The 60,948-nt window shown below is 36.0% G+C and overlaps 10 protein-coding genes across 15 annotated transcripts in view; 9 read left to right on the top strand and 1 right to left on the bottom strand.

Annotated features, from left to right (window-relative positions):
• The first annotated feature begins 2,104 nt into the window (after nt 1–2,104).
• Nucleotides 2,105–3,208, top strand: LOC109188857 (acetylajmalan esterase-like). The gene has a single exon (XM_019339491.1). It carries the CDS (start codon nt 2,105–2,107, stop codon nt 3,206–3,208), a length of 1,104 nt encoding a protein of 367 aa, XP_019195036.1.
• A 4,521-nt stretch (nt 3,209–7,729) lies between these two features.
• Nucleotides 7,730–8,827, top strand: LOC109188856 (acetylajmalan esterase-like). Its single transcript, XM_019339490.1, has one exon. The coding sequence runs from the start codon at nt 7,730–7,732 to the stop codon at nt 8,825–8,827; it is 1,098 nt and encodes a 365-aa protein (XP_019195035.1).
• A 2,442-nt stretch (nt 8,828–11,269) lies between these two features.
• On the top strand, nt 11,270–12,361 carry LOC109188855 (acetylajmalan esterase-like). The gene has a single exon (XM_019339489.1). The coding sequence runs from the start codon at nt 11,270–11,272 to the stop codon at nt 12,359–12,361; it is 1,092 nt and encodes a 363-aa protein (XP_019195034.1).
• Nucleotides 12,362–15,293: 2,932 nt separating this feature from the next.
• On the top strand, nt 15,294–16,755 carry LOC109189210 (acetylajmalan esterase-like). The gene has a single exon (XM_019340015.1). It carries the CDS (start codon nt 15,302–15,304, stop codon nt 16,412–16,414), a length of 1,113 nt encoding a protein of 370 aa, XP_019195560.1. The 5' UTR covers nt 15,294–15,301; the 3' UTR covers nt 16,415–16,755.
• Nucleotides 16,756–18,635: 1,880 nt separating this feature from the next.
• Nucleotides 18,636–19,739, top strand: LOC109188854 (acetylajmalan esterase-like). Its single transcript, XM_019339488.1, has one exon. It carries the CDS (start codon nt 18,636–18,638, stop codon nt 19,737–19,739), a length of 1,104 nt encoding a protein of 367 aa, XP_019195033.1.
• Nucleotides 19,740–22,371: 2,632 nt separating this feature from the next.
• On the top strand, nt 22,372–23,469 carry LOC109188853 (acetylajmalan esterase-like). The gene has a single exon (XM_019339487.1). The coding sequence runs from the start codon at nt 22,372–22,374 to the stop codon at nt 23,467–23,469; it is 1,098 nt and encodes a 365-aa protein (XP_019195032.1).
• A 5,764-nt stretch (nt 23,470–29,233) lies between these two features.
• Nucleotides 29,234–30,319, top strand: LOC109188852 (acetylajmalan esterase-like). Its single transcript, XM_019339486.1, has one exon. The coding sequence runs from the start codon at nt 29,234–29,236 to the stop codon at nt 30,317–30,319; it is 1,086 nt and encodes a 361-aa protein (XP_019195031.1).
• A 1,198-nt stretch (nt 30,320–31,517) lies between these two features.
• Nucleotides 31,518–32,804, top strand: LOC109189211 (acetylajmalan esterase-like). Its single transcript, XM_019340016.1, has one exon. It carries the CDS (start codon nt 31,559–31,561, stop codon nt 32,654–32,656), a length of 1,098 nt encoding a protein of 365 aa, XP_019195561.1. The 5' UTR covers nt 31,518–31,558; the 3' UTR covers nt 32,657–32,804.
• Nucleotides 32,805–34,363: 1,559 nt separating this feature from the next.
• LOC109189190 lies at nt 34,364–45,579 on the bottom strand. 6 transcript variants are annotated; one of them, XM_019339974.1, is made up of 22 exons: nt 45,326–45,579; nt 44,948–45,108; nt 44,455–44,517; nt 42,967–43,298; nt 42,716–42,812; nt 42,054–42,131; nt 41,914–41,973; nt 41,714–41,818; nt 40,719–40,829; nt 39,765–39,806; nt 39,586–39,675; nt 39,323–39,507; nt 38,574–38,863; nt 38,359–38,480; nt 38,149–38,191; nt 37,967–38,058; nt 37,416–37,464; nt 36,754–36,824; nt 36,499–36,618; nt 35,629–35,720; nt 35,077–35,125; nt 34,364–34,677 (listed from the first exon to the last, which is right to left on the bottom strand). In XM_019339974.1, exons 2-22 carry the CDS (start codon nt 45,089–45,091, stop codon nt 34,627–34,629), a joined length of 2,286 nt encoding a protein of 761 aa, XP_019195519.1. In that variant the 5' UTR covers nt 45,092–45,108; nt 45,326–45,579; the 3' UTR covers nt 34,364–34,626. The 6 variants fall into 6 exon arrangements, with proteins under 6 accessions (XP_019195519.1, XP_019195520.1, XP_019195522.1 ...); XM_019339975.1 differs by having other exon boundaries at nt 38,359–38,474; XM_019339977.1 differs by having other exon boundaries at nt 42,054–42,116; nt 45,326–45,578.
• A 9,906-nt stretch (nt 45,580–55,485) lies between these two features.
• LOC109189126 (dual specificity tyrosine-phosphorylation-regulated kinase 1B) overlaps nt 55,486–60,948 on the top strand; it is an 11,314-nt gene continuing 5,851 nt past the window's right edge. The window contains exons 1-10 of the mRNA XM_019339877.1: nt 55,486–56,241; nt 57,193–57,392; nt 57,973–58,126; nt 58,226–58,335; nt 58,460–58,529; nt 58,626–58,708; nt 58,802–58,880; nt 58,965–59,005; nt 59,330–59,452; nt 60,230–60,383. Coding sequence (XP_019195422.1) covers nt 56,035–56,241; nt 57,193–57,392; nt 57,973–58,126; nt 58,226–58,335; nt 58,460–58,529; nt 58,626–58,708; nt 58,802–58,880; nt 58,965–59,005; nt 59,330–59,452; nt 60,230–60,383 — 1,221 coding nt within the window. The 5' untranslated portion in view covers nt 55,486–56,034. The remainder of the gene's footprint in view (nt 56,242–57,192; nt 57,393–57,972; nt 58,127–58,225; nt 58,336–58,459; nt 58,530–58,625; nt 58,709–58,801; nt 58,881–58,964; nt 59,006–59,329; nt 59,453–60,229; nt 60,384–60,948) is intronic.

The following is a 60,948-nucleotide window of genomic DNA, read 5'->3' as shown; positions in this document are numbered from 1 at the left end:
GGCCTGAGCTGGTGCCTCCATCGCATCAGCACCCCCCGACCCCAACCGCGAATGAGCCGAGCGTCGAGCCCGGGAAGTGGACTGACGCTGCGGCTCTACTTGTGCGGTCGGCTGTACTGGAGGGGCGGCGGCTGGAGCTGTATAAGCTGGCGTATATGGTGGGTAACCAACCGGGGAAGTGTAGCACATCGGTTGGCCTGGCCAGTACCCATACGGTGGAGGTGGGACCGGGTACGGATACTGGGCGGGATACATCATCGGCGGCTGCTGGTATGGCAGACCGGGTGTCGGGTATCCCGGCTGTATGTAATTTACCGGCTGCTGGGCGGCCGGGTATGCATTTGACGGATGCGGTGGTGAGAGGTTGAGGTTGAGGTCCATTGTCTGACCCTGCTGTTGGGTAGCATAGTGGTCGGAGGAGCTCGCCGCATCCGCCTGGTCGTCAGAGTGATAGACAACATCTGATCCGTTAAATCTAGAAATGTGGATGGTTATGATTAGTTCTCAGCTCTTTTCTGGGCATTCGATCTCACTTGAGCGCACCTCTCTCTCTCTCTCTCTCTCTATATATATATATATATATATATATATATATATATATATATATATATATATATATATATATATAATATTTATATTTATTTATTTATTTAGGGTTATTGGCATTCCATTGTAGTAGTAGTACTATTCACTCGTTCCTAACTCTTCAAAAATAGCACCATAATATATATTAATATATTTAATTTGTCCTTATACAACATTTTTGTGGTGGTTTAAGTCATTTTCTTTTGAAATTGAGCACGAGCGTTATGCTGTGGTGGTTTAAGTCATTTTTGTGGTGGTTTTGACGTCTGACTTAAAAAAGAAAAATCCAGAATTGCATAATTACACATCAATAACTTCATAATTATACATCCTGAATTGCATAACTATACATTCATAACTTCATAACTATAAATCTAGAATTGCATAACTACACATCCATATAACTTCATAATTATAAATCAAGATCGAATTGCATAACTACACATACATAACTTCATAACTATAAATCCAGAATTGCATAACTACGCATCCATAACTTCGTAACTATAAATCCAGAATTGCATAACTACATATCCATAACTTCATAACTATACATTCAGAATTTAATGCATAACTACACATCCATAACTTCATAACTATATATTCAAAATTGCATAACTACACATCCATAACTTCATAACTATACATTAAGAATGTGAAATTATAACTTCATAACTATACATTCAGAATTGCATGCATAATTACACATCCATAACTTCATAACTATAAATCCAGAATTGCATAACTACACATCCATAATTTCATAACTATAAATCCAGAATGTGAAATTATAAAATTATGAACATATGTTTACGTAACTAACGACAATCGAAATATATATTTTTTTAATGTAAGTAAAACAACGTCGTTTTTGCATCCGTGTGCACCATGCATGGTGCACACGGATGCACAACATAATTTGCCGTTATTGTTTTATAGGGCCACAACCGGCCCAACGTACCAATAAAAAGTGAGCTAAGGCTAACCCCATCCTAGCGGGTTGTTATATCGTGGACCGCGGTGCACAACGCCGTTAGTTTTAACGGAGCGCGCATTTTTTTGTATGTTAATTACCAACTGAGACTATACTATATCTAAATCGACATTACCCCACGTATTATTTTTATATTATCAAATGAAATTGTAATTATGTAAACAAACCTATTTCAATTTTATGAAGATTTTTTTTAGTCTTTTTACATTTGTTAGCTTATCAAAAAGTTAATTTTATCAAACACTTTTAAACATAATCAGCTAGCTTAATAGCTCTTCAGTTTCCTTATAACTTATACATTTTCAGATAGGTTTGCCAAATATAGCCAAAAAAAAATACATGAATCACAATATAATGATTTCCTCTCTTTAAAGGACAAGAGTGCGCCGCCATTCCCGCCAACCAAGCTGGTTAATTATATAAAAATTATGTTAAAGTGGATAAACCAAAAACAAAAGGTTATACTATAATGGCTATTTATATGCATGGTTGGGCGAGTGGACGAACCAAACTATCATCTCTGCAATGGCAATGGAAATGGCGTCTTCCGTCTTGCTAACCGCTTTCTTTCTCTTCCCTATAGCCTTTGCTGCCAACTCCGGCACCCTTCCCGCCTTCAAAAGCATCTATCAATTTGGAGATTCCCTCTCCGATACCGGAAACTTACTCCGTTGGGGCACTATGTTTTACCCCGCCGACAAACTCCCATATGGCGAGACCTACTTCCATAAAGCCACCGGTAGGTTCTCCAACGGCCGCCTCATCGTCGACTACATCGCCACCGCAGCTAAGCTCCCGTTCCTCGACGCGTACCTGGACAAAAAAGGTTCATTTGATCACGGCGTAAACTTCGCCGTCGCCGGAGCAACGGCGAACGAGAGAGAATTTTTCGACAAGCAAAACATTTCCTACGGCGAATTCAAACCTGCGATTCTCGAGCAACTGGAGTGGTTCGAAGAGTTCATTAACTCAACCTGCCGCGCCAAATGCGCTGAAAAGTTCGGAAAATCTCTCTTCATCTTCGGAGAATACGGCGGGAACGACTACTTCCCCGCCTTCGAGCAAGGAAAGTCCATTGCTGAGGTCAAGACTTACGTCCCTCACACCGTCGCCTCTATTATCCACGGAGTTAAACGGGTCATCCATCACGGAGCAAAGCGGGTTCTAGTTCCGGGTCCCTTTCCGTTCGGGTGCTTGCCGTCGCTACTTACCTCCGCCGCCACCGACGACGCCGCCGCTTACGACCAATTCGGATGCCTGAAACAGTACAACGCCTTCATCGCCTACCACAACAGCTTCTTGAGCGACGCTGTGTCTAAGCTCAACCGACAATACTCCGGCAAAGGCGTCGTGATCGTCTACGGCGATTTTTACGGCGGTTTCATGAACATTTTGCACAACGCAAGAAAGCTTGGATTCAAGTCGTTGGTGAAAGCTTGCTGCGGAGGGGGTGGGACTTACAATTTCAATAAGAACAAATCTTGTGGAAGGGAGGGGGCTACGGTGTGCACCAACCCGAAGGCCGCCGTGCACTGGGACGGCGTTCATCTCACCGACGCGGCTCACCACTATATTTCGCAGTTCGTCATTGATCAAGTGTCTAGCAAGCTCGCCCTAGCTTCAATTTAGTGATTATATTCATCAGAAAATCCTAATCACTACTCAGAATAAGGTAACTAGGGACTACCAGTTTCTCTAGTCATTTCAAAATAATTAGCCCTAATGATAAGCGCCAACTTGGAGTTGGAATGATGGTTTTAGGGTTTGAAGTTGGCATAATGATGTATTGATGTCTTGTTATGGTGTCCATGTAATAAGTTGCATGTGTGTTATTTTATTTTATATATTATACTAATGCCGTTGTGTTTGCTTTTTTTTTTTTTTTTTTTTTTTTTAACATTACGCACTTTTAAAATTTTTTGAGAACCATTATAGTTTTTGTTTGGATCAGACCATAAGGTGTCTTGTAAGAGGCACTTTTAAACTCGTACCATACTTAAACTAATCCCCTAAGAGGCACTTTTAAGCCCGTACCATACTTAAACTAATCTCCGGGTCGGCCTAATTAAGGGACAGACACCATTAAACTTGTAAGATTAATTTTTTCATATGAGAGGGACTTCGAACTCCGGACCTCTCTTAAAGGACAAGCTAAGTTAGATTGCACAGCCACTCACACCACCCAAACTGGTTTGGTTCGCATACTTTTTATGTTATGGAATAAACTACGGTGACGTTGGTTCATGGAATAAACACAAAATGAAATAAGTTTATTTTTATGTTTGGTTTATATACTTCAGGTAGTGGTTGCAAGTTCAAATACATAGAAATCCAAAATCCTAAAAAATCTCTAAAAGATAAAATAGAAATCCAAAAGATTTAGAAGAGTTAATTGAGTCTAAATTCATTTTTACTTTTATTTATTGTATTATACAATAAAAATAAAATAATTTTTTTATCCAAATATAATGTATAAGCACTATCACTCCTAGTACAAACTACTTCAAGCTGGCTTCCTTGATCACTAAGCCGGACATCCACTTGAAAGGTTTTTCAACTCCGAGAGTTTACTCCGCCTCTATCAACTACTTCCTGAGCTGAGATGTTGGAAAAGAGATCTGATGTTTCTCCAACTGATTGAAGCTTGTCTTGATGTCTAGGTAGATCTTCACTTGAGAAAAGAACAAGACAGCTTCAGGTTGTGAAGTATGAGGATGGATATGCCTTTGAAAAACTTCACAACAAACACTGGTTATGAAAAGTTAAGAAGATGGAACTGCTTTGAAGAGCTTTTCTTTAGATTGAGAGAGTGAGTTAACCAACACTTTCTTCCATGGAGAAGAGAGGTATTTATAGGTGGGAAAAATCCATCTGTTATAGGGAGATGAAAATTTCAAACCTAAAAACCAGCGTGTATTACTCAGTGGGCATTGAGCATTAAATGCACTTGTACTGTATAGCTGTTGGAGCCAAAAGCATTATGGCTTTTGTCCTTGATCTCTGACAAGAAGGTACAAGTCTTTTAATGCTCATTGTCTTTAGTGAAAATCATTCCTAGGACACATTTTGTCCGAATGATTTGCCCAACAGAGTGATAGACAACATTCTCATTGTTTCCTTTAATGAGGGTTGTCTTTCAACAAGTCCATCCTTGACTTGTTTACTTAGGAATGGAAGATTGTCCTTTATCTTTCATCTTTTCTTCTTGAACGAAAGTTCCTTTTGTCGAAGCAGTCTATCCGAGACTTGCTTTAATCCTTCCTTCGTCTGTAAGCATCTTTCGATCATCTTCGAATCTTCATGTAGACCTATTCTACTAGTCACGTGCATGGTTTTAACATTCCATGCCTATGTCATACGAGACTTTCTAATAAACAAAAAATAGGGGTCTACATCCTAAGACATTTTGGTATCATCAAAATCTAAATACACTTGTTCCTAACATATATACCGTACTAAGCGATAGAGAGAGAGAGAGAGAGAGAGAGAGAGAGAGGGGGGGGGGGGGGGGGGGGGGCTTTAGGCATTCCATTGTAGTGAGTTCTACTACAAAGACTCCCAAATTTTACTCCCTATATTTTATTACATGATGTGATGGGTACTGAAAAACTTTTTTTTCTATCAAGTTGGTCTCGATACAAGTATTTACACCAAGATTTTGTGTATGGAAGTAAAAGTTAGGAGCAAAAAATTGGAGTATATAGAGTATTTTCTCAATGCTACTATTCACACGTTCACAATGTTGGATCTCAGCGCTGCACTATGCTCACTTCCCAAGGGGTCACCCTGACCGAGATTGCCGGAAGTCAAGCACGCTTAACCACAGTTCTATGGTACCTAGTTGCCATATCCTACTTAAAACCAATTAGTGATAAGTAGGTGGACATTAACCATTTAACCACATCTCCATGGTAAGCCACATCGCCACGTCCCGAATCGAGCAGGGACTGAACTCGGCCAACCCGTCCGACGCCCAACACACAACTCTTCATAAATAGTACCATAATATATAATTATCCGTATAAAACATTTTTGTGGTGGATTAAGTCATTTTCTATTTAAATTTAGCAAGTTACACATATATAGGCTGGTCCTATTGTTTTATAGGGCCACAACGTAGCAATAAAATTGGTTAGATACAGAGAACATATATTTTCATAAATAAAGAGTTTTTTACTTGCCATTGGAATCGTCCCAACTAAATTCGCCAAGTTTACGCTAATTTATCTCCTTGTAATCTTTTATTGACAAAGGCAATGTTTACTCGATACACACCTTTGAATAGAGGTAATAAATTTCATTCATCACGTAATAAAAAAAATTTAAAAATATTTATAATGTATAGTGCACCGCTGCGCTATATGCTTTAAGAATGTTATATAATTCTTTCAACTTTTCACCGAAGGGCTCTGATGTGACCGTCTCACGTGTCTCAATATGTGAGATAGGTCAGATCTAACAAAAATTAACTATAACATAATTGCATATATAATCAATATTCTATACCTTATATAAAATATTTTATATCATAAATATAATACTTTATAGTAAAACTCTAATAGACAATTCATTAATAGAAAAATTCAGAGTTGCAATGAAAAATTGCAACGAAACGAAATTGCAACGGAAAAAAATTTTCATTGCAATTGAGGCAGAAGTGTAAATTTTGGCAAAAAATAAAATAAAATGGAGGAATACATTTTTGCAACTGAAATTGCAATGGAAACAAACATGCGTTGTAATTTTTGCAACCGATTTTGCAACGATCGTAAATTCCGTTGCAACATTTCATTAATTTTTAATAGTTGGAACTTTTACAACGGTATTTGCAACATTGTTGTAAAAATCGGTCAAGACGCCCCTAGACTGTGGCGATTTCTTCCTAGTCGATTGCCCGCCTAGGCGCCTAGCGCCTAACTCGGCCGAGTTAACTCTTCCATTTTGATTGAGTTAACCCGGTCGGCTCGGCGTTACTAATTTTTTTTTATTATATATATATATATATATATATATATATATATATATATATATATATATATATATATATATATATGACACACAACTACATTAGGCCATGCACACGACATACAGACTAATGGCACACGACTACACTAATAATGGCACACGACTGTGCGAATTAGTGTAGTCGTGTGCCATTAGTCTGTATGTCGTGTGCATGGCCTAATGTAGTTGTGTGTCATATATATATATATATATATATATATATACACGTGCACTGTTTTTTTTTTTTCCTTAGTTTGCCGCATATGCGCCGCCTAGACTGTCTAGGCGCTAGGTGCTCCTCTTCCTCCTGACTAGCGTCCACGACATAATTTGCCTACCATGATTTAACTCCTTCCACATGCTCTGTCGGGCCGGAGCGTGGGGGCCCTTAGAGTTGGGTATTCAATTTTTTGGAAGAAGAAGAATTGTAACATTGCACATAAGTAAAAAGAATAATAATAACAATAACAATAATAACAACAACAATAACAACAACAACAACAACAACAACAACAATAATAATAATAATAATAATAATAATAATAATATTAATAATAATAAAAGCCAACTAGGCTTTGCAATTGTCAAAATACCAAAGGTGTTAGATAACCTAATACTTTTAACTATTATCATTAATTGTATCATTTTTTAAAATAGAATGATTAAATTAAACAAAATACAGGTATGTCAAAGGCCTTGTGCTCAAGCGGCACAGTACTAATGGTCTAATTTGTATTGTCTAATAATATGTCATGTACTTGTGTTTATGTGTTTGAATATTGAAACATATGGCCGGGGTATCAACTATGTCACCGCGTGCTAATAGTCTAATTTGTATTGTCTAATATGTACTTGTGTTTATGTGTTTGAATATTGAAACATTTGGGGTAAGATAATGTCAACTATGTCACTGCGTGCTAATAGTTAATAATGTATGTTATATGTTTGAATATTGAAAAGTAAGATAATGTATCTTATGAATTAGAATAACGTTTAGTATGCACGTGAAAAACAAATTACACGAAACGATGTCATTTTTGAACCCTAGTTGGACCAGGATCCATGCAATAACTAGTGTACTATAACGGCTATTTATATGCATGGTTGGGCGAGTGGACGAATCAAACTATCATCTCTTCAATGGCAATGGCAATGGCAATGGCGTCTTCCGTCTTTCTAACCGCTTTCTTTCTCTTCTCTATAGCCTTTGCTGCCAACTCCCGCACCCTTCCCGCCTTCAAAAGCATCTATCAATTTGGAAATTCCCTCTCCGATACCGGAAACTTACTCCGTTGGGGCAAAATGTTTTTCCCCGCCGACAAACTCCCATATGGCAAGACCTACTTCTGTAACGCCACCGGTAGGTTCTCCGACGGCCGCCTCATCGTCGACTACATCGCCGACGCAGCTAACCTCCCGTTCCTCGACGCGTACCTGGACAAAAACGGTTCATTTGCTCACGGCGTTAATTTCGCCGTCGCCGGAGCAACGGCGAACGAAAAAGAATTTTTCGACAAGCGAAACATTCACTACAAGGAATTCAAACCTGCGATTAACAAGCAACTGGAGTGGTTCGAATCCTACATTAACTCAACATGCTGCACCTTCGAACAATCTCTCTTCATCTTCGGAGAATACGGCGGGAACGATTACTTCCTCGCCTTCGACGAAGGGAAAGGAAAGTCCATTGCTGAGGTCATGACTTACGTCCCTCACACCGTCGACTCCATAATTAACGGAGTTAAACGGGTCATCGATCACGGAGCGAAGCGGGTCCTAGTTCCGGGTCCCTATCCATTCGGGTGCTTGCCGTCGCTACTGACCTCCAAAGCCACCCACGACGCCGCCGCGTACGACCAATTCGGATGCCTGAAAGCGTACAACGACTTCGCCTCCTTCCACAACAGCTTCTTGAGCGTCGCTTTGTTTAACCTCAGCCAACAATACGCCGGCAAGGACGTCGTGATAGTCCACGGCGATTTTTACGGCGGTTTCATGAATATTTTACACAACGCAAAACAGCTTGGATTCAACGACGAGAACGGGGCGTTGGTGAAAGCTTGCTGCGGAGGGGGTGGGACTTACAATTTCAATAACATCACATCTTGTGGAAGGGAGGGGTCTACGGTGTGCACCAACCCGACGGCCGCCGTGCACTGGGACGGCGTTCATCTCACCGACGCCGCTCACCACTATATTTCGCTGTTCGTCATTGATCGAGTGTTTGACAAGCTCGCCCTTTAATTTACTGATTCATCGGAAAAAAACCCTAATCACATGCAGCTAGCTACGGTCTTAATAGAATCAGGTAAGTAGCTAGTTAGCGGTTGCGAGTTTCTCTAGTCACTTAAAAATAAATAAATAAGCTCGCGTCAACTAGTAGTTGTTTATAAAATAGGGTTTCTTCCATTATTATTATTATTTTGCAAGGATGATGTTTTTAGGGTTTGAAGTTGGAATGATGTCTTGTTATGATGTCGATGTACTAAGTTGCATGTGTGATGTTTTATTAATTAATCTACTAGTGCCTTTGTGTTTGATTTATTATTATTTTTTTATTTATTTTTACATGCATTACACACTTTTTAAAAGTTATTGAGAACATTTATAATTAGTGACGGGGTAACGGGTTTGGTTCACATACATTTTATGTTATGGAATAAACTATGTACGGTGATGTTTGGTTCATGGAATAAACACAAAATGAAATAGGTTTATTTTTATATGTTTGGTTCATAAAATGAAATAGGTTTATTTTTATATGTTTGATTCATATACTTTAAGTTGTGGTTGTAAGTTTCTCTAGTCACTTAATGATTATAAGCGTGACTATATCAAATAAAAAGTTATGTTGCATATTTTATTTTTTAATAAGAAATAATTAAAACAGAAAATATAAAACAATAAAGAAAAAAACATAAGAAAAGCAAATGAAAAGTTTAATAATAATAATAATAGATTTAGAGTGGCCGCCAGCAGCTGACACTCCTGACAGCCACTTTGGAGCACGCTTACGGGCACCCGTTGGGGTGAGACGTGCGCTATAAGCGCACATCTAACTTTTTTTTTTTTTTTTTTTTTTTTTAATTTTTCCTGTCAAAATCCCAACTTTTACTAGAGAAAGATTTGCCTAAAAACTACTCTCAACATTAGCCAAAAATCACTCCTCAATTTTTTTTTTTCCTATAAAAATCCCAAAAGATTCACTAATGGTGATGATCTAAGTTATTGAAATCTAAATCAATCAAATCAAGTAATTTTATTCAGTATTAATTATTGTAATTAATTTAAGAATAAATATTTGATGCATAATCAATATATACCTTTTGATAACTTAATAATTTAGACGATTGGTAAGCAGCTGAATCGGTTTTTTTTTTTTTTTTATTTTATTTTAAGGAATACAGATCAAATCCCAATTAGTTTCACAATGATGTTATGTTGATCAGACTATTAATTTTATAACCACAATGTTTCAAGTTGGACTTCTCGTGGAAGCGCCTTCTTAGCGGATGATGGATTATATGAACCCGGGGGTCCGGATTATACAACCCGAATATATGATTGAATATAATAAAACGATAATAGAGGCAGAAATAATGTACGAATAAGCGTTACGGGGACGAATATTGCATTGATTGAGTGTATAGTGCATCAATAAGAGCACTATTAATAACCAACATGGTTGGCATGGTGGTTCAGCACCTTGTCCCTTAAGCATGAGGTTGGGGGTTTGATCCCACTCATGTGAATGGAGCAAACCATTTGGTCAGTCCCCTACCTTTTTGGGCTAAGCCAAGCCGTTATTATAAATAATAATTGCCATATTATTCCATCATGAGTCCCCCACGGGCATGCATATTATTCCATCATGCATGAGTCCCCACTTTCTTAATTGTAAGTATCCAAAGTTCTGACCTTCCCTACTCTGAGCATTGAAGATCATATTAGAGTCACAGTTAGGTACAGGGAGCACCTAGGAGTTCATGACGGTCATTTCCTGTAATTGACATATGACAAATGATCGTCGAGGCATGCCCTTAGTATTTGTTTAAACGTAAAATTAAAATTGAAGATAGCTTCGAAAATCTATATCTTCTTTTAATTTATTGTGACCAACACCAAACTTATCTTATTCGTTGTAACGGTTGTTGTAATAGGTAGCGCGGAGCTTACCATATAATTTAAGAGGTAGCGAGGAGCTTACCGTGTAATTTAGACGGTAGCGCAGGACTTGCCTCACAATATAATTGACAGCACAGAGCGTACCATATTATATTATATAGGTGATAGCATGGAGCGTGCCACATTATACAGTTTTAGAATAAATTGACAATTGGTCACATTAACAAGTTAAATAATAATAATAAAAATAATAATAATAATAATAATAATAACAATAATAATAACTTCTTCTTTTGAAAGGATAATAATAATAACTTATCTTTTCGTAATATATAAATGAGATTGTAATCTTTCTTTTCCCTTAAAGTTCTTTTAAAAGTGTGCAAAAATAAATGTGACAATCAAATCGGGACTGATAGTACTAATTTGGTGATTTGACAACTGTTTTACCGTTCAAAAATCCTGAAAACTTCATAGCTATCCTATAAATACGGAGTGTAATTGGAGAAAACAAATTAAAACATAGTGCAGTACCCTTTTATGTGCAGTCTGCAATCTGCAATGGCGTCTTCCTTCTTTCTCACTGCTTTCATTCTCTTCCCTTTAGCCTTCGCTGCCAACTCCCCGCACTTTCCCTCCTTCAAACGCCTCTACCAGTTCGGCGATTCCCTCGCCGACACCGGAAACTTAATCCGCCTCCCCGGGCGCGGAGGCAGTGGGTATTACCCCCCGGAACACCTCCCTTACGGACAGACCTTCTTCGGAAAACCCACAGGTCGGGTATCCGACGGTCGTCTCATCGTTGACTTCATCGCCGCCGCTCTCAAGCTCCCGTTCCTTGATGCCTACCTGAACGCCAACGGTTCATTCGCTCACGGCGTTAATTTCGCCGTCTCCGGAGCAACGGCGCTCGACGAGGACTTTTTTGCGAAGAGGAACATTAACACCTCCAATTTCAGACCGCCGATTAGCAAGCAATTGGAATGGTTCGAGACGCACCTCAACTCTACGGGTGCACGCTCGGAAAGCCTGGAAGATTCGCTTTTCATTTTCGGTGAATTTGGCGGGAATGATTACTTCCACTTCATTCGCCAAGGAACTCCCCTCGAAGAAATTAGGGCTAACGTACCTTACGTCGTCGCCGCAATAATTCACGGAATTAAACGGATCGTCCATCTCGGAGCTAAGCGGATCGTGGTTCCCGGCCCGTTCCCGTTCGGCTGCTTGCCGCCTCAACTCGCCTCTTCCAATTCCTCCGATCCGGCCGATTACGACGGCTTTGGATGCCTGAAAGCGCTCAACGCCTTCACTTCCTACCACAACGACTTTCTAAAACGCGCTCTGTTTTCACTCAATCGAGAACTCTCCGGCGACGGCGTCGTGGTCGTTTACGGCGACTACGAAGGCGCTTTCCTTGAAATTCTCCGGAAACCATCTTCATATGGATTCGATAAGGAGTGGTTGATTAAAGCCTGCTGCGGAGGGGGCGGGAAGTATAATATCAACCCGACGAAACGTTGCGGAACCAATGGTACTACCGTATGCCCCCGCCCAGGCCACGCCGTCAATTGGGACGGCGTTCATCTCACCGATGCATCTTATCATCGAATTTCTCATATTCTCATTCATCAGTCGATCAGTAAGCTGATATAAGTCTTAGTGACATATAATTAGTGAATAATTAATTGGTTAAATAAAAGTCCTTGGTAGGGTTGGTTTTAAGCATTTGGCTCCATTGTTGCTGAGTCATTGAGTCACTTACATCCTGCTAGCTTTATCAAATTAGGGTGGGAACCTTTAAGATCGATGATTCAATCTTTCAGAAGACAAGAAAAATATAGTAAAAATAGAATAATTAAACTCAAAATATAATAAGTAGTATTTTATTACAGAAAAGGAAGTTTGAAAAAAATCTGCATTATACCTTTTTCATGGGTATTTATATATGTCAATTTTACCATGATTAGGGTAATAAATTTCCCAATTCATGCTACATGATTTGAAAAAAGTAACCTTTTATATTAAAGAAAGGGAAAATGGCACTTTTTCCCCTATGTTGTTTACTAATAGCACATTTTCTCTCTGTGTTGTTTATGTAATCACTTTATCCCCCTTAATTGTTTTTTAAGTGACTATTTTTTCCCCTCTCCGTTAAGTAAGTGTTAGGGCTGTTAAATATGGGGGTAAAAATGACATTTCACTGAACGACCCCACCCAACACTCTAATATACTGCAGTTTGCAAACCAAATTCATTGCTAATAATAATAATAATAAGTCACACCCAACGCCCTAATATATTGCAGTACTCCACGCCTAAAATGCATAGTTATATTGCAAACCAAATTCATTACTAATAATAATAATAATAATAATAATAATAATAATAACAACAAGTGAAATGCCATTTTTACCTTCATATTTAACATCCCTAACATTTATTTAATGGAGGGGGGAGAAAATAGTCACTTCAAAAACAATTGAGGGAGATAAATTAGTTACATAAACAACACAAGAGAAAAAAGGGCTATTAGTAAACAACACAGGGAAAAAAAGTGTCATTTTTCCTTAAAGAAATAAAAATAAAGCCCCATAAATAAGGAAATCAAATACAAAATGGAAATTACTTTAATTTTGTAACCCCCAATCTTATTGATTCCAATTTCCAAGTCAATCTTCAAACATCATTAATTTATCGTCAAGGTTTAATGGCCAAGCACCAAGTCCGACCACCAGTCTGATTTGCGGCAAATTTTGTTCTACATCATGGTGCACACGGATGCAAAAATGATGTTGTTTTGATTAAAAACGCGCGTCTCACTTTAAAAAAAAAAAACAATTTCACTTTAAAAAAAAATCAATTTTGATTTCCGGCAACAGCATTATATTGTGCATAATTTAAACTATATATCCAGAATGAATGAACTAAATATCTAGTATGCATGAACTAAATATTCATAATGAATGAACTAAAAATAGAGAATGAATGAACTAAAAATAGAGAATGAATGAACTAAATATCCAGCATGAATGAAAAAAAATCAGTTTTGATTTCCGTATAAATATCCAAAATAAATGAACTAAATATCCAGAATGAATAAACTAAATATCCAGAATGAATGAACCAAAAATTAAGAATAAATGAACTAAAAATTCATAATAAATGAACAACATAATGCTGTTGACAGGAATCGAAACAGAGTTCTTTTTTTTTTTTTTTTTTAAATAAGATGTGAGTTTTTAGTCAAAATAACGTTGTTTTTTGTAATGGTGGAGCACACGGTTGCAAAACATAACGATGGGAAGTCAAGTGTTGAATTGGAGAAGTCACTGTCTATACCAATAAAAGGGTACACGTGGCCGTTGTTATGCCGTGGTGCTTATACGTACAAGTAATTGTTCAATTTTTAGAGAAGTCACGGTCAATACCAATACACAAAGGGTACACATGGCTGTTCTTATATTGTGGTGCTTAGTACGAGGTAGCGTGCGTGCATCGTGGATGAATGTGTGTAAAAGAAGTTAATATTGCTTAAGAATCCAAGAGGGAAAAATTATACTTTAATACATATAGGTTGCTTTAATTTTTGAACATATGCGTCTTTATTTTTTAAAAAAACATGGTTTCATGAGTTAATACAGATCGAATTGTAAGATGGCTTTCCCCTTGTACTACCAACTTTTATTTAACAAAGAATCTATCTCACTAACACTTAATTGGTGTTTGGTTGAAGCTTTTATATCATACTATCATATTTGAATCTGTTTATTATGTGTGTGACCGGATAATAGGGCTGGCACCCGATCCAGATCACAAGTGGGCATCTGATCCGGCACCACATGGAAACTAACGGTCAGAACCCCAACAGGCAAAACTCCAACGGACATAATTCCAACATGTGCCACCTTTTATTGCCATTGAAGTCACCATTGAAGCCATGAGAATGAATTAAAGGCTTAGGCTCCCCATTTATGTCCCATGTTGTTACCGTTAGGACTTTAGTATAAATGGGGATTCTCCTCAGCTAGCAAAGGACACACTGTATTTTCTATACTAAGACGACACTCCGGCAATACAACTATTATCACTCTTTCACATAAACATTATTCTAATATTATTATTACCGGTAACATATTTACCGTCAGTGTGTTTGTTTATTTTTGATACCCTATTATTATATTCAAATCATTTAATAATCATAAGTGTTATGTGTATACAATAGTTATACCACTGACTAGAATTGACGTCGTTTTGGATCAAGCTTAACCTTATAATAAAGTGGACCATGATCCACGATACAAAAGGGAAGTCGAGACAGTGACCCCATTGAAGTGTTCTACAATTTTACATCAAGCCCAAAATCTCACAAAATGTCGGCAGCACTCATTTAATTTTCCGATACAATCCTGGTTCCCTGGTTGGTTACCACCACAAAGGGTGTGCAATTAAATTCATGGGAAATGGAATTTAATATATATTTTGTCAATTTTTCAACAGTTTAAATATATATAGTGAGAATTAAAAACTTCATCATTGCCCTATAAATATGGAGTTGTAATGGGAGAAAACAAAACATACCAGTCTGCAATCTGCAATGGCGGCTTATTATTCTTCCTTCCTTGTAACTGCTTTCATTCTCTTCCCTTTAGCCTTTGCTACCAACTCGCCGCCCCTTCCCCCCTTCAAACGCATCTACCAGTTTGGCAATTCCATCTCCGACACCGGAAACCTACTACGCCTCCCCGGAGCAACTATGCATTACCCCGCCTACCGCCTACCTTACGGCGAAACCTTCTTCCATAAAGCCACAGGTCGCTTCTCTAACGGTCGCCTCATCGTCGACTTCATCGCCACCGCCCTCAAGCTCCCGTTCCTCGACGCTTACCTGGACTCCAATGGCTCATTCGCTCAGGGCGTTAATTTCGCCGTCGCCGGAGCGACGGCGCTCGACGTAGGGTTTTTCTCAGAGAGGAACATTAGCACCTCCAATTCCAAACCGCCGATCAGCACGCAATTGGAGTGGTTCGAAACGCATCTCAAATCTGCATTCCAGACACGCGCTGCACGCTCGAACTGCTTCGAGAATTCGCTTTTCATTTTCGGAGAATTTGGCGGGAACGACTACTTCCCCTTCTTCCGCAAAGGATGGTCCGTTGAAGAGGTTAGGACTCTCGTCCCTCACGTCGTCGCTGCAATTATTCACGGAATTAAACGGATCGTCCAGCTCGGAGCAAAGCGGATCCTCGTTCCCGGCCCGTTCCCGTTCGGATGCTTGCCGTCTCAACTCGCCTCTTCAAACTCCTCCGATCCGTCCGATTACGACGGCCTCGGATGCCTGAAATCGTTCAACGCTTTCAGTTCCTACCACAACCGCTTTCTAAGACGCGCTCTGTCGATACTCAATCGAGAAGTCTCCGGCGACGGCGTTGTGATCGTTTACGCCGACTACGAAGGCGCTTTCCTGGAAATTCTCCGGAAATCATCTTCATACGGATTCGATAAGGAGTGGTTGCACAAAGCCTGCTGCGGAGCGAGCGGGGAGAAGTATCGTTATGACTACTCCAAACCTTGCGGAACCAATGGCACTGACGTATGCCCTCGCCCTGCTCACGCCATGCATTGGGACGGCGTTCATCTTACCGATGCATCTTATCATCGTATTTCTCAGATTATCATTCGTCAGTCCATAACTAAGCTGAAGATCTAGGTGTTAGTAAGATGGATTTAGTTATAAATCTAATCTAAAATATTATACGTGTGAATTCAAATTATGTCTTAACCTTTGTCAGTTTATTGTTTTAATATGTAAATACTAAAATAAATATTGTTTTTGGGTGGTGAATGGGCTACCCCACCGGAGTCCAACTTGTAACTTGTGAGGTAACCCAACCAAGATGATTAAGGATAAAACTTGTAATTACAAAGTTACAAGTTTAAATTTCAGTTCTCTTAGTTTGAGCTGGTCAACAATGGGTAAGATATGTTGGTTTATTTCTTTGTGATAATTTACCGGCTAAAGTCACAAGACACCATCGGATAGTGGTTACATTTCTCTCATCACCCAAAAAAACTTGTAATTTGTGATTATTTGTACTAAAATAAATATTTAAAGATATTATATGTTTGCATTGTATTTAATTTAAAGTTCTTGTATATTACATTTTACTTCGACAAAATTGTTTTTATTATTACAATAACTTCGTTAGTCTCCTAACATAATTTAAGAATTAATACTTAAATGGTCTACCACTATGGTTATAATTCCCAAATTGACCAACTCTCAATTTACTTCAAGTAATTTATTTACTATACAAAATTTACTCAATTTTTGTCTATTTACGAGTATTTATTGACTAAATGCCTTCATGTAAAAAGTTGTATCTGTCTACGTGAAAAAAAAAAAAAAAAAAAAAACAAAACAAAACAAAAGGAAATTTATGTAGGATTCCGACAAAAACAAGAAAATATATATTTTTAAAAAAATATTTATCTCTTCACTCTTCTTCTCCCTCCACCTTCTTTCTTGGTAATCTCCTTAACCAAATCAGACACATAAAATTGCACGGAGGGATAGTATTTTATTTAATTACTTCAGTAAAACCATTTCAAACACAAATAAGATTTATAGTTTTAAGGAATAATATTTAAATTGACCACTAAACGTAACAAAGTGCAATTGGACTATTGAACACCTTAAATATATGCAATTTCACCTTATAGCATGTTAACACCCATTTCTTTCAATTGTCAACTTATATGAATGGGGAATTGACATTTTTTAAATAACTTTGAATAAAAAAAAACTTTTAAAAAAACGTGCAGGGTGGCCACGAGCCTCCCCCTTCCCCCTCCTTCATCTCCAACGGAGGAAGGGGGTGGCCGACGGTCATCCCAGCAGTTTTTTTTTATTATTATTAAAAATTATTAAAAAAATATATCAACTTACCATCCACGTAAACAGATAATCTATCGGAGGAAATGGGTGTTAAGCATCTATCAGGTGAAATTGTGTTGGGACATGGGAGTATTAAACATGTGCTTGAGAGCCAAAGACTTTGTGGTCCAATGGCATCAAGTTGCTTCCTCATATGAGAGGTTGTAGGTTTGAGCCTCATATGAGAAAATAGCTATGAATAGATACTACATTGTAATATATTCAGTGATATTCAAAAAAAAAAAAAAAAAAAAAAAAAAAACATGTGCTTGAGATTACTGGTTTAATTTTCTAATAAAGGATACTATACACATGGCCGTGGTGCTTATACGAGTATAATAATTGTTCAATTAGAGGAGTCATTATATATTATATTGTGAATACAAATACAGAAGGGTACACATGGCCGTTCTTAAATTATGTTGTGGTGCTTAGAACGAGCGAACGAGGGAGCGTGCGTGCATCGCGTACTTCACTGAAAATTAAAAGAGAAGTCAAATAAGTAACCCCATCGAAGGTTCGAGCCTCAGTGGAGGCGTTATTGGTTCTTTGTGTTTCAGTAGGTTGAGAAAGTATATGAACAGATACTACAATGTAATAGAACCAGTAGCTTTCAAAAAAAAAAAAAAAAAGTAACCCCATCGAAGTGTTGTACAATTTTATCACAAGCCCATAATCTCACAAAAAGTCCGCCGCACTAAGTTTTCCGATATAATCCTGGTTGGTTACCACCACAAAGGGTGCAATTAAATTCATGGGAAATGGAATTTAATACGGAGTATATATATTTTGTCAATTTTTCAACAGTTATACCACCTTTTTATTTCTACCTATTTTGTCTCATTCTTGTCAAATCTACACAAAAAAGTCAAACCCCATATATAGTGAGAATTAAAAACTTCTTATCCCAAAAACTTCATCATTGCCTATATATATATATATATATATATGGAGTTGTAATGGGAGAATTAAGTCAGTCTGCAATTAATCTGCAATGGCTTATTATTCTTCCTTCCTTGCAACTGTTTTCATTCTCTTACCTTTAGCCTTTGCTACCAACTCGCCGCCGCTTCCCCCCTTCAAACGCATCTACCAGTTTGGCAATTCCCTCTCCGACACCGGAAACCTACTACGCCTCCCCGGAGGAACTATGTATTACCCCGCCTACCGCCTACCTTACGGGGAAACCTTCTTCCATAAAGCCACAGGTCGCTTCTCTGACGGTCGCCTCATCGTCGACTTCATCGCCGCCGCCCTCAAGCTCCCGTTCCTCGACGCTTACCTGGACGGCAACGCTTCATTCGCTCACGGCGTTAATTTCGCCGTCGCCGGTGCGACGGCGCTCGACGTAGGTTTTTTTGCAGAGAGGAACATTAGCATCTCCAATTTCAAACCGCCGATCAGCACGCAATTGGAGTGGTTCGAGACGCATCTCGAATCCGCTGCGCTCTCGAACTGCTTCGAGAATTCGCTTTTCATTTTCGGAGAATTTGGAGGGAACGACTACATCCCCTTCTTCCGCCAAGGATGGTCAGCTGAAGAGGCTAGGACTCTCGTCCCTCACGTCGTCGCTGCAATTATTCACGGAATTAAACGGATCGTCCAGCTCGGAGCAAAGCGGATCCTCGTTCCCGGCTTCTTCCCGTCCGGATGCGGTCCGTCTCAACTGGCCTCTTCCAACTCCTCCGATCCGTCCGATTACGACGGCCTTGGATGCCTGAAATCGCCTAACGCTTTCAGTTCCTACCACAACCGCTTTCTAAGACGCGCTCTGTCTTCTCTCAATCGGCAACTCTCCGGCGAGGGCGTTGTGATCGTTTACGGCGACTACGAAGGCGCTTTCCTGGAAATTCTCCGGAAATCGTCTTTGTATGGATTCGATAGGGAGTGGTTGCACAAAGCCTGCTGCGGACCGAGCGGGGAGAAGTATCGTTATGACTACCCCAAACCGTGCGGAACCAATGGCACTGACGTATGTCCCCGCCCTGCTCACGCCATGCATTGGGACGGCATTCATCTCACCGATGCATCTTATCATCGTATTTCTCAGATTATTATTCGTAAGTCCATAACTAAGCTGAAGATCTATAAGTGTTAGTGATAAAGACCGTAATAAGTGGATAGTACGTGTATACACGAAAGAAGAAAGAAAATCAAAAGGATGGTAACAATTAATCAATCAAAGGTATAAATTAAGACCTTCTCCTAGACAGTAAGGCATCCACGAAGCTCTGAAATAATAGCTCTGATCCTGGGCAAGATATTTCTTGCAGGATGGAACCTTATTGTCTCTTGTTTTCTTTTTTCTCATTTTGAAATTTGAAATTCTAAATTATCTTTTTCTCTCCTTTCCTTTCTGTGCTGGGCCCTTTTACTCTGGCAGTTAGTAAGATGGATTTAGTAATATTCAATTACATTTCAAAGCAAAGACATCAATTCCTACAAACTGGGGGATGCATGTGAGTTTTTTTTTTTTTTTTTTTTTTTCTTAAATGCATGTGAGTTTAGTTGGGATATATTAGATCGGTGCCTATATATCATTAAATCTATCCTCCTATAAGCTCATCATCAAAGGAAAAGTCTCTCGCCCCTAAGGTCACTATACCACATTGAATCCAAACGAGTTTAGTTTATTGGTCTAGTAGACAATATTTGGGAGAAGAGATCAAGGTTCGAACCTTGACAACAGCAGTGTAGAGATTATGTTTAAAGTGGATGGGCATATCCTTAGTTCGTACCAGTGGCCTTGCATACTGCACTAGTGAGTCGGGCCTTGGGGTTGAAGATTCAAACACAAATAAGATTTACAAGGCGTTTGGTTGAAGGGAATTTGAATTCTCTTAATTCTCTTCCTACTTAATTCTCACCTAATTCCAAAGGCAAAAAAAAAAAAAAAAAAATACTGATGAGTCAAAATTACCCCTTTTCAATGTATACCAAACATTGGAATTGAAATTCCCAGTAATTCTATTCCTGCAAACCAAACACTGAAATTTAAATTCCCACTTTATTCCCAGTAATTCATCTCCCATTGAATTGCAATTCTTTTCCCACGTAATTTCCCCTCTCCAACGAAACGCCTTGTTATAGTTTTAAGGAATAATGTCTAAATTGACCACTGAACGTAAACTTGAAAGTGCAATTAGGCCATTGAACGAAACAAAGTACAATTGGACCACTGAACACCCTGAATATATGCAATTTCAGCTTATAGCAGGTTAGCATCCATATTTTCCAATTGTCAACTTATGTGAATGGGGAATTGACACTTTTAATAACTTAAAAAAAAAAAAAAAAAAAAAAAAAAAAAAAAAGAAGAAGAAGAAAGAAAAATTGCGGGGTGGCCACCGGCCTCCCCCTTCCCCCTTCCCCCTCCTTCGTCGTGGGAGACGAGGAGGGGGAAGGGGGTGGTTGGCGGTCATCCCAACAGTTTTTTTTTTATTATTATTAAAAATCATTTAAAAAATATCAACTCACCATCCACGTAAGCAGGTAATCTATCGGAAGAAATGCGTGTTAAGCATCTTTATATCAAGTGAAATTATATATATTTGGAATGTTTAATATTTTAATTGTTCTTTTTTTTTTTTTCATTTAGTGACTTAATTGCACTTGTAGATTACGTTCCGTGGTCAATAAGGTCATTATATTAATATTTTAAATGGAGTTAATACCCAAAATCGTCCTCGACTATAGTGGTTTTTCTCAATTTCGTCCTAAACGACTTTGGTGACCTAATATCGTCCTAGACTTTTGTGTTTCGCTCAATTTAGTCCCAGACTTTTGTGTTTTTACTCAATTTAGTCCCTCATTTGTTATTCTGTCCATTTGGTGTTAAATAAATAGACAATTCAGTAATTTTAATATTAGCATCTCTTTTCTCATAGACATGTGAACTGCGAAATCCTTTTTTTTTTTACGAATTACTCCCAGAATTACTCCTAAAACTGCGAATATAAAATTTGATTTGCAGGTCCGGGAGTAATTCTGGGTGTAATTCGTACAAGAAAGAGGAATTTCGCATTTCACAAGTTGAAAGTAAAGAGAGATCAATATTGACATTACTGAATTGTCCCTTTATTTAACACCAATTTGACGGAATAACAAATGGAGGACTAAATTGAGCGAAACACAAAAGTCTGGGACGATATTAGGTCACCAAAGTCGTTTAGGACGAAATTGAGAAAAACCACTATTGTCGAGGACGATTTTGGGTATTAACTCATTTTAAATGGAAGAGTTAACAAATTAAAATTGTGTTGGGACTTGGAGTATTAAACATGTGCTTGAGATTACTGGTTTGCTAATAAAGGATACAAGTATAATAATTGTTCAATTAGAGAAGTCAGTGTCAATATATACCAATACAGAAGGGTACACATGGCCGTTCTTAAATTATGTTGTGGTGCTTAGAACGAGGTAGCGTGCGTGCAGCTTAAGAATCCAAAAGGGAAAAAGTTTATACTTAAGTGGTATTTGGTTGACATTTTTATGTCATACTATCATATTTGAATTTGTTTATTATGTGGGGTGTTTGCTTATTTTTGATACCTTAGCTTATTATTATATATTTTTTTTGAAAGTTATTGATTCTATTATAGTAACATATTTTGTCAATTTTTTAACAGTTCATTTTTATATAGTGAGAATTAAAAACTTCATTATTGTCCTATAAATATGGAGTTGTGATGGGAGAAAACGAAACATATCATCGTGCAAGTGAGTCTGCAATGGCTTATTATTCTTCCTTCCTTGCAATTGCTTTCATTCTCTTCCCTTTAGCCTTTGCTACCAACTCGCCGCCCCTTCCCCCCTTCAAACGCTTCTACCAGTTTGGCGATTCCATCTCCGACACCGGAAACCTACTACGCCTCCCCGGAGTAACTATGTATTACCCCGCCTACCGCCTACCTTACGGGGAAACCTTCTTCCATAAAGCCACAGGTCGCTTCTCGGACGGTCGCCTCATCGTTGACTTCATCGCCGCCGCCCTCAAGCTCCCGTTCCTCGACGCTTACCTGGACGCCAACGCTTCATTCGCTCACGGCGTTAATTTCGCCGTCGCCGGTGCGACGGCGCTCGATGTAGGATTTTTCGCAGAGAGGAACATTAGCACCTCCAATTTCAAACCGCCGATCAGCAAGCAATTGGAGTGGTTCGAGACGCATCTCAAATCTTCCTTCGCTGAACGATGCTCGAACTGCTTCGAGAATTCGCTTTTCATTTTCGGAGAATTCGGCGCGAACGACTACTTCCCCTTCTTCCGCCATGGATGGTCCGTTGAAGAGGCCAGGACTCTCGTCCCTCACGTCGTCGCTGCAATTATTCACGGAATTAAACGGATCGTCCAGCTCGGAGCAAAGCGGATCCTGGTTCCCGGCTTCTTCCCGTTCGGATGCAGTCCGTCTCAACTGACCTCTTCCAACTCCTCCGATCCGTCCGATTACGACGGCCTGGGATGCCTGAAATCCTTCAACGCTTTCAGTTCCTACCACAACCGCTTTCTAAGACGCGCTCTGTCTTCTCTCAATCGACAACTCTCCGGCGAGGGCGTTGTGATCGTTTACGGCGACTTCGAAGCCGCTTTCCTTGAAATTCTCCGGAAATCGTCTTTGTACGGTTTCGATAGGGAGTGGTTGCATAAAGCCTGCTGCGGAGCGAGCGGGGAGAAGTATCATTTTAACTACTCGAAACCTTGCGGAACCAATGGCACTGACGTATGCCCCCGCCCTGCTCACGCCATCCATTGGGACGGCGCTCATCTCACCGATGCATCTTATAATCGTATGTCTCAGATTATCATTCGTCAGTCGATAACTAAGCTGTAGATCTAAGTGTTAGTTGGATGGATTTAGTGATTAATCTAAAAATATTATACCTGTGAATTCAAAATATGTTCTTAGTTTTTTGTTTTAATATATATGTGAATACTAAAATAAATATTATTTTTGAGTGGTTAATAGGCTACCCCTTTATGAGTCAAACTTGTAACGTGTGAGGGTATGTAATATATGTCATGATGGTTAAAAATTTGTAATCGCAGGGTCACGAATTCAAATCTTAGCTCTCTTGGTTTGAGCGGATCAATTATGGGCAAGTTAAATTGATTTAATTATCTCATTATGATTCTTTATCAGCTACGATTACAAAACACCCTCGGGTAGTGGCTCTGATTTCACTCGTCACCAAAAAAATTGTAACTTGTGATCATCTATATTAAAATAAATAAATATTGAAAGATATTATATGTGTAACATAGTTGGGTTATGCCCTACTAAAATAAATATTTAAAAATATTATGTGTACATTGTATTTAAAGTTCTTGTATATTACATTTTAGTTGGACAAATTGTTTTTATTATTATAACTTTCTTTACTCTCCTAACATAATTTAAGAATTAATACTTAAATTAATGATCTAACACTATGGTCATAATTCCCAAATAATTGACCAACTATCAATTCACTTCAAATGATTTATTTACTATACAAAATTTACTCAATTTTTGTCTATTTACGATGAGTACCTATTCAATATCAATATATAAAATTATAAATGTCTTCATGGGTAATGGTAGCTTAGCAGTTGTGGTACACCGGGTTATTCCCTCATTTTTGCTCCAAATATATATATATATATATATATATATATATATATATATATATATATATATGTCTTCATGTAAAAAGTTATCTCTTTACATGCAATCGAATCAAACACATAAAATAAAACAAAAGGAGTAATATAATTTTAAAAACTAGTCTAATAGCATGATTTATAAATTATAAAAAAAAAAATTATATATACACACACACATAATTCTGCTAACCGATCAATTAATTCAGTTATTAATCATAACTAAACTGAAATATTTTGATTTAAAAATAATTAATCAATTTTGTTGATTTGATTAGTTAATCAATTTTTCACCGTACCGAATTATGCACACTCGTAAGAATGGGTTGTCCGTTAAGGCACCGCATCCTATTACAAGTCAAGTCAAAATTAGATTTGAATGATTTATTATCAATGGATGGGTTCCAAGTAATGAAGTTAAATTCAAGCTAGGCCGGCTTGAGGGCGCAAATTATGCTGTGCAACCGAATGCACCTTGCAAGGTGCATACGGTTGCAAAACGGCGCCGTTTTAGTTAAAAAAACGCGCGTCCCACTTAAAGGAGAAATCAGGTTCGATTCCCGGCAATAGCATTTTTATATATCCAGAAATTCATAACTATATAACCACAATTTCATAACTATATATCCAGAATTTCATAACTATATATCCACAGTGAATGAATGAATTAAAAATCCACAATGAATGAATGAATGAAGTAAAAATCCACAATGAATGAATGAATGAAGTAAAAATCCACAATGAATGAACTAAATATCCACAATATATGATTGAACTAAATATCCACAATGAATGAACTAAATATCCATAAATTCATAACTATATAACCACAATTTCATAACTATATATCCACAATTTCATAACTATATATCCACAGTGAATGAATGAAATAAAAATCCACAATGAATGAATGAATGAAGTAAAAATCCACAATGAATGAATGAATGAAGTAAAAATCCACAATGAATGAACTAAATATCCACAATATATGATTGAACTAAATATCCACAATGAATGAACTAAATATCCATAAATTCATAACTATATAACCACAATTTCATAACTATATATCCACAATTTCATAACTATATATCCATAATAATGCTATTGCTGAGAGTCGAACCTGATTTTTTTTTTTTTAAAGTGGGACGCGCGTTTTTAATCAAAACGACGTCGTTTTGAACCGTATGCACCATGCGCATGGTACATTCGGTTGCACAGCATAACTATTGGCTTGAGGGTGTATGGCAAATTATGCCCTGGACCCGTGTCCACACTGAATTGTGGACACGGGCCCAAAACGATGTTGTTTTTTTTAAAAAATGCGTCATTTAGTTAAAAAAAAAAAAAAATCGCGCGCGTTTTGCCATTAACGGCGTTATTTTTTTTTTTTTTTGGATTATGAATGTACAGTTATGCCGTTATGAATGTACAGTTATTCCGTTATGAATGTACAGTTATACAATTATGAAATTATGAACACAAAGCTCTAACATTATGAACTTACAATTATGAACATATATAGTGATAAAATTATGACCATGGAGCTTTAAAATTGTGAATATAGAGCTTCAAAGATTATGAATGTACAGTTATGGAGTTATGAATGTACAGTTATAGAGTTATGAATCTACAGTTATAGAGTTATGAATCTACAGTTATGGAGTTATGAATCTACAGTTATGAGATTATGAATCTACATTTATGGAATTATGAATGTACAGTTATTGATCGAATTATGAACAAAGAGCTCTAACATTATGAACTTACAATTATGAACATATAGTGATAAAATTATGAACATAGAGCTCTAAAATTGTGAACATAGAGCTTCGAAAATTATGAATGTACAATTATGGAGTTATGAATGTACAGTTATGGAGTTATGAATATACAGTTATAGAGTTATGAACGTACAGTTATGGAGTTATGAATGTACAGTTATTAACATATAGTAATAAAATTATGAACATATACTCTTATAACGAAGCGGTCTGCAATTAAAAAAAAAAAAAAAAAAAAAAAAAGAAGAAGAAGATAACAATGTCTAGCGGTAATGTTACCCGTGTCCAGGTCCAACGCATAACGATTGAGGGTGTATGTTAACATTCAATTACATTTCAAAGCAAAGACATCAATTCCTTTCTCTTTTTTTTTTTTTTTTCTTAAATGCATGTGAGTTTAGTTGGGATATATTAGGTCGGTGCCTATCTATCATTATCCTCCTATAATTAAGCTCACCATCAAAGGTAATGTTTCTCGCCCCTAAGGTCACTACACCGCATTAAATCAACACGGGCTTAGTTCTAGTAGATAGTATTTAAAAGAAGATGTCAAGATTCGAATATTGACGGCGATAGTGTGGAAATTATGTCTAAAGTGGACAGATCCCTTATTTATACCGGCATTATTTAGTCTTGCCTATTGTGTCAGTGAGTCACCGCGATCTCTGTCGGGCGGGATGTGAGGGCTTTGGAGTTGGGGATTAAACCTTTTTGGCATAAAGTGGACTTAGGAAGCCGGTGTACGCAAGGTTAACATGCTCTGCGACTCGAAGTAGGTGGTGGATTGGATCACGGGGTGAATGAACCCCTTGGAGAGAACGAAGAATTATTGCTTTGTGTAGAAATTGGGTGGGAAGGGATTGGAGTTTCAAGATCAACTTCTCTCCTAAGGAGTACAACAATGCGGCAGATCATCTTGCCAAGATAGCTCTTCGTAAATACTGCGACTAGATTGACTTCATGGTGCTCCCCAAAAAAATAAATAAATAAATAAAAATAGGGATGATTTTTACTCTGTTTTGTAATTTGCTAACAAGGGAAGTTTTTTTTTTTTTTTTTGAAAATGCTAACAAGGGAAGTTATTGATGCCTATATCGATCAAATCGAATAATTGTATTCCTCGTTAATTATTGTAATTAATTTAAGAATACATATTTTGTACGCAATCAATATATACCTTTTTATGAGAGTTATAAGGAGTGAATTACTCATATTTGCATAAAATAATATGATTTTTGTGATAAATATGATAACAATTTCATTTGAACCGATCCACGAGGAGAGGGATAGAAATTTTTGCAATCCTCTTCCCTGACATTTCAAAAAATTACTTTTTATGAGTTTCACCAAATCGTTTAAAGAAATAATTAATCATTTTATTTTATATTTAATTTTAAGTTTTGCCAAATTTTTAATTCACGAAATATACTGCAATAAATACGCATGTCATATGACATATACAATGATGTATCCGGTCAAATTTTATGCATTTATTATTATATATTAACCTTTTCTATGCAAAAATAAATATCTCATATTAGTATTTAATGATAAAATTATAGTTATATTGGAATATTCTTTTTAAAATATAGTATACAATTTACTTTTAAAAATTATAAAATTCAAATTTTCGTATTATGTTAATTATGTTAAAAGGTATAATTGATAATTTGGGTAATAATTATGGTATGATTAATAATTGTAAAGTAATAAAAGTGTTAGATATGACAATTGTTGGTTTTACAGCCACAGAGTAGTCCGGATGACAAACCAACACAATCGTAAAATAGAAGGGAAAATTTAAGAGGGAAAGTTGACAGAGTATTGCACTAGAATTGAGTTCAATGTGCCCCAGAAAATATTTGTAAAGGATTTATGTGCTTGGAAAAGGTAAGAAAGAAGAAATTAACAAATTTGAACTTAAGAAAGCTTTCAAACTGCTATGCATCTTTCCTAATGTTGAAAAAGGAAATTCCACACCAAATCTGGAAGAAATCTCCGTGGCCCCTTTAATCGCCTCAGAGTACATCACTCGGTTGGAAACCCCAACTGGCTGCCTACACTGGTCAGCCCATCGGGTCTGGCTACCGGGCATACGCCTTGACTGGGCTAGACTGTTGGGTTCCTCCCGTCCTCCAAGAATATATAGTCAAACTGTGAACCTTGACTGTCAAGGTACAATCCTAATTGGATACCCTACTTGGGGGTATCCACCAGTAATGATTAAATATAAGTATAGTATGTAACATTTAATATATATACTAATAAAAGTTTAACGGTATAATAGTAATTTTGTTTGATAAAAATAATAGTATAATATGTGTAGAAAAATTTACAATCTAATCTAAAAACATAATAAGTTCCAATCCAGTTTATGTCCGTTTTTTCTGTTAACTTTTTTTGTATCTTATGCTATATATGTTGTACTACATAATTTTTTGGACAAAAATATCCTGCCGTTATAACTTCTGTTATCTTTCACATTATTATTACCATATACATGTATACACAATATTTTTTTCTTACCTTCTCCAATTGATAAGTTTGATTTTATTTAGATTTGAATTAAATGTTACCATAATTATATTTAGTAATATATCATTTCTATGATTCTTACTTCATTAATATTAATATAAATTTTACAATTATACACACACACACTTATTTAAAAAATATTTTAATATATCTAAGATTTTAACATTAAGTATTAATATTGGTTAAATATTTTTGCGCATCGCGCATAGAAAATACTAGTAAGTATATATAAACATAAATCAATAGATTAGATTACATTCAAAAATAAAAAATAAAAAAAAAATACATTTTAACTTAATTTAGATATATAAAATTCAAATGGGTGTAATATTTAAGCGAATTAATAGTTTAATACTAATTTTAGCCATTCGACAATAATGATACTTCCGTATTTATTGTCAATTAATTTAATTTAATGAAATTCAATTCATTAACATTTTAAATCAACTCAATTTAGTCTATACAATAATAAAAAATGTCGTCATTTTATAAATATTTATCCCAAATTCATCCTATGGTAAGAAACTTCATGGTTGTCCTATAAATACGGAGTGTAATTGGAGACACAAAACATATATATTGCAGAACGTACCTGTGTAAGTGCAGGCGTGGAGGGGTCTCTTCAAGCAATCTGCAATGGCTCCCTCCTTCCTTCTAACTGTTTTCATTCTCTTTCCTTTAGCCATTGCCGACAAATCCCCGCCCCTTCCCTCCTTCAAAAGGATCTACCAGTTTGGCGATTCCCTTTCCGACACCGGAAACTTACTCCGCCTTCCCGGGGGACGTATGTTTTACCCCGCCGATCGCCTTCCTTACGGGGAAACCTACTTCGGTAAAGGCACAGGCCGGTTCTCCGACGGTCGCCTGATCGTCGATTTCATCGCTGCCGCTCTCGATCTCCCGTTCGTTGACGCTTACCTGAACGCCAACGGTTCGTTCGCTCACGGCGTTAATTTTGCCGTCGCCGGAGCAACGGCGGTCGACGAGGATTTTTTTACAGAGAGGAACATTAGCACCTCCAATTTCAAACCACCGATCAGCAAACAATTGGAGTGGTTCGAGACGCACATCAACTCCTCCTCTACTTCGAAGAGCTTCGAGGATTCGCTTTTCATATTCGGGGAATTTGGCGGGAACGACTACTTCCCCTTCTTTCGCCAGGGATGGAGCCTTGAGCAGGTTAGGGCTAACGTACCTTACGTCGTCGCCGCGATAATTCACGGAATTAAACGGATCGTCCAGCTCGGAGCAAAGCGGATCCTGGTTCCCGGCCCGTTCCCGTTCGGATGCCTGCCGTCTCAACTCGCAGCTTCCAACAACGCCTCCGACGCGTCCGCTTACAACGCCTTAGGATGCGTGAAAGCGTTCAACGACTTCAGTTCCTACCACAACGGCTTTCTAAGACGCGCTCTGTCTTCTCTCAATCGAGAAGTCTCCGGCGACGGCGTTGTGATCGTTTACGGCGACTACGAAGGCGCTTTCCTGGAAATTCTGGAGAAACCCTCTTCATATGGATTCGATAAGGAGTGGTTGCACAAAGCCTGCTGCGGGGCGGGCGGGAATTATCATTTCGACCAGACGAAACCTTGCGGGACCAATGGCACTGACGTATGCCCCAGCCCAGCCCACGCCATGCATTGGGACGGCGTTCATCTCACCGATGCATCTTATCATCGTATTTCTCAGATCGTCATTGATCAATCGATCAGTCAGCTAATCTAAGCGTTGGAGAGATGAATATAGTGATTCATTTTTTAAATAAATTAAAATGATTGTAATTTGAAAATCACTTTTGGAAGTTGCGATCAAAGTTTCATTCAGAACCGTCCACATAATTAATAAAAGTCATTCAGTTTACACCATTGTTTTTACACTAGCTAAAGCGACGTTTACTTGTCGACTGAAGGTGTTGTCTAAGCTGTCAACCGTTAGGCTTAACGACCAGTGGGGCCAAAAATAATATTTTTTTTGATACATTAAATTTTTCAGTTTAAGCTAGACTAATTTTAAAGAAACAGAAATAATTTTACTATTTTCTTCACTTTCTAGTGGTTGGAGTTTAAAATCTATTAGGCTTTGATTATGAAAAATGTTTCACAATTGATCTTTACAATTAAGTTATTTTCAATACGTACTCAAAAATTGCCAAGTAGCTTATGATTTGATTGCTGAAAATGATAGTACATGTTTATTTCACTTTTAACTGTATCATATTTGGATATTAGTGAGTGACAGCCCAAAAAGGTGGCAATTTAGGGCAATTTATATCGTGCACGTTATGTGTGCCTAGGTACAAAATGCGCGCGTTTCAATTGCTGACGTCACTTCGTCTGTCCAAAGGTCAAAACCTCATTATGTATATTTAGTTAAAAGTTTCTGTGTATTTAGTTAAGAGTTTATGCGCATTTAGTTAAGAGTTCCTGTGCATTTAGTTAAGAGTTCCTGTGTATTCAGTTATGAGTTTCTGTGTATTATATATCATGTTAGATTATGTGTATTCATTTATGAGTTTTTGTATACTTTGTTATGAGTTTATGTGTATTCAAAACAAAGAATTTTTTTTTTAACAATGTACCAAAACGACGTCGTTTTAGGAGGCGTGAGGCGTACATTGCTATGTGCGCCTGGTGCACGGTATAACAATTTGGCAATTTAGTGTGAAATTATGAAAGTAAATCAAAGTTTAGTACATATGGGCCATATATTTATATATGAAAAAACCTTAATCCCCACCAATAGACTTCAAGTGAACAGCCATGGAAACAATGGAGTAGTGAAATTACAACTACAACCCTCTGGCCACCAGGCCCACCACCACAAACGATACGCGGAATACTGGAATTCAACTTTGTCTTTATAGACTGGAAACTGGGGATGTTGTCCTATAAATAGGGAGCTAATTGCAGGAAAAAATATACCTTTTTTTTCTGTGCAGGCGTGGGAGAGATTCTGCAACCTGTAATGGCTTCTTCCTTCTTTCTCACTGCTTTCTTTCTCTTCCCTTTAGCCTTTGCTGCCAACTCCCCGCCCCTTCCTTCCTTCAAACGCATCTACCAATTCGGCGATTCCCTCTCCGACACCGGAAACTTGCTCCGCCTCCCCGGGGGGCGTATGTTTTACCCCGCTAATAATCTCCCTTACGGTGAAACCTATTTTGGTAAAGCCACGGGCCGGTACTCCGACGGGCGATTGATCGTGGACTTCATCGCCGCCGCTCTCAAGCTCCCGTTCCTTGACGCTTACCTGAACGCCAACGGTTCGTTCGCTCACGGCGTTAATTTCGCCGTCGCCGGAGCAACGGCGCTCGACGGAGACTTTTTCGCGAAGAGGAACATTAGCATTTCGAATTCCAAACCCCCGATCAGCAAACAATTGGAGTGGTTCGAGACGCACCTCAACTCTGCTTCCCCAACACGCGCCTCGCGATCGAAAGGCCTCGAGGATTCGCTTTTCATTTTCGGAGAATTTGGCGGGAACGACTACTTCCCCTTCTTACGCCAAGGAAGGTCCATTGAAGAGGTTAGGGTTCTCGTCCCTCACGTCGTTGCCGCAATAATTGACGGAATTAAACGGATCGTCCATCTCGGAGCAAAGCGGATCCTGGTTCCGGGGCCCTTCCCGTTCGGATGCATGCCGTCTCAACTGGCCGCTTCCAACGCCTCCGACCCGGCCGCTTACGACAGCTTAGGATGCCTGAAAGCCTTCAACGCCTTCAGTTCCTACCACAACCGCTACTTAAGACGCGCTCTGTCTTCTCTCAATCGACAACTCTCCGGCCAGGGCGTTGTGATCGTTTACGGCGACTACGAAGGCGCTTTCCTGAAAATTCTCCAGAAGTCATCGGCGTACAGATTCGACAAAGGATGGCTGCTCAAAGCCTGCTGCGGAGGCGGCGGGAAGTATAACTTTGACTACTCAAAACCTTGCGGAACCAATGGCACAGAGACGTGCTCCCGCCCTGGCAGCGCCGTGCATTGGGACGGCGTTCATCTCACCGATGCATCTTATCATCGTATTGCTCAGATTCTCATTCAACAGGCGTTTACCAAGCTCATCTAATCTGATCTTATCTTAGTGGATGGAGAAAGTTGACAGTAGAAGTGGAGGGTTCTGTGCAGTAGAAACCACACGAATTGAATTATATTGTATGGGTAATGTTAATGGAGCTAGTCAAAATGATTTCCATTTTCACTAGATTTTTTATTCTCATATGTTTGGTGGTGAACATTATATTTGTTAAGTTGCTGTCCAGGTTTCACTATTGTGCACATAATAATAATTTACACTAGTTAAAGAAACGTGTACTTGACCACTGAAAAAGTTAGGTCTTCGGCCTCAATTACCGGAGGTTTACGGAATTTCAGTCTTAATTTTTCTACTTCTTGATATAAGTCTTTTTTTTTTTTTTTTTTGTCAGGCCACGAGGTATTTTGAGCTTGCTTTAACTGCCACATATTCAAAGTAAGAGATCTTTCGACCTCATTTGCACCGATAGAAGTGCTGGTAAGAATGATTTTTTCATACGATATGGGGTTTGAATTTTAGTCCTCTCTTAATAGATAAGAGTGCAATGTCACTCACGCCAATCAAGATGGTTATTTTTGGATATAAGTTTAAAGTCAATTAAATTTGATTATGACTATTTGAAAATAATGTCATTTTTAACCATCAAATTATTAATCCTCTCTAAGAATTAGATCTCAAAAATGTAAACCAAATATTTTGATATGTGATATATCAATAAAATCATCAAAAATAATTAATTTTTAACCATCAAATTATTAATCGTCTCTAAGAATTAGATCTTAAAAATTAAAACCAAATATTTTAACTAAAATATATTTTGATATGAGATATAAATAGTTAACAATATAATCATCAAATCAAGTGCTTGTAGTTCACTGGTATCGAGTTGCTCCTCTAGGTGAGAGGTGATGAGTTCAAACCTTGGTTGAGGCAAGTAGTGTATATATGTAGGGTATCTCCCTTCTTTATAAAAAAAAAAAAAAAAAAAAAAAAAAAAAAAAACAATATAATCATCAAATTTTCATTAGTTCAATTGATTTCCCATATCATGCCAGTTTTCATATCCCGTGAACTTCGATTTACAATGATTGAATATGATTGAAGTAACTGCTCTCACATGCCCGTATAAAAATTGTTGATTCCTTATAAGTTAGGGTTCTGTGCAATAGATTTAAAACGATGGAGAGCCCAAAGAGGAAAAGCACGCAAATTATGCTGTGGAAACGTGTTCACCATGCGTATGGTGAACACAATGATAGATTCATAATTTCTATGTTGTAAATTCATAATTTTGTTTTTCATTTGTTGTTAACGATGTTTCTCTTCACAATCGCATTATTTTGTCTTTGCAATACAGATATTATGAATCTACAGTATAAAAATTATGAATCTACAACTTAAAAATTATGAATACATTCTGTATTCACCATGGGCATGGTGAACATGTTTCCATAGCATAACTATTGGGAAAAGCATCACGGAACATAGTGTGAACTGATGAACCCCAAGTCAATTTAGTCCAACTACCCTTAGATTTTACTTTAGCCTATAAATGGCGGAAAAAATGACACCGTTGGGCCACAACCCGGCAATAAACATATATATCAAATGTACACATCGCAACGTAAACCATGATCTACAGTTAATGATTTGAACGCTTTCCACACAAAATTTGGTCCAAGCCTACCTTCTTTTTTTGAAAACCTACCTAATATGCATGTGCCAGAAACAGAACAAAGATTGGTCCAGCACATAAAGGCGACTTCGTTGAAATTTTACGATATTTACAACCTTTTTTTATTTTTATTTTTTGCGGAGATGGGGCCAGGTGAGGGGGAAGATGGCAGATATTGTAATGGGGGCAAGCCCATGCGGCCATGCCCCGACAAACTATTGATTGATTCCTTTAAATATTGTAATCAAAACTACAAAAGCCTCGCCTCCCTATATATGTACTACACAAAGAATAATGTATCCAGGTTGCTCAAAAAATGTGCTCCTTACTAGTTGAAGAACAAACGTTTTTTCCTTGTCTTACTTTTCTTCTCGCCAGCCTGAAAATGTCACATTAGCATTAATAGTTGGGGAGGAGAGAATTACAAAGCAAGAAAGGAAAATACTACATGGACTCCCATTTTATACTCCCAACTTTTACTCTCTCACACAAGTTTTTGATGTAAACACTTTTCTGTGGACCCACATGATAAAAATAATCTATCATTGTTTGCCACATCAAAAAGTAGAATTTGGGAGTATGCATAGTAGAACTCAACCAGAAAAGGAAGAAGTTCCTTTAATGAAACAAAAAGTAGTTGGGGAGAAAAGGTATTATTATGATAAGTATGCACATTTCACCTTTGGAGAACTATAATTCAAAATTTTGATTAAAGAAAGATATATTATTTGAACCTTTGGGAATACAATATTTAAAAATAAAAATAATAAAGTAATACCTTTAAGATGAAATATTTCATGATGAGAACAATAGCATCCCTACTGGAACTGCAAAATGATAGATATGAACATGTTGTTTAGCAAATATGGGAAGAAAATAGTCCTAGAAAAAGGAAAATTAACAGATGAAGCTGCAAGTATGATCAATGAAATTTCAGGTAAAAAGAAACTCTACTCAAGTAAATGCTGCCCTGCTTATTCTTGTTTAAGGATTAAGTTCATCCATTTCAATCCACTGGAACAATTCATTTCAGGTAAATGCTGAAGGCAATTTCTTCTCCCAAGGTTAAATCCCCAACCCCAAGGGCCCCCCACACCCCGGCCCGACAGAGCATTTGGGAGGATATAAATCACGGTGACTCAATGGCTCAGCAGACAGGGCCAAATGCCAGTGCGCACAAAGGATCTGCCCATTTTGGGCATAATCCCCACACTGCCGTTGCCGAGGTTCAAACATTGGTCTCTTCTCCCAAATGCTGCCAAAGGCAATTTCTAATGTACAGAAAGAAACTATACACAAAGTCCAACACAGCGAGGAAAAAATGACTTACTAGCCAGTAGCATCAATTGCCTTCAATAGACGTACTTCCTCCCGGCTATCAATTATTGAGAACTCTCCAGGACATCCATATGGAATAGAAACCTGGCAGGGAATTAAATTCAAATATGAAAAATGAGGCTCCAGATCAAATTAAACAATATGCTTGTTTTTTCATTAGTAATGAATATTATCCACAAAGGCACTAAGTTCTTGAAAAAGGTGAACAAAAGACTTGCAAGGAGATCAAGTTAGAATCAATATTGAGTAAAAGCCATATCTACTACAAGAATATACAAAAGCTCCGTGAAGACAAGATTTTATCACTTAAATAATATAAATTCATAATACATGGAGATGCAGAGACAAATTAAACAGCCAACCACAGACTACTAAGAATCCCAAATTGAGTTTGGTAGATCTAGGTATCAAGGACCTGAAGGTCGTGATCAAAGATATCAATTGCTAAGCTTGGGGAAAAACTACTATTACCAAAACAATTTCCTTCATTTATTTTAACCACCTAGCCCAAAGAAATACTTTATGTGCGTCCAATTTCAGCCACATTATGAGGCTGATACATGGATCATAAATTCATTATCAGAATGCCAATAGATACAATGAGACCAAAGTAATTTACTATGGTTTAAACAACCAAGAACCTTCAGATCATGTGGGATGAAGAAGGTGATATTAGATAGCAATAACACAATGGTGTAATGAATAAAAGAAGAATATTTTCCAACATTCAAACAGAAAGAGTTCCACTTATGGTCCATGTGTTTCCCCCGTCTCAATGCTAAAATATCAAAAGCATTGCACCCACAAGGCCTTCTAGACTTGTATCAGACAAGAAAAACACTTGACGGGTAAGAACACGTACACTTATAGATGGAGAAAATTTCTCAGTAACCACAACACCAATGGTCCCACTACACTTGATACTAAAGCCATCCCTCTTTATAGCCAAGGTAGCTGACTCCCATGTGTCAAGATAGCCAATCTGGAGAGTCAAAGAAAAGTAAGAAAAGAAGTACATCAATAAGCAAAGTTTTTCAATTAGTGGATACAAAATGACTTTCCAATAAAAATGTGGTAGTCAATTAAGAAGAAACAGAAACCCATTAAATATTCCTACCCACAAAGATACTTCAAATGAAGCATGACCACTGTGAAGTGTTCTCTCTATGCAATTTTGCATATCAGGATCTGCCAACAAATAAACAATCTTTAATCAACATGCAAAACAATATACACAAAGCATTTTCTAGTTTAGAATCTTACATCAGATAAACAATGTTTAATCCATATGAAACAAAATACACGGTGTTAAAAATTTTAATAAATTAAAAAAAAAACAAAAAAAAAACAAAAAAACAAAAAACAAAAAAAACAAAAACATGTTTATAAAAGAAGAAAGGACTAGAGACAGAACTTGTTTCTCAAAATAAAATTTTGAAGCCAAATTCTATGGCCCCTGAAACTAGATTAAAAAGGGTTATCTAGCTCCTATATCTCCTCATAGTACTGGTTAACCAATAAATCAATAATGCCAATGAGCCTCTGTTTATACATTTATACTTCGACTTTCCTCTCAAAAGCTTTTAAAAATTAGGTGACCTATATGATTGCTTATTAAAATAGTATTATTTCCATTTTTATAAGATAAGCAATAGTGTATTGATCTTTTATAGGAAAGTGTAAATAATTTCCAAATATATCATTCTAGATGCTTGCACTTAATAATGCAAACATTCAAACCGCAGTTAGACCTTGTACATGGATAAATGTGAAAATTACCACAAGTAATTTTCCTGTGCTCATTTGCAAATACCTTTACCGCTTCACCCTGGAAATGAATAGAGATGAAGCCATCTTAATAAACCTCAAGCAATGTAAAGATGTTTCAGATGCAAACAATTATCTCACAAAATTTAAGATAGATAATTTTCATTCGATAGTACTGCATAGTAAGAAACATTTTCATTATTAGCTCAAGACTTCAGTTTTCATGATTTCACTATAAAACTAGGAAGTACGAAAACATTTCCCATTTATATCAAAACCCATCACTTGGACAGTAAATATATATAGAACACAATTAATAATTCAGGAACTGAGGAACCACACATGTACCTGCATTCTTTATTCTTTCCAAAATTCTTTTTAACACCAGGGAGAAGTTGGATTTGGTGTGAAATGAAGAAGTTAGTTTCATTGATGAATTTCTGCAATGATTTAATTTTTTTACAGCTACTTCCATTTTCTCCATTAAACATTTTAATTGACTCTATTTATGTCAAGCAAATGGCTGAAATAGACAAGCAGTATATAGGATTCAGGACAATTACCTTCCGTTTCCTATTATCTAGTGGCTGTACTTCAATGGCAAGGTATGTATCAACATCATCAGCAGTAACAAGATATACAGGTTGCTTTGCATCTGCCATCAACAATATCATATCTTCAGGCATACAAATGGAAAGAAAAGGATATGGTCAATTGAAAAGAACAAGAAATATAAGCAAAATACCATCTATGTAGCTAAAAGATCCATCTTCCTTATGCCGGACCCACTGTAAATTCAAACATGAGGCAAGAAAAACAAGAATAGATTCCAATAAATTTCTATAATTATATTGGTTGAGACTTGAGAGTTTCCAGGGTAATGAGAATAGTATGAGCTGTATCAATCATCAAGAACAGTAATCAAGATAGCATGATAAGAGCCTAGAAGAAGCACCTCAAAAATGCAACTGGTTGTTCCATTAATAGAGTAGCCAGAAGCTTGAAGTTCTCCTCCTGGATAAGCTTCACCTCTAATTTGGAGACCCTCTATTGCTGGTAAAGGATCATCATCTGCAGCTGATTAAGGCCTTCACTTTAGATCACATCTAATTGCAAGATCCTCAACAACATAAGTAATAAGGAGTTAAAATTTAAAAAAGAAACTCTCACCTTCTGAGAAAGAGGATGTAGGTTCCTCCAAAACAGGTGGTAAATATGGGGAGTAGGTTGAGATTGGATCCTCTAGTGCAGTTGCATAAGGAGAGCTTTTTGAAGCCCAACTGACTGAGGGTTCTCTATCATTTTGATTTATCTCCATGTCAGGATCATCTATCCCATTAGTGTTGCTAAGTTCACTAAATGTCACTTGTTTATTTGGTATTTCTTCACTTTTTGACTTAGAAACAGATTGGTCCTGGCTGACATCAAGCTGAGTAGATGCATCAGGGGGCACAGCATTCCTGCAGAACAAGGTTAATCCTGTGTAAATTAATAAAGCATTGAGAATTTCAACAAAAGAGTGGAGGTGTATGAATCATGTATCCAAGATTAAGGCACAAGGAGATCAAGAAACACAAAAGAGAAAAGACAACTAAAATAATCCTCCCTCTGATACCCTATCCTACACCACTTAAATGCAACTAAATAATATGCAACAAAAACTTTGAAAGGAAAGCTAAGCTCATTAAAGATCATTCATCACATGTTTCCTGTAAAGAAGATTAATTTCATCATATTTCAAAGATTGTGATGAGAAGGGATCATTTTTTTAATTCAAAGGCAACATGAAATGCATTATTGATTCCATTCAAGTATGAATAAGCTACAAGGAGTGTACAATTTAAAACAGAACCCACCACCAAAAGCAGGTTGGGATTACAATCAGTTCACAGTAGCACTCTTCATTTCACCAGGCTCACCTGCTCGCAGAAGGCGAAAAACTGCCCAAATTATTTCCCTCCATGCCGTTTGTAGCACCACCAATAATATCATAGGGAGGATTCCCTGATGGATCCCAAGCTCTTCCTGTCTGAGGGTCTGAAGAACTAGATGCCTTTTCATTAGAATGTCTTTGTTGTGGTACCAGTTCAAGCCCATCTTTAATCTGGTAAATTTTTATTTTTTTATTATGACATTCTAATCAATATTTATATTTGGTCAAACAGTATTTTATCAGTATTACCGCGGCAGAGTCGGAAGGTGAAAAAGCAAAATTGGAGTTGACGTCAGAAGACCAAGGAGTCATTTGGAACTGAGACTCCTTTAGCTTCGCCTATGATTCCAAGAGTAAAACATTAAACATATTCAAGAAGACTCAGCACACTGAAAATATGAAACACCTCCCCAGAGTCAACAACACACCTCTGTAATAAAAAGCTTCTCCTGCAAATGTCTGAACAGAATCTGCAAGAACATTGTTTTGTAAATAGCAGGTAAAAAGACACAGGAATTTTGTGGAAAATCAAAAGCTGCAGATGTCCTCCACAAGAATTAATCAACAAAAACATCATGTCATGTGCAGTTCTAAAAAGTGAGCATCTTAACGATAATATAAAGTTAATATTATCTTGTGATTAAAATATGATGCCCTATATAACATGGGCATTAGTTAAGATAACTGAGTTCTGTCTTCCTTAGCTTCAACCTATAGAGCTTTCACAGTAGACCTCTTTAACATATTAAAACCATTCTAGTCTAAGCCTTACAAGGTCAAGTAAACCTCTCTCTCCTATTTCTCTAGCAAACTTGCTTCCTACCTTAACTTTGTTTGAGACATCCTTTATAACATCACTTTTGCTAAGTGTGTGTGTGTGTTTGTGTATAAAAGTCATTTTTAAGTTCCAATGGGTGAAGACCATTTAATTTACCCAGTACAAATTAATTTTTTGCACAACTTTTAACCAATCTGTAGTTTTAATTTGGTGCTTCAACCACCATTTGGTAACTGGTTGTATACGGAATTGAAACAAAAATGAATTACTGTCCAACAATGATTGTTGATATTAAGTGAAGCACCCAAACACATTCACTCATGCATATCTAAACGAAAGATGAAACATATATCAAATTGTTGGCACATTTTGACTATAGGCTTCAAAACATCATCTTATTTGCCCTAATTAAAGGAAAGAAGTATATAACCCAGGCAAGTTGCAGTACTTTTCTTTGATAAACAATGGATCCAACAAGAAGCAATGCTTAGGAGAAATTCTTAGAACGTAACATTTATCCAACAAAATCCCTCGTACAAAAATTAAGAAATGTATAAACAGAAACCAGATTTTTTAACCTGAAGCATATCACTATTATACTAACCTTGATGTTTCCAACAATTGACTGAGCATCAGGTAGAGGAGGCTTGAGTGAATACTCTGCAAGTAGTGGTAATAAAGATGATATGAACGTTGTTCTTTCTTGTTGTGCAGCCTGAGATTGATAACATCAACCTCAAAATACATTAGTTGATAATAGAAAATCATCTGTGCTAATATCTTTGAAAAAATCAGCCAATGACAAGATAGTTACTGGGATAGATCATTTCTAGTAATTAAGAAAGCCATAACCCCTAATAAAAGCCATTAACAATAAATCATGAATGATGCACAACTTTCAAGTGTATCTCTCCCCATCTCTCTTCTGGAAAGAGAGATAAAGCTCAGTGCAGATACTAACTGGAAAATTTGCAATCTTTGTAACTAGCTTAACATAAACTTGGATTATAATTAAAGCAACCAATTAACTAGTAGTTTTTTGCAGGTATATCTTTTTTGCAGGTATATCTAGTTAAGTGCTTATTTCAAGAATAACGCTGTAGTATTGCCCTAAGAAGAATAGAAGATTGTGCAAACTGTGCAAAAGACCTGTTACAGTTTTGAATAGCTGCAATTTTAGTTTTGGCTTTTGCTCATCTTGGAAATCTAATTTAATTTTGATAGTTCATTCACCATCTTGGTGCCCCTTTATCTTTGAAAAAATAATAATAATAATAATAATAGTTTCCAGTCAAAATAGCTCAAGTTCAAATTCAAATTAGAAAACATATAATCCCTCCACCCACTACTCCCATTTTTATTGGCCACCTTTTCTTTTTGCAGTTACCCAAAACATTAGCCACACTCAAATTAGGAAGGACCTTTAGTTCAAAGTTTCTTATAAAGGTCTTAACATTAAACAATATTTCATGCATATTAATGCAAATTAGGGATCAATGGATCATTTTATCAAAAGTAACAAGAATAAATGCATGTAATGAAGTTTCCCCTGATTTGTGTGTCTGAGTAAGGGGCACAATAAAAGAGAGCATACTCCACCTGCAATGCATATGCAAGGCGTATATTTTCTTCAATTATATCCTGTCTATATGATATTGCTTTGGACGCAGCATCAACCAGATCCTGTTGCTGTTGGTCAAAGGCCTATACCATGAATTGATTGAAAACAACTTTTAGCAATTTTGAGAGCAAAGAATGGTGAAATGTGTTAAGAAGGAAACCATAGAGGCTCTTCATACCATACGCATATAAGCAATACGCTTTTCCAGAACATATTTCTCATTGCTTATTTGTGCTTCCTGCAACAACAAACACTTAATTTGATCACAATGAAATAGTTAAAATAATCATGGTGTTCAATAAAAGAAAGGCACCATACTTTGACTGCGTATTCCCCAAGAAGTTTCCTAAGTTGTGAAATTTCTTGTTCTTGATCCCGGATCTGCAGAACAATATCCTATCAAAACCATCAGAAAATGACGCAGACAACAGGTATACAAAAAACTGGCACATATGATTAGAATAACAACTTTTAAACACTGTTGTAAAAATCGGCCTAGGCAGCCGCCTAGGCGCCTTTTAGTCAGCCGGCCGACTAGGCACCCTCGGCACCCAACTCAGCCGAGTTTTTTTTTTTGCAAAGTTGGGATTTTTTTTTTTGATAGCCTAAGTAAATGAAAGGCAAAAACAATTTTTTTTATGTGACTAGGCTCTACTTTTTATGCTTTAGTATTTATGCCTGAAGTAAATGAAAAGTTTCTATGCTTTGGTATTGAAACTTTGAAGTAAATGAAAAGTCTTTTATGCTTTGGTATTGAAGCCTAAAGTAAATAAAAGGTCTTTTATGCTTTATATTAAAGTCTAAAATAAATAAAAGGCAATTTTTTTATATACCTAGGCGCCCATCCACCACCCGATGAGCGCCTAGCACCTTTTACAACCCTGCTTTTTAAAACTAACAAGTTCATTAAAAGCACCAAGGGGTGCATAAACTTGCATTTCCAAGAAGAATAACTTATTTCTATCATAGATAAGGTATACCTGCTTCATGCTGTTAGCATTACTTAGTTCAGCTATTGGCATCAACCCCTGTCCGGATACATTGAGCCGTCTATCTCGTTCCCCTTCTGTTTGGTACCTACCTAAGCCAGCTTAATTGTCACTTTCTATGTTTGTATCAATAACTGAAATTATTCACTAGAACATCCACGGCAACATTTTTTTCAATTTTAGACCTTCATATATCCATTTAATCCAAAGTTTTCTATGGGAAATAATATCTCCTCATATACCTGCTAGGAGAAAATGACGATGAAGAAGGCAATGAAAACTGAGAGAACCCTGAAGGATCCGATGATGCCTGACCACCACAAAGCACTCTAAGTGTGCCATTGACATTGTCAGACTCTCTACGGCTTTCTCTGTGTGTTTGTATAGTAGAGTCTATATCATTTTGAACAACATTATTAGACAGTGTATGTCTTAGAGTATTATCAATGTTTCTAGCCCCATCATTTTGATTTCTGAAATGTGAATTTGACATAAATGATCTATCTGGCGAGTGATGGTGGACATCCCATGGTTCAACTGAATGGGAATTCTCACTTTTCAGCTCATCTGATTTCTGTAGAAGAAGGTGAAGATACCAAATAGTGTACATTAAAAAAATAATATAATTCAGATAAGGAAAAGAGAAGCAACGGTCCACCCAAAAAAAAAAAAAAAAAATGCCCCACACACAAACAAAACAAAACAGAATTTATATATATATATATATATATATATATATATATATAGCAATCATTGAAAGAAACGGCTAATACAGCTTGGCCATCATTGAATCTTAGTAACAGAATACCAACATCATAAAACTCAAATATAAATTGAATGAAATGAGACATCTGTTTTTTGTCAATGTAAGAAATATATATGAGTGTAAACAGCACCAACACACCCCATACATAGAGAAAAATAAAAGACCCAAAGGAACTGCAATGACCCTAAAAATAAAAAATAAAACTAAGCCAGGAGATCCCTGAGACCCTGACACATGATCTTTTGTTCTATAGTCCATCTCTATTCACAAATAACTTTATCTGGTAATTGTTAAAGAGTTATCACTCTTATTCTTGGCCATACATCGGGAATACTCAATGTGTCCTAATAGTGATGGAGTTGTTTCCCCATTTTGGGAATTTAGGCTCAGTTACGAGGTTCTACAAATTAACCTTAAATCTATCATTAGGCCCACTACTTCTATTGCATATTGTATTGTTTGTTTGAACTTAAAGTCTAGCTTTGAGATTTTGGCTGCTGATTAGCAGGTGATTATGGTCAATAACTTACCAGAGGAGGTGCTGGTTTCTTGGCTTAAGGGAGAGTTTATTCTTGCATAAATGATAGCTCAAAGGATTTAAATCAGTCTTATATAACCCGTTTATTATAATTGAACAACCCGAAACAAAATCTAGATACAAGTCCATGCATGCTAAATCTCACCATCTCTCAACAACGTCAATGACTTAGAAACACTTCAGCGTGGAAATCAGATAAATCACATGTATAAATTTTAAAATTGTTACTCCAACAGTGCTACCTGCATAAACATAAATTCAGGCATTCCTTTTCTTCTCTAAATGAAAAATGAACATGAATAATATTTCCAGAAGAGGATGACCAAACACAGTGGAAGACTTGGAAGCAGTCAAGAGTAATACAATGGAAAATGCAACTCATAATACCAAAGTCCATATGAAGAATTCTCATCTGCAGCTACTTACATATTTTTCAAGCTCATGAATCTTTTTTTGAAGCTCAGATCTTAGTCGATAATTCTCTTCCACCTGTAAACAACATACAAGATAAATCAGTAAATCAAGTTAACCACTATGACTAATAGACAAAATGACTGATCAACTTTTCCAAGGGCATAGAGATTCCAATAAACAGGGATCAAAAGTTGGAACTACAGGGCATAGAGATTCCAGCATTGTTTGAATAACTAACATTCTGTATACGCATGTGATTGTCAACATAACATGAGAGAGATTTCTCATGTACTAATGCCTTGGCAGAAAGACAGCCCTATCCCAAACCTCAGAAATTAGAATCCTTGCCTGAATCAGTAGAATCCTAATTGGCTAATTCATTACTAGTAGCCGCTGTATCTCTTCATTAAAGTTTGAAAGTTCAGTAATATCTACTCAACTGCAAAAACTATGCAAACATATTTGAATATATACATGCACAAGAGAAGGGACTAGAGTAAAACACCTGTTGCTTAATAGTAGCTTCAGCTGCCTCTACAGCTTTCATAACCTGAAATAGCCCATCGCTGTTGCTCACACTGATGTGGCCCGAATCGTTTATGTGCAAACCCGCGAATTTACTCTCTAAACTTCCTCCTCCATTTTCCATCTCTCTCCACTTTCAACCTTCAATTTTTTCCCATTTTAGCCAACAATTATTCAACATGAACAATTAATTACATCAACACACAGAAGCGCACACATATAACAACAACGAATAATAATAATAGTAATACTATGCTAATGAAATGAAAAACAGGAAAACCCTAGAAAAAGACAGATGAGAAGTGTTTTTCCCTCAATCGCCATCTATTTACGTGTACATACGTGCTCGGCTACTTACAGAGAGAGGAAGCAGATTGTAAAAAACCCAGCGATTGAAGCAGATTCCGGTACCGGAGAAGAAAAAAATACGTATTGCAGAGCTTGAGAGACGGGGAAGATTAATTGGGAGGACTGAGTCTTGTAGAACGAAAACTAACGTGAAGAAGGGGTGTTTGGGCGGGTCAGGCTTGAGCACGCGGGTCAGGCTTGAGCACGCGGGTCGCTCTCTCTGTCTCCTTCTCCGTTGTCGTCTTCCTCCTCCTTGTGGCTTCACTGAATTTTAAATATAATGACAGAGAAGACCCGCTGACTATTTTATTACTGTGCCTCTCTACTGCTGGGCGCTGGCGTATCAAACTATCAATTGTTCTTATCATTTTTATTATTAAGTATCAAACTATATATACATACTCCGTATATAATATATATAATATAATTTTCCTAACAAGTTAATATGATGTTTGATCTATGACATTTCAAATTTAGTAATTGAAAATTCATTTAATTTTATATAGTCTTCTCTAAAAGGTTGAATCCTTACATCCCAATTCGACAGAGTATTTAGGAGAATGTAAGTCACGATGACTCAATGACTCAACAAACATAATCAAATGTCAAATGTCAGTGCGCACAAGGAATCTGCCCACTTTGAGCATAATCCCCACATTATCACCGTCGAAGTTCAAACATTGGTATCTTTTCCTAAATATTGTCTACTGAATCATTGAGCTAAACCCGTGCGAGCTAATTTTATATAAGATTCCATTTTCATATGTGTGTGTCCAGGACGAAGGAACTCCCATGTAAAAAATGTACATAAATCTTGATAGTACTAATTCCGGGTTGTACCCGTATACCCGTAGAATATATGTATTGTACGCAATAAGTATGAACAAGAGAGATATAGTTCAAAGTAGTATTTTATTCATATGGGAAGAGCATTAATTTAGAGAGAGAGAGAGAGAGATAGTGGAGAATGAAGGAGATGACCCTTAACTTGGAGGGCTAAGGCCCTATTTATAGGGTCAAGAGTTGGCGGGTTGACCTTGACCTGTTGGCAATGATCCGAACCGTTTGACCAGACCCAAGTAGAAGCACGGAGCGTACGGGGAGCATTAACCCGAGGTATATTCCCCATCAAATCTCAATCACTAATTTAGTCAAAATCAACTCATCTTTAACAAAAAATTTCAATTATAATCTACAAAAATGTGCACTCAAAGATTAAAAAAAAAATAATTAAAAAAAAATTGTGCACTCAAAAGCACAACAATATGCAATCAAGGCAATTATGGTACAAAAATGAGGGTTATTTAACTTGGTTATTGAAGCAATTACCTTCACAAATTCTTTGTACAAAAACTGAGAGTTATTTAACTCCATTGTTATTAAAGAAATTACCCTCAACTAATTCATAATAATTAATAAATAGTAAACAATAACATATGATTGAACTTGAATAGCGGTCTTTTAAATATTAGACACGAGTCTTTCACTTAACGAGAAATCATTATAGAGTTATTATAATTCATATAGTACGACTTCTTTATGGACTTTTGATGAAAAATAATTCAAATATTTGTGCATTGTCAGTACTTTGACCAAGTCTTTGGTAGTTTGGTACAAGTTGAACAAACTTGATTAAAATTCGACAATTTTATTGCGGAGTATAATTTAGTACAATTTTAATTAATTTTGTTACGTAACGTTTGACCCGTATTGACCACTTGGCAATCAAATTTATTATGCATTTTTCTTTGCTCGAAACCCCGTATTCACCACTTGGCAGTCAAATTTATTATGCATTTTCTTTGCTCGAAACAAACATTTTTAATTATTTTTAAATTGATGTTTTATAAATTAAAAATTACTAAATATAGAATTTAGCGTAATCTTTCGTTTTTGTATGGCAACTTTGATAAAACATGCTGAAATATTGTATTCATTATTTGAATAAAATAATAAAAATATTGAAATTACCATTTTAAAATAATTATTCTATATCTTCAAAATAATAATAATAATAATAATAATAATTCTATATTTATTTTATACTATCAATAATGTATTGGATGATTTGGATCTAGTCCCATTGAGCATCTAATGTGTTTCACTTTTTTTATTAACAAACCTTTAGCTTAATAATTGTCTAAATGCCAACTAATAGACATATTAGTAAGGTCAATGTCCACTTGATCCTCTTGTTTATTAGTCTAATATTAGTGTAGTTTATGAGCGATGTAGAAACATTTATCATTTATATATTATAATTAAATAACTTTATTATGAATAATACGGAGTATATTATAATTAAAAATATTAAATTATGTTCTTCTCGATCATTTATAATGTTTTAATTGTTTTGTTGTCAAATTAATTTTGTTTAGAGAAAAATATTTGGTAGATAGTAAATTGCAATTCATCACATAACTCAAATACAATATTATAAATAAAATTATATTTTATTATAAATACATAGAACATTGTGATTATCAAGTCAATTGCACTATCAATTATCGGTTGGAAGTAATAATAATAATAATATAATATTATATAAATTAATTTATAATAACAACTCTATGGTATCACTTGAAGTATTGTTGAATGGGGAAAACATATAGTTCAACGAATATATAATATAAATAAAATAAAACAAAAAGTCGTATCCGTACAATTAAGTGTATTTTGTTATTTTTTTAGTACTATTGACTCTGTTACAATGTAATATGTGATCATTGTTGGATAATATGGTTGAAAAATTCCAGAATAATAATTCTACAGAAAAATTATTATTATATGGGGAAAACAGAAAACTGGAAAGGAAAAGGTGGAGTGTTTGGATATAGGTTTAGCACGAGTTCGAACACAGTTATTTTCCTTAAAACCTTATTTGCTACCTCCCACAAGTGCTAGGAGCGTTGTAGCCTAGGTTTCTTAGGATAAAACGTGCTACGATTCTTTGTTTAAGCACCTAAACAAAGAACCCGGCAACCAAAGCAAAGCTGTGAACACTGTTGGCTAAAGAAGAGAGTAGAAGCAGAGTTTTTAGAAGATAAAGCTACTGGAATTTCTTTCGTTTCTTTACTGTGTAAAATGCTTCTGTCCTACCTCTCTTTATATAGGGATGTTGGAGGGATAGCATTCAACATGGCCATTAAATTGGTATTAAAACCAATTGTGTAACACCTGTAACAGCCACCCACTAAGTAGGATTAAACTCAGGTTTAAAATTAGAATTAAAACAGTATCACTGTTGCCTAAAGAAGAGAGTAGAAGTAGAGTTTTGAGAAGATACAGCTACTGGAATTTCTTTCGTTTCTCTACTGTGTAAAATGCTTAGTAGGATTAAACTCTGGTTTAAAATTTTGGGCAAATCTTGTTTCCAAACCAATGTGGGACAAAGTCCTCTATTTTCCTTCATCTCCCAACTCAAATGGGTCTACTTTGAGAATCAATATCTCATTCACCCATTATCCGTTTTGAGCGTACAATATATCAATCTCTTCGTCTCACTACGAAGTACCCGAATCCACTTTGACCCGACCCAAATCGAAAGTGGACCTCACTGATAATTGTACCATAAAATAGCCACTTAATATGCCGTTTTATGCCATTTTAAACTAATTTTTCCAACAATCCTAACTACTTTCTCAACATACTAAAGTACAAAAAGTCAATACCCCCCTTCCCAACTATGACTCAAACCCATGACCTCCATTTGGGAGAGTCACTTCATGCCATTAAAACACAAGATTATTGACTGTATTTTGTTACACAAAGCAATAAAAACGTGAAATATTGGATATAAAAAATGCTTCTATTTAATTTGTGAGACTTATGAAGTTATTATTATTATTATTATTATTATTATTTTTTTGGGGGGGGGGGGGGGGGGGGTCAAAATATATAGTGCTTAATTATACTTATGGGAATTATATTTACCATATAATGCATTCACGGTGTAGTGAGTAGATTGCAATGGATGTTATGAACTGATGATCACGCGGAATGATGGACCCGTGAGATCGAAGGTTTCTTTTATTTCTATAATAATAATCAATTAGACTATGTCTCAATGATGGTTGGCATTTATGGGCAGTAAACAATCATCTCATTCATACAACTAATCTGCATATATATGGAATGATGATTACCTCTTATAAGAGATTTTGTTTAACAGTTCAAGTGTGCTCATGAAATGATTAAGATTTGAGCAGCTAAATGCATGTAGTAATGAAAGACACCTAGTAACCTTTGTAATTATCATATCATAAAGGCCGGGATGTGGGGGCCCTTAGGGTTAGGGTTCAGCCTTTTGGAATAATTATCATATCATAAAATTTAGAAATTAAACTTTAACTTAATAAAAAAATTAACATCAATCAAAGTATTGACAAAATTTAAAAGTATTTTTAGTAACGATAAAAAGATTTTGTTTTTATATGTGTGTGTCCCGAACGAAGGAGCTCCCATGTAAAAAATGTACATAAATCTCAATCATTAATTTAGTCAAGATTAACTGCTCTTTAACAAAAATTTTACACTTATAATATACAAAAATGTGCACTCGAATGCACAACAATGTGCACTCAAAAGCATAAAAATGTGCAATCAAAGCAATTATGGTACAAAAAATGAGAGTTATTTAACTTCAGTGTTATTGAAGAAATTACCCTCATAAATCCTTTGTACATTTTGATATGTTCAACTCACAAATTTCCTTAGAATTTTTGTTATTGAAAATACTAAATTCGATCAATAAAGGTAAAATATATAATAAATACTTATTCATTTTACACTTCTTCGCCTTTGAGTTTGGAAGCTGAATCAACATATCATATTGTTTAGGACAATCAAATTTCATTGTTTGCAACTAATCCCATTCCAATTTTTGAACCTTTGAGTGCACATTTTTGTTTGGAAACGGTAGGGGGTGAAACCCAAAGGCAAAAAAACAAAAACAAAAAAAAAAACAAAAAAAAAAAAAAAAACAAAACAAAACAAAACAAGGCAGTAGCTAAGAGTTCAACAAAACAATGCGTTGCGTACAAGCACTGATTTGATCATAATCAACCCGGTTTTTACAACCCAAGGGGCTCATCAAAACTCAATCCAATCTATCTCCCCAAAAAGCACAAGCATGCCTTGTTGCCTTAAAGTGCATATTGTTGTGGCTTTGAGCGTACATTGTTGTTCTTTCAAGTGCACATTGTTGTTCTTTAAAGTGCACATTGTCATGCCTTCAAGGATTTGAACATAATGCAAAAATCACAATTTCAATGCATATTGTTATGCCTTTCAGTGCATACTTTTGTGCCTACTAATGCATATTTCTAACTAATAAAACAAATCTACATAGAACATATTTATTATATTATTTTGGAAATTAAATGTGGTACAAGATGTTAAAGAACCTACTAATTAATGTTGTGCATTATAGTGCATATTTCAGTAAACATTGATGTGCCTTGGTGTGCACATTATTGTGCCTTCAATTGCATATTGTTATGCCTTCGAGTATATATTGTTGTGTCTTCAAGTGTACATCGTTGTTCCTTCAAGTGCGCATTATTGTGCCTTCAAGTGCATATTGTTGTGCTTTCAAGGATTTGAACATAATGCTTAACACAACAAATTACCAAAAATGTCACTACGTTAAAAAAAAAATCATTATGATTGTTGATATTGACTAGATTAATAGTTGATATTCAATCCTATTTTTCACCTGGCAACAAAACCAGCACCTTCGCATTTAATCTCTTATATGTGTGTGTGTGTGTGTGTATTGTTTATTTATTTATTTATATGTACAACTATACAATTTGAAAAATAAAGAACACATAATATAAGATTGAAGAAACCATAGTATATTGTTCATTGTTAAATCTGTAAAACTATGGTGGTTAGAGTTTGATGCTAAGGTCTTAGCATCTATACAACTCAAAATCAGTCAGGATCTTCGCTTACAAATACATAAATTGACCTGCTATAGTTTTTATGTATTTGTGTATATCAAACTAGCTCCTATGATTTAGTCACAATCTAAAGCAACTCTCTAGAATGGACTCCCCTCTAGCTAAGCCCACCAACATCTCTTTAATTGTCATTGGATCGTGTCGAGACCTATATATATATATATATATATATATATATATATATATATATATATATATATATATGTGGAGAGAGAGAGAGAGAGAGTACTACTTGCAATGCATTACCTGTTCATATATAACTATTTCCTCAATCTACTGAAACACACAATCTTCCATATGTGAGAGCAACTTGGTACCACTAGACTACAAGATCCTTGACAAAACAAAGTTAAGATTCAATAATAATAATAATAATAATAATAATAATAATAATAATAATAATAATAATAATAATAATAATAATAATAATAATAATAGACAATCATGACAATCTTCAATATTAGACAAATATAGTTGTCTTGATAATAGTTATGGTAGTCCAAATAGGCCCAAACAAGTTAAACGACAATCATTGTTGCTTCTGTAATAACGGTTATCATGAAGCCACTTAAAATGGTAAAGATAAAAACGCAACATTATTTAAAATTTGAGGATTAAAAAAGTAATAAATACAAGAAATGTAATTGTACTTTAAAACTTGAAAACCAACGGTTATCATGAAGCCACTTAAAATGGTAAAGATAAAAACGCAATCTTATTTAAAATTTGAGGATTAAAAAAGTAATAAATACAAGAAATGAAATTGTACTTTAAAACTTGAAAACCATATGAGAGCAAGTATGATAAGGATCGATTGTTGTATTGTCTTTCAATTTTGGTATACAAATTCATTTGTCTAGTTATATCGCATTATTTACTTTATTTTTATGTTATTAATTTTTCCAATTTCTATCATCATTTTCAAAACTTACTTTCGGAATTATATAATAACAAATTCGATGCATTAATACTAAATACTTGAAAGGTCACAAATATTAATAACAAATAACAATAACATTAATAAATGAATCATAACTATTTAAATATGATACACGAATGTAATTTTGAAGATTTTGTGGGGAGCTGCCATTGAGAGAAAATAGGAAGGAACCTGAGACTACTGATACCATATGAGAACTGAACGTATTGGATTAATCATATAGGTAGAATAGTACAAGATATATATATATATATATATATATATATATATATATATATATATATATATATATATATATATATATATATATATATAGGAATAGAGCATAGAATCATGGTATAATAAGTACATGAATAGAATCCTAGTATACGACAGATACAAAGTCCTAATACGAAGATCGTCTTGGGCGGGAAGAAGACGAAGACTGCGACTACTTCGACCGCCACCCCCTCCGCCTTATTGGTGACAACGGTGATACAAACGAACTCGGAGGCCGACCTCGCAGTGACCCGTGCTTACAACAAGATAAGCAAAGAAAAGACCACCAACGGGGACGACAAAACCTGATCGAAATGGCTTAAGGGGTCCGTCTCACCTGACCACACCCCAACCATATACGCCCTTTTGTCCGGATCGGGGCCCGAGTCACTCCTATACAAGATCTGCTCCTATATGCCAGCTCCCGAAGACACTTCTGAATGGTCGACTAACCGGGTCAGCGAGCAGGGAACTCTAGAGATTATCTAGGTAACTTATTGCCCGATCATTTCCCTCCGTTACTTTTCTTGCAATTTACTTACCTCGTATATTTGCAGTTGAGTGGAACTTTGTCGAGCCAAGGGTGCCGAACAAGCACACCAAAAATATATGGAGCTTTCTAAAAGGCAATGGCTCGAGATGACTCCAAGGTTCGCGATCTGGAAGGTAAAGTCACGAAGCCCTAGAAAAAGATAGAGACGATCGTCTCAGACTACAAGGCTTTCCTAGCCTTTCTCAATGATGGTGCCTTGATCCCCGGGCTACTAGCCGAAGCCGTAAGCAAACTTATGTAAGGGACACCCTAGCCGAAGCGTTGGACGACGACGATTTGGCTACCGTCCTTGGCGTCCTGCCTAAGGAGGACACTGATCCTGGTTCGACACACACACACATTACGCTTTCAAGGAGCCACTCGCGAGGGAGCCGGAGGGAGCGCGAGAGAATACTCATCCTCATGAGGAGTAATTTAAGTGATCGAGAGCCCGACCTCGGATGTGTCGAGCATCGATGATGAAACAACATCAGAATCGGGAGCTCGATCCCAATTTTGTGCCGAACCTTCAAAACTTTGTGCCATTTGGGTCTTTTGTTAATTTAATTATAATAGTTTATCATCGATTTCAGCTTTCCCTTCCTTCATGTTCTATATACACGTTGCCACATTTTACACACCTCCATGTCGGAGATTTTTCCTTAAATTTCGTTATATGAACGTTTTGCCGATTGAGGATCATGGTCCCGTGACCTCTTTGATTATTCATATTAAGAGTTTCTCATTACACACACTGTAAGAACACAAACAAAGCACCTTAAGAACACAAATCACGCGCACCTAAAGCTTTAGCTCGACGCACCTTAAGTACACAAACCACACACCTTAAGTTTCAACAACTCACACACCTTAAGCATACAAATCATGCACTTTAAGAAGGAAAACAACGCAATTTAATACGGAAAACCACGCACCTTAAGCACAAAACCTTGCACCTTAAGCAAAAAAACCACGCACCATAAGCAAAAAAAACACACACCTTATGAAGGAAAACAACGCACCTTAAGTAAAAAACCACGCACCTTAAGCAGAAAAACCATGCACCTTAAAATTGACCTAGATGCAAAAATTACCATTTGTTAATCCTGAACATTGATTTAAGCACAATCAACGGCTCATATTTAACCGCACAATCGCATGTGGGCGCACCAACCGCATTTGAACCTAATTCTACATGCGGACTTCTTCAGTAATGCACAATATGTTATAAATGAATGCACAATAACTACTCAAGCTTCGTGACTACTACATGAATAAACTGTGCATTCTGGTAGTGAATTTTGTGCATTCATGTAGTGGGTTCGGTGCATTCATGTAGTTGATGCAATGCATTTATGTAATCGTCACTGAACTGGAGCAGTTATTGTGCACTCATTAAGAACTGAACGTGCATTACTGAAGAAGTCCATATGTTCTCACGTTAAGAACTATTATCACTTGAACGGGACCATATATATACACACACACACACACACACACACACAAAATAGCAAAATTACCAATCTGATCCTTACTTATTTTTCCCTTAGTTAAGTCCTCAACTTTGAAAATCTTAACCAATTTTGTCATCCATTATGTCAATGTCAGAAATTTGTTTAATTCGAGGGTATTGTTAGAATTTCACATCACATTTACAATTTTCTCTCTTATTAAACTGAAGAGTTAATTTATCAAAATGACCCATTAACTATAGCAAAATTACCATTTGGTATTGCACTAGCATGGGAAACAATGTGAAATTTCAACAATACTCTCAAATTAAACAGACGTATGTCAACTAAACAAACGGATGACTAAATTGGTTAAGATTTTTAAAATTGGAGAATTACTTAGGCAAAAAAAAAGTCAAGAACCAAATTGATAATTTTGCTATAGTTAAGGGACTAATTTGATAATTAACTCTTTTTATAATTCTATTTTTATTAAACATCTATTTAATATTAATTAGGAATAAATTATTTGTCATTCATAAGGGAAAGTATAACATTTTTTTTTAGTGAAGATGTAATACTTTTAAATCAAAACATAATATTTAGGAGTTGAACAATTATTTATGAGAAAAAAAATATGTAATAATTTCAAGTCAAAATGTAATATTAGGAATTAGAGAGTTACTTTTAAGAAAAATTATAATATTTATAAAAAAATTTGACTATTTTAATGAGAAATTTTGTCAATGTAATAACTTGAATATTACATTTATTTTTCTTTTACAAATTTATAATTTTTTATTTCTCATATATTCTTATATTTTTAATAATCCTATTTTTATTAAATATTTATATTTAATTACGCAATGCACAAGTTGGATGTGACTAAAGTAGCCCTGATTTGGGGCAACCGTAAAGGTTTAAGGACTTTCGGGGGCAGAAATGCTATTAGGAGGAAAATTAGGAAAAGGAAAGAAAAAAATTGCCGGAGCTTCTATGATGTATGCGGGTTTTGCCCATTTGGATGAGAAGAAAAACAACAAAACTGAAAAATCCTATTCGGAGAAGCATCGACGGTGGCTCTGGAAATTACAGTGTTCTCCCTCTCTGAAGCAGACACTTAAATCCAGTCCATCTTCAATTTCATCGATTCGAATCCTGTTCGTCGGTTGTATTTTCTATAATTTTTTTTTTGGTGTTTGTGTGTATTTTCGGTAAAATTTGATCGGTTTCTGTATTTTTTGTTATCCGATTAGGTTTCTAGAAAAAAAAATTGATCTTTTGTCGTTTTAGTAGTATTCTGATTGTTTCCACCGGAGAAGAATCTCAATCCAGATAGATACAATAAAGAGATAGCTGGTCCACTGGGGATGGATCTAACATTGAAGAGCACTAATTGTTTATAGAGTGAATTGGGCGTGGATGAGGATGGGATTAGAATCTTCCGGTGAATCCTTTTCCAGATTTCCAGAAGATTAACACCCTTATGGTGGGGTGCCAAATGATCTACTGCCTTGGATAGTTTTCAGCTTTGGGTAACTTGTATTGCTTCTAAATTAGATTTTTATATTAATGGATGAGGCTAGTACTAGTTCTGAGGATGGGAAACAATGTATGCTGTCGGAATCAGTACCCCAAAGTAGCTCCTCCTTAGCATCGCCATCATCTGTGGCACCAGCCACTACACCATGGCGTCCTAGCCAACTTGCCTTCATTCCATTTTCAAAATGTGTTCGGGATGATAAGCCCAAAAGCTTGCGTGTGGTTGTTAGAAGACCTGTGAGTACTTCTTAAGCTCATTACTCTCATTTTGGGTTCTTGCCTGTGTGTCTTGAGCTAAAGCAGGAATTTTCTGTGGGCCTGCATTTTTGCTATGTTGCCATTAATTACATATCATGATAACTCTCATTATGGTTATTGATATTATTATTTCTACTATTGCTATTTTTCTTAGTTAGGTGTTGTATTGAAGACTAATAGTTCTAGACAAGTGTCATTGGTGCCTCCCTTGTTTTATGGTTGCTCTCTTGCTCTTTAGTAATTTACAAACCTTTTTTTTTCCTTCCATTTCCTGTCTTGCTCATCCCGAGGTGGTTTAGAAAAGAGCCCTGCTACCAATTTCATAACAAACCGATGGAGGAAACATTATTTTGTTCTTTCCTCCTCTTTTGTGACAGTCAAGGTTCAGTTTCTGAGCGACTATTGGTTCCTTGATAATACATTACATTGTTTTGCATGTTCATCAATTACATTTATAAAAAAGAGCATAGTACACTTATACATTACATATTTAAGTAACAAGAGAAATCTAGAGGAACATGCCATTTTCCTGCAAATTAGAAAAATAATGCAATTGTACCAACGTATATATATATCATAGAATCTACATTTTCCTCCTAACTAGATGCTGAAGGTATGACACATATTGTGGCTTCCTGGAATTCCTTGTGATTCCCATGACTAATCCTCATTATTGTAAGGAGTTGAATCAGTTGATGTTTGCAGGCTAAAAGTTTGGCAAACATCTTCTTATTAATTCTCCTTGTACTTAATAGAATCAGGCCTATGATAATCAGCTGCTGTCTATCCATTCAATTCACCTACTGTATTTGATAGTGGATAGAGATTAGGCTTATGAACCGATTTCTGGGCCTAATTGCATGTTGTATTGTAGAATGAAAGTATAAAATATACGGTCCTTGTGATGACACTATGGATTCAACTTTGCAGTTGGTGACAAGATTAACCAAGGACATTGTTGAAACGTACCGCATATGCAATCCTCAGTTCCAATATTCAGAGGAATTGAATCCAAAGAGATTCCTTACAACCCCTTCTGCTGGAGTGTTGAATGACGGCCATGATAATGCTAATTCAGACCTCATTCTGTTTTGCAATCTTGAGTTGGTCAATTTAGACACTCAAAGAAGGTCTGTAATTCTTGCTTATTTACTAATTTTTATTGTATATCCCTGTCTATGTCACACTATAAATCTTGTGTGCTATCAACGGATACAAATAGAATTGTGGTAATGAATATGAAAATTAGACACGTTCTTATTACTGCAAGTTTATGTAGTTTTCACTTGTCTCTTTAGTTTACACCTCAGTATGCATACTTGTTTGCATAAATCTATTTGCTTTGATTTTTTTCTCCCCTCTTTCATTACAGAGCAAACAAGTCATCCATGAGAAAAAACAAACAACTGAAATTATTTATTTAAATCTGTCATTTGAATGAGCAGTTTTATGTATCTCTTAATGTGATATTAAGTTGAATAAATTTTTTGTTTTCATTTTCTGAAGAAAAATTATTTTTCTTGGTATATATATGCACCTAGGCATTTTGTAAAGATTATTAGCAATTTTCAATACCAATAAACAACATTGAGAAATGATCAATTGGCCTGGAAAATTCTTGAGGCATGAAAAATAGGTCAATGCAAATTTCATGTTAGCAAAACATTTGTTGGTGTAGTTGTAACAAACTCGAGCATTTTTTCTCTGTAGGTACATTGTCAAAGAAATTCTTGGGCATGGTACCTTTGGGCAGGTTGCTAAATGCTGGGTTACAGAAACAAATAGTTTTCTTGCTGTGAAAGTCATCAAAAACCAACCAGCATATTATCAACAAGCACTTGTTGAAGTTTCTATCCTGACAACAGTAAGAAACTCCTGCTGCTGGTTTTCTTGATTTGATTGCCTTAGCAATGAAGTTCATCTGGATATGGTCATTTATTTACCTTCGACTCTTTTTGTGCAGTTGAATAAGAAGTTTGATCCTGAGGATAAGCATCATATAGTTCGCATTTATGATTACTTTGTGTATCAAAGACACTTGTGCATTGCTTTTGAACTGCTAGATACTAATTTGTAAGTTGCTGGATTAAGCAAGATTAGTTGCTTAATCTAATTACGTAGTTTACTATACTAATACTTTCACTGATATTGTTATTACTGATTAAGTGATTGTATGGTGTTAACTTTTTTCAAATAGGTATGAGCTTATAAAGTTGAATCATTTTAGGGGATTGCCATTAAGTATTGTTCAGTTGTTTTCAAAGCAGGTAATGAACTCTTTGGTTTGAATGACAATGGATCTGAACTAATAAAGTATCTAACAGTTCTTTTTTTTTTTTTTTTTTTTGGTATTATTTCAATAGATCTTATGTGGATTAGCTCTTATGAAAGATGCTGGTATAATCCATTGTGATCTGAAGCCTGAGAACATTCTGTTATGCACAAGGTGAGCTGTTGTGCTGATGAGCTTGGCTTGATAATATGCTATTTTTAGTGTCTTTCATTTTCAAATTCTAGTGTTCAAACATGATATTGACAGAGTAAAGCCTGCTGAAGTGAAAATAATTGACTTTGGATCAGCATGCATGGAAGATCGAACTGTATACTCCTATATTCAGGTTTCTGTTTCTTTTCTTGCTGATTGATATTCTAATTTTGTTATGCCAAAGAGTCTTGATTGATAATGATTTTCCCTTATGCAGAGTCGGTACTATCGGTCACCTGAAGTTCTACTTGGGTATCAGTATCCTTGACTCTTGTTGAAAAAACACTATGTCTTCATTTGTTTATTTCCGCTGCAGCATAATATGCTTGAATTTGTATTGCCACAGATTTTGGTACGAGGAAAACTCTTGCTTGGCTGGTTATTCTGGCAATATTTGTTCAATTCAATGTGTTTGGGCTCTTGAAACAAGTCTAAGACTTAGTCTAATAGCTTTCTATTTCAAAAAAGTCTAATAGCTTTCTTAACAAAACGTTTACTATATGTATTTTTGCCTAATTACTTGAGTTACATTTCAAGTCTATTTAATTATTTATTTTTGTTGTAACCTTAATCCTTTCTTAGATATACTACTGCTATCGACATGTGGTCATTTGGCTGCATAGTGGCTGAGTTGTTTCTGGGACTTCCATTGTTCCCAGGAGCTTCTGAATTTGATCTTCTGAAGAGGATGATCAAAATACTAGGGTATGCTGTTCAATGTCTCAAAAGACCTTACTCTTATTCTTTCAATTTGATGGTGCACTATGTACTTGCACATTTATCCAAAAAAATTTTCCTGTCATATATTTCAAGATAATTGCTGCTTCCAGTATCACAATGCTTATTATTGCAGTTGTTTATAAAAGCTCTCATTTGAGTTCATTGCAATATTTACTTGTTTCTCTCACTTTCTTACGTTCTTCTTCAACAATTTTGTAAAAAGATTCAGTAAATTGTTGACTTGCCTAATTGAACACTGATTTTCACTTTTTTTTTTTTTTCATTAGTTTATAAAATGGCATTTTTAGAAAACATAATGTTTTTTATGGTATATTATGATTATGACAAGAGGAAAAATGTAGACATGTAACTTTACAGCAGACTTCATTGAGTTATTAGCATTTTATTTCTTATAAATAAGGTCATTATGATTTGTGTGGTTGTTAGATTCAAAGTATGCACAGCTTGATAGAATTCAAAATGGCCAGCTTATTAAATTCCTCTTCTTTCCTTCTCTCTTAACTGACCAAGTTGATACTTGTCACAAATATTATTTTGACTGCTACTTTCATCTTTTCTATGTTATTTTTTAATAAAATTCTTATTTCAACTTAACATGATGATAATTTGTTTATAATTGCTTCATTTTTTTCATCACCGCCATCAAATCCCAGTCATCATTTTGCTGTAATGATAATTTGTTGAGGTATTTATTTAGTCATTGACATTACCTGCTTGAATGAAACCTTGCTCTTCTTGCAGTGGTCAACCCCCTGATTATTTACTGAAGGAAGCCAAAAATACTAGCAAGTTCTTCAAATGCGTCGGGAGTGTTAGCTACGAAGAGAGCAGCCAACATACTATGAATAGATGTAGTAGCATATACCAAGCTTTGACTGAAGAGGAATATGAAGCGGTGAGTACTTTTATTGAGCCATCTCTCATTGCATTCTTATTCTCTTGTTCTCCCAATAGACAGTCACAGATGTATGTATTAGTATGTTTCAGATTTGGCTAGGTTTTAATGTTCTCATCACATTGGCTTCAAGAATTGAAATAAAAAAGTATTGGCGAGATGCTAAAAATCTTTTCATGCTTTAAATGTTCTATCCGGTGGCCTTTTTCATGTTTACCTCATTGTGTTCTGTAAACAGAAGTGAGCTAATTTGGTAATAGCAGTACTTCATACCTATCTATGACTAGGAGCTTGTTTGGTCCAGCTTATTGCTTCTTGAAATAGGGTTATTTTCTTTTCTTTTATTTTCTCTTCTTCCAGTAGATAAGCCTTGAAAGAAGCTACGCCAAACAAGCACTAGATTAACTTTTTGTCCAGCTGATATCTTCACATCTAATAAACTAAAAAGTGATAAATATTATTAAACCTACTGGGTAAGAAATAACTAATGGGCTATTAATGTCTCTTCCTTTTTGTGGTCACCATGATGTTTGGTACTACATAAGTGTATGAACCAGATAAACTT

This window comes from Ipomoea nil, unplaced genomic scaffold, assembly GCF_001879475.1.
Source record: "Ipomoea nil cultivar Tokyo-kokei standard unplaced genomic scaffold, Asagao_1.1 scaffold1509, whole genome shotgun sequence".
NCBI lineage: Eukaryota > Viridiplantae > Streptophyta > Magnoliopsida > Solanales > Convolvulaceae > Ipomoea > Ipomoea nil.
The sequence above is the reverse complement of the archived record's forward strand: the minus strand, read 5'-3'. Positions and strand labels throughout refer to the sequence as shown.

Coding starts and splice junctions, on each gene's coding strand:
- LOC109188857 (XM_019339491.1), top strand. CDS start 2,105: ATGGCAATGGAAATGGCGTCTTCCGTCTTGCTAACCGCTTTCTTTCTC.
- LOC109188856 (XM_019339490.1), top strand. CDS start 7,730: ATGGCAATGGCAATGGCGTCTTCCGTCTTTCTAACCGCTTTCTTTCTC.
- LOC109188855 (XM_019339489.1), top strand. CDS start 11,270: ATGGCGTCTTCCTTCTTTCTCACTGCTTTCATTCTCTTCCCTTTAGCC.
- LOC109189210 (XM_019340015.1), top strand. CDS start 15,302: ATGGCGGCTTATTATTCTTCCTTCCTTGTAACTGCTTTCATTCTCTTC.
- LOC109188854 (XM_019339488.1), top strand. CDS start 18,636: ATGGCTTATTATTCTTCCTTCCTTGCAACTGTTTTCATTCTCTTACCT.
- LOC109188853 (XM_019339487.1), top strand. CDS start 22,372: ATGGCTTATTATTCTTCCTTCCTTGCAATTGCTTTCATTCTCTTCCCT.
- LOC109188852 (XM_019339486.1), top strand. CDS start 29,234: ATGGCTCCCTCCTTCCTTCTAACTGTTTTCATTCTCTTTCCTTTAGCC.
- LOC109189211 (XM_019340016.1), top strand. CDS start 31,559: ATGGCTTCTTCCTTCTTTCTCACTGCTTTCTTTCTCTTCCCTTTAGCC.
- LOC109189190 (XM_019339974.1), bottom strand. CDS start 45,091: ATGGAAAATGGAGGAGGAAGTTTAGAGAGTAAATTCGCGGGTTTGCAC. Junction 44,518..44,947: donor AAGCTACTATTAAGCAACAG/GTGTTTTACTCT, acceptor TGTTGTTTACAG/GTGGAAGAGAATTATCGACT. Junction 39,676..39,764: donor AGAAGCTTTTTATTACAGAG/GTGTGTTGTTGA, acceptor TTGGAATCATAG/GCGAAGCTAAAGGAGTCTCA.